Below are 72,089 nucleotides of genomic sequence, written 5' to 3'. Positions count from 1 at the left end.
CAGAAGCCAAGAAATATGGCACAATTAGGGGGGCAGAAGCAAGAAATATGGCACAATCAGAGAGCATCTTGCTCCGGTCCAAAAATCGGATCCCTAGGGCTGCTCAGGTGGTCCCACAAGGATATTAACATATTTAAACGTTATCCGCTAATAGATTTAGCATTTTCAAAACCTTGCAAATTCACTGAAAAAAACATAGGTTTCAGGCCTTATTAAGGTAGGAATTAGCATTTAAAAAACCTTTAAAATTCACTGAAAAAAACATAGGTTTTAGGCCTTATATAGTTAGGAATTAACATAAAAAACCATTGAAATTCACTGAAAAAACCATAGGTTTCAGGCCTTATATAGTTAGGAATTAACATATAAAAAACCATTGAAATTCACTGAAAAAACCATAGGTTTCAGGCCTTATATAGTTAGGAATTAACATATAAAAACCATTGAAATTGCTCCTATATAGTTAGTTGGACTAACTATATTTGGCGCACCTGCAATCGACTGCTGATGATGTCACATATTACATCATTCATGACATGGTCAGTGACATCACTGATGACATCTCAAATGACATCACTGATGACATCACTGATGACATCTCATTTGACATCACTGATTACATCATTCATGTGATAATGCGATGCACCTCCTCACACTCTAATATAACCTTTGATACACCCAGTGTTAAATACAGACTACCATTCTTGAAACTATTGACACACCAATACCAGGTACTACATAGGTACTCACTGATTCCTAGGTCTACTCACACATCCACTCATTCACCCATACAATCACTCACACATATAGTCACTCATCAATGCAACACTATCATATGCACTCATACACCTATGCAGACACCCACACACTGCCACTTATCCATGGAGTAACTCACACACCTAGTCAGTCATGAAAGAATCAATCACACTTCCATTTCCTCATCTATTTAATTATACACACAACACCTTACTTATTCAAACATATACTAACACATACTTACTCTCTTATACAGTCACTGATACAAGCCAGCCACACACACACTCATTCTCCCATACAAATACTTGGGCAACCAATCAATAACCCATATATCCACTCATATAGCTACTGATCAATGCATGCAGCAGCTTACACAACAACAAACATACTGATGCACACATTCACACAGTTTAGTCACTAACTTATGCATTCAGTAAGACACATTTAATCACTCACTCATACAGTCAGTCAAGCACCTACTAAATCCTTCATCCAGACACTTATACATCCACTCATTCTTCAATAGGTAAAACATATTTAAACTTTACAGAAAAACACAGTCACTGGATGATGTCATCAGTGATGTCATCAGTGATGTCAAATGAGATGTCATCAGTGATGTCATCAGTGATGTCACTGACCATGTCATGAATGATGTAATATGTGACATCATCAGCAGTGGATTTCGGGTGCGCCAAATATAGTTAGTCCAACTAACTATATAGGAGCAATTTCAATGGTTTTTTATATGTTAATTCCTAACTATATAAGGCCTGAAACCTATGTTTTTTTCAGTGAATATATATATATATATATATATATATATATATATATATATATATATATATATATATATTCACTGAAAAAACCATAGGTTTCACACCAGTTATAGTTAGCTGGAAATTTTACTAACGTAAAACCACAGAAATTCCAACGTTATAGTTAGTTGGAAATTTTACTGACGTAAAACCACAGAAATTCCAACGTTATAGTTAGTTGGACTGTAAATGTAAATGTAAATGTATAGGCATTTATATAGCGCACTACTTACCCGTAGGGTCCCAAGGCGCTTCGACCGCTGCGAAACCCTTCCTGGCTTCCCTGAGAGATAGTCCCTTAATGGGTATCTCCAGGGTGAGACCAGGCATCCCCGGCGGTCTAGTGGGGCCGTTAGTGAAGATGAGGCAAGCTAATGCCCAGAGTTGCCGAGTGATCGCTGATCAGAGTGGGCACCGAGGCGAGAGAATTATCGAGTCCGCTGACCCTGGTCCAGAAACCTGCCGTGCCGGGAATCGAACCCTGGTCCCGGGCCGTCCTCTGCTCTCGGATCTACCGCCTCTAACCAGTGAGCCACACTACTTCACTCACTATAACAAGCGCGCCTGCAATGCACTGCTGATGACGTCACATATTACATCACTCATGACATCGTCAGTGACATCACTCATGACATCACTGATGACACCAGCCAGTGAATGTGTGTCTTTCTTTAAAATTAATATGTTTAATATTTGTATTTGTAAAGGTTTATGGAAGAATAAATGGTTAAATAAGTGTGTAAATGGATGTTTTAAAAAAAATAAAATGATTGGTGAACTGCCTTATTAAGTGTATTTTATTGAATACATATATTAGCGAGTAACTTTTAAATATTGAAATATATGTATCAGTGTTTCACTTTGTGTATAAGTAGCTGTATGGGTTGGTGACTGACTCACTGTTTGTATGTGTTTTGAAGCCAGCATATGTGCAGGACTGTATGGGTGGACGAGTGTGGATATGTGTGTGTTAGTGAGTGAATGACTGTCTCACTATTGTGTTTTTAAGTAACAACATATAATTTAATCTAGTGTATGTGAGTTGTGATGTATATAAGTGAGTATATGTGAGAGAAAGAGATTGTAAGAGTTCCTGTTTAAATAAGTATAGGTTTAATAAGTGATTGTTTAAGAGAGTAAGTATGTGTAAGTTTCCTTAGAAGTAAAGAGGTAGTGTGTGTATAGTTTTATATGCAAATAAATGGATGTTCAATAATTTATTTGCATGTGTGAGTATGTGTGTGAGTAACTTTTGGATGACTGTCGGTGTATACCAGGATGTATAGATGTATCACTACATATGATGAGTGAGTATATGTATGAGTGACTATATAGAACTGTTTGTAAATGAGTGGATGTGTATATAGATGGTGGAATTACTGAATTGGCTGTTGTAACTGGTATGGGTACCTCCATTTTTTGAAAATGTTAGTTTCTATTTTTGAATATCTATTTCAAGGGTTACATTACACTAAAAGGAGGTCTGTCACTCTGTCACAAGTATGGTGTCATAAGTGATGTCATGAGTGATGTCACTGACGATGTCATGAGTGATGTAATATGTGACGTCATCAGCAGTGCATTGCAGGCGCGCTTGTTATAGTGAGTCCAACTAACTATAACATTGCAATTTCTATGGTTTTATGTCAGTAAAATTTCCAGCTAACTATAACTGGTGTGAAACCTATGTTTTTTTCAGTGAATTTAAGCGCTTTTTTAAATGCTAATTCCTAACTATAACTGGTGTGAAACCTATGGTTTTTTCATTGAATTTCAAAGGTTTTTTAAATGCTAATTCCTAACTATATATAGGGCCTCAAACCTATGAAATGTAATATTTTTTATAATGAATCCTATATTGTATATTTATATAATCCGTTTTTTTATAAAAAAAAAAATTCCGCCCTGGTGCGCTCCTGGTGCGCACCCCGCTGTGCGCACTGGAAAGCGCATTTTTTCAGAGCGCCCCGGGTCGCACACCGGTGAGCGTCCCGTTAGCGCTATTGCCGGGAATGAAAACATCATGACGTATCGCGTAGCCGCGTCCGTGTGATATGCACGGCGTAAGCGCACCCCAAAATACTCAAGCGAATACGATTGCGCAACGTAATCATCTGACGGGCTTACGCGACGCGCCCCGTGGCGTGCCCGGGAGCGCGTCGCGTAAGCTCATCGGGTCATGTGACCTAAAAATAACACTTTATATTGGTGCAGAACAGTTTTGGTTTCTAAATGATGAAAGCCCGAGTCATGTGACCTGAAAATAACACTTTTCATTGGTTCAGGACAGTTTTTTTTTCAAAATGATGAAAGACCCCACCTTTTTTCCTTATTCTGACTTTATCCTTTGACTGAGGAAGACCTGTTTGGAAATCTATCAGAAATATTTTGTACTTTAAAATGGCTACAGTAGCAGCAGCAGCTGGAGCATCTGCACCACCAACACCACCACCACCACCAAGAGGACCACCACAACATTACATTGGTGGTCAAGAAGAGGAGGAGGAGGAGGAGGAGGGGAGAAGGTGGCTGCCAGAAGACAATATCCCATACAAGCCAAGGCAGCACATTGTATGGGAGTTTTTTTCTATCCCAGAGGGCAAGAAGAAAGTCAATGCGCCCAAGGTGACTTGCCTAATCTGTGGCATGGAACTTTCAAGGGGGAACCCTAACAAAAAATATTCTTTTGGTAATAATACCATGATTAGACACATGCAGCGCAAGCATCCGAACAACTATGCTGCAGCAGAGGTGAGAGAACTGGCCAGTAACCCTCCTCAATCTTCAACCACCACCTCCATAAGAAAGCAACCCACTCCATCGGGACTAGAGACAAGGGAGAGGATCCCTTGCATACAACCAAGGTTTGGGGAATTCAGAATTACATGTATTTTTTGTGGTAAGACCATCTCCTATGGTGAACAGAGCATAAAGCTCATTCTCCTTGCTGGTGACAACCACAATTGCCCCAAAAACCCTAAATTTTTCCTGATTTTTTTTTGCTCTGGTTGCGCCATTTTCAATTCCCTGTTTTTTTTTCTCCCCATAAAAATAACAAAAAATATATAATTTAGCTCATAAAAGCCAAAAAAGTACAAAATGTTCAAAAAACATTAAAAAAATATAAACCAACAAAAAGAAGAAAAAAACAGTTCTTTTTAGAACTGCCTCCAATTTTTTAAAAAAGGCTACATTTTTTTAAAACTCTATCATTCTTTTTTCCCATGGAACACTTCCCGGTACGCTCCGCGGTGCGCGTACCGGGCGCTCCCCCCGCGCAAATCAAAAAAAATAAAAAAACATTTTTGTTGCCCCGCAGGGCCCTTTTATAGTCCCCACATCAAACCTAGGGGGTCAGGGGGGGTCTACTCTGCCCCCTTATGGTCATTTCCCCCTTTGTTTATGCCACCTCTTGTGTCTTGATCCTACCGAGACACAAGATGGCGGCCGCTCCGGACTGTTTGGAATGTTGACAGACACCCGAGAGCCAATCAGCTTTCCGTGCGCGAACTCGCGTAGCGCGCTGGTTAGCGCCCCCTGTGCGCGTATTGGAGCACGGCCTTAGATATATATATTTTTTTGAAGCTAAATTAATCAAAATCCACTGGAGCACATATCTTGAGACATAGCAAAGGTACATCGGGCTACCAGTCCCTACAATTTTGCCAAGTTTGGTGGAAATCCATTCAGCCGTTTGGGCTAAAAGTGAGGTCGACCGCCCTATGGAAATTAAAATGGGGAAAACACGTTTTGGGACCCCCCTTTTATCTCGCCCCCCGCTTGAGAAATCCCCCCCAAACTTTCAGGGAAGGACCGGAGTGCTGCGAGGCAAATTTGAGGAAAATTTCAGGCAGATTCCTCAACCGGCGCCAAAGTTATTCACAATAGAATGTTGAGATTTTTTATTGAAAATAATCCTAACTATAACTACCTACTGGCGACCGCCAGTAGGTAATTATATATACATATATATATATATATATATATATATATATATATATATATATATATATTACCTACTGGCGGTCGCCAGTAGGTAGTTATAGTTAGGACCTAGTTTCCACAGGAAATCCTCAACATTCTATTTGGATTAACTTTGGCCCTGGTGGATGAATCTTGCGAATTTCTCAAAGAAGATGGCTCGGTCCGCTGCGCTCCTTCCCTGAAAGTTTGGGGGGATTCGTCAAGTGGGGGCTGAGATAAAAGGGGAGTCCCAAAACATGTTTTCTCCATGTTATTTTCCATAGGACATTTAGACACGGCTACAGCTCGAACGGGTGAATGGATTTATAGGAAATTTGGCAAAACGGTAGAGTCCGGCTCGCAGATTACGCTTTTTTGGAATGGTGTAAATCCGTTCAGTAATTGCTGAGAAAATTAAAGTTGAAGTCAATTATATATAAATACGCGCGCACGGGTGCACGCACTCAAGCGGCTGCGCGTGAGCGGAATTTATTTTGCTGCGTGACGTCTGTTAACGTTCGATTCGAAGGAAATCAGGAAGTGTTGACCGCCATTTTGTCACTGCGAGTAAATATATTGTTCATTTCAAAGCAGTGGAACATGGAAAGAGGAGAAGGTAGAGATTGTCTTGCCGCGTAGGTTTTCTCAGGGTGTGCAGTAAGGCCCTTAAACGCGAAAATATATACATATTTTTTTTTTAAAAGTTGCGAGGTGCGCGCACCGGGTCGCGCACACCTATTTACAAGAGTGTGAAAATGGAGATAAATCAGAAGTTTGAGTGCTTAGATATAAGGTGGCTCTGAAAAGAGCCCTTGTGTTAATTGAGTTTTTTCTGCATTTATAAGTAAGTACCGATGCAGAGCCTGATGTTGCAGTGGAAGATTCTGTTTCCCTCATCCGTGAAATGAACACCATCTCTCCTATAGATGTCTTGCATGTGGTAACGCAAGTTGTTGTGGTAAATAGAACCCATGCTATAATCTCTGAGGAAAGCAGAAACAGATTTATTTACATGTTTCCTTGCTTTTTCAATTTGTGCACAATGTTGATTGGACCAATTCCATTTCTGTCTTTGGCATATATTGCAATATTTAACAACAAAGAGGGACAAAAATGAGGACAATATTTATAGGGGTCCAGTGTAAGTGTCCTATGAACTAATAACCAAAATATGTACAAAGTTCCCCAAGAGGTAGTGATTATATGGCTAGGGAAGTCTCTCTCTTACTGGATGGATATGTGTAGGGGTGTCAGGGAATCAAAGTAATCCCTTATCGGAACTTAGGATGCCTCACACAACTAAAAAGCTGGACGACTGTTGTCATCCTACCAGATGGTTGTTTTGTCTCATCATTGGCCTCCTCCTCCAGCGACAGGCCGGCGTTGCAATGCCTGATGGGTAGCACGAAGTGCTACACTTTAGTGGAGTTCTTTTGTTCCTGGCCGTTGGTTGAGTGTGTGTGAGGGGCCTAAAAGGTGGAGTAGTGAGCGTGAAGGAGTGATTAAAAAAGGTAAGTATAGTCCACTCAGACAACTTTATTCATGTGGCTAACTGCCTTGTTAAAAATGGTGAAGGGAGGGGTGCTGAAGCTCAAAAGTAAGGTAGTTTGGCTTCGTTCGACCCTCACTTTTTGTGTGGTCAACATGTTTCATGCCGTATCGGCAATTCTTCAGGACCTAAACGTGCTCATAAACTCGTGATCAGCCCATCCGGGCTGAAAGGTGTGTTATATACAACCTGCGTGGTCAGTTTACCAAGGCAGGATGGTATCCTGCGGGGAATCCCGCCCTAGGAGAAAAAGATAAAAGGATGATCATTCTCCGCAGCCTCATACAACCTATGTAGATCAATGCTGTATGTAAAGTAAAGGACAGACCCTTGACCCAAGCGTGTGTCGTAGCTCAGTGGGGTCACATCAATGAACTGTGAGAGAGAGAGACACATAGTGGGTGCCATATAATGACTTGCTTTCATTGAAACAATTGACTATACATTGAGTACATGCCCCATTGCTCGCTACTGATTCGTAGGTCAAGTGCAAGAGGTAGTTTGATTGCTAAGAGAGGAGCCATGTGCGCCAAAAGGAAAAAACAGGAAGGGAGAGGACCCAAGGGTGTGCTGTTAAGATGTTGAAATCTTACCCTTGTTCCCTGGTGGATGGATCCCACAAACTGTCCTTGTGAGGCCTGAGTTGCTAGGTAATTACCTGGATGAAAAAAAAAGGGGGGGATAGGTAAGAAAGGGAATAAGGGGAGAAGGAAGAAGGTGGGCCAGGTTCATTTGTCCCGGTAATCAGGACCGAGAGAGGAGGTGGTAAGGGGTCGAACTGGCCAACCAGAGGTTTGGGGCTCAGTCCCAGTCCCCAAGAGCGCCCAGAAGGAACGCCACCCAAACAAGGCAGCCACGGTGGTGGTGAGGCTGCGGGCACCACTCGGGCTCTGAACAACTGCGCCGTCTTTCACCCGGAAAACACAACCAAACAGCCCACTGAAGGAAATATCCTCTGTTACTGGAGCCTGGAAAATGCTCCCAGGGAGGCACCGTGCAAGTCCCTTACCCTGCGGTGCCCATCAGGACACCACCGCGGCAAAACCCAGGACGAAAGACGCCTCCAAGTACCCCCGGGGCACCGGGGGCGGGACCCCACACAAGTACGCCGGAGAATCCGAGTTGCGGAGAATGCCGCGATTCCGCCACACTTGACAAATCTCACCGCCTTACCTTGTAAGCTCGATGCCAATGCTGCTAGGCACCTACCCCCACCGCGGCGAAGTTCGGATCGCAGAACAGCCGGCAGTATGTAGCGGTGCTGATAATCCTTAAATGCGGAAGTCCGCGATCATCGTGAGGGGGCGTTTCCACTGGCTGGTTGTTAGGCAATGCGGCCTATCGGGTTCAGCGGTGTGTCTCGCAAGGAGAGAGGGAGGGGAGGGAAAGGAAGGACCCGGGTAAGGGCGAAGGCATTCGCTGACGCCCTGGTTGTGCGCCATGTTAGAACGAGGCTGAATCAATACTAACGAGTGGGGAAGAGAATGTCACACAGTTAGGATGCGGGGTCTTACCAGCCAGTTGTTTAGAAAAATCATGTCCATATTAATTATGTTGTTCTAATCAGAGGTCATGATGAACTCGAGTGGATTAAGGCGCCCACCTGTCTATAAAGGTAGTGGGCTTGATCCCCCTCCTAAATGAATTAATAGGGTTCAAGTGGCCCCCAGGGGACCTATTATATGGCGGTAAAGACAAAATGCCCTAATCAGTAGGCCCAAAGTATCTTGGATCTGTAGACCAGAGGGGAGGGTCGCCTGCATTTGTATCCCTGTATGGGCACCATCTTGGAGTAGTATAATGTAAAGGGTTTGACTCAAGCAATTCATTGGTTTGGTAAATTATCGGGGGGATGATGATATAGGGTATGTTATACTGTAAGTGAGGCCACACAAGAGTTGTTTATCTGGCTAGCATATTCCAGGGGACAGAATCATTAAGTCCTTGAGTGTCTGTTTGTAGGCGATGCACCCATCGCTGTTCGATTCTGTATGGGGCCTGTTGGTTAATTGAGGGGTGGGATTCTAGAACAGTCCTTTGGATGCTTTCAGCATGGTGGCCTTGTTGCTTGCAATGTTCGTATAGACGCGTATGTGTCTTCATACAGCGGATATTGCTGTTATGTTCCATTATGCACAATTTCACAATGCGCATTGTCATTCCGATGTACTTCAACTTACATGGACAGGTCAGCATATAGATGCATTTGCAGCTATTACAGTTCGTGTGTTTGTTACGGTGCCAAGTGAAGGTATCAGGCAGTTCTATGGATTTACCTTGTGATGACTGGGGACACACGACACACGTGCCATATCGGAAGTGGCCCACAACTGGGGGCAAGTCCCAGAGAGTGTTCTGAGGACGAGTACTCGTCTTCTTTGGTCGAGTATGAATCAGAGTGTCTTTAAGATTGGTTGTTCTTTTAAAAGCAAACCGGGGGCGGGGAATGTCCAAACCTGCCGAGTTCAAGATACCCCAGTGGGAGTTCACTGTTTTTTTAATGAACGTGGAGTTTTTTGTGTAAGAGGTGACACAGGTGATGATATCCTCTGTCTCCTCGGTGTGGATTTCCAGGAGAGAATCTCTGTTATTGTTGAGCACTCTCTTCACCGATTGTTTTAGTAGTCTTGTCGGGTAACCTCTGTCCTGGAGTTTATGTTGCAAGGTGGTAGCTTCTCGTTTGTCGTCAGTTACCAAGGTGCAATTTCTGCGGACCCTCAGAAATTGGCCGAATGGCAGGTTATCCCTCAGGGCCCTTGTGTGGTGGCTTTTATGTAGGAGGAGGCTATTTCTGTTGGTCTCTTTTTTGTAGAGGGTCGTAGTGATTTCTGTGGGAGTCAACTGGATAGTCAGATCCAAGAAGGGTAGAGAGTGTTCAGATATGGTGCCCGTGAATTTCAGAAATGGATCCTGAAGGTTAATCCATGTGCAAAAGGCATCACAGCTGGACCGGTCTCCTTTCCAAAAAACCAAAATATCGTCGATGTAGCGACGCCATAGAGTAAGGTTATCCAGGAATGGGTTGTGATCAGATGAGTAGATGAACTGCTTCTCAAAGGTGGCCATGTATATACAGACCAAGCTCGGTGCAAACGTAAATCCCATCGACGTTCCGCGGATCTGGTGGTACAGCTGTGACTCATATTTGAAAAAATTCTCCGTTAGAGCTATGTGGGCCAGTTCCATAATGAAGGAGATCGGGGTCGGGGATGACCATTCTTCTAACCTCAAAGTGGACTCAACGGCCTCCAGGGTTGCCTGTTGTGGGATGTTCGTGTACAAGGCTTCCATGTCTAAGGTCAAGAGGATGTCAACATCCTCTCTGCCTTCCACGTTGTTGATCAAGCGGAGGACGTCTCTGGTGTCCTGGAGATAGGATGGGATTTTCTTTACCAGTGGTTGTAGAAAAACATCGCAAAATTGAGACAAAGGCTCCAGGAGAGACCCTATTCTGGAGACGATGGGTCTCCCAGGGACAGGAGTGGTACCCTTATGAATTTTGGGAAGGGTATAGAAGTAGGGTGTGACTGGTTCCGATGTAATGAGAAAGTCTGCTTCCTTCTTAGTGATCCATTCATTTGTTTCGCCCTCGATCACTAGACTCATGATGGTAGTCGTCAGCCGCTTTGTTGGATCCACAGTGAGGGGTCTGTAGTGAGTATTGTTGGACAGTTGTCTTCTGCATTCGCGGTCATAATCATTATAGTCTTGGATGACCGTGGCACCCCCCTTATCTGCTTGTTTGATGACAATGGTGTCATCATTGCCTGAGGCGATAGATGCTTGTCTCTCCACATTCGTTAGATTTTGAAATTGGTTGATGTGAGGTTTTTTCTTAAGGCTGGCAAGGACCGCTCGCTCGAATGTAAGAACCTCCGGGGGGACCATACCATCCGTGGGGGTAAAGGTTGAAGGTTTCCTTAATCCTGTGTCTTGGCTCGTAGGCTCTGGTTTGTCGTCAAAGAAAGCCTGTAAGCGTATCTTCCGGAAAAGTTGTCTTATTTCGATCATTTCTTGGAAACTGTCTGGGATGGGGGTCGGGACAAACCCGAGACCCTTTTCCAAGACGCTCTTCTCCGTTGGAGTCAAAACTTTGTTTGAAAGGTTGACAATTAGACTCTTCTCCCCCTGGAGGTCGTGCTCCTGGTTTCCATCGTGGTCTGCGGTGTCGGTTGGTCTTGCCACTGTACCCCTTTCTGTCCGCCTCGCTTTCGACCTCTTCCTCTGCCCCAACCTCTGCCTTGAAAAGGTGGCGGATTCAAAGGGTAAAATTGCGGTGGGCCCTGTGGGAAGAAGGGGTACTGCCATGGAGGTGTCATATGTGGTGGGCCATGAAACATTGGACCTTGTTGGTAGCCTTGTTGCCAGTTAGGGCGTTGTGGGAACCGGTTGTTTTTCGCGGGGTAGCCTCCACTTGAGTCACTGCTCGTGGAGCCTCGTCTATTGTTATCATCCGAATTGTCGTCGGAGGAATAGTTGGTCTTTTTTCCTTTGAAACCATCTTTTAGGTAAGGATATACTTTCTCCTTTTCAAACTTCGTGATATCTTTCTGAAGTTTTGTTGTTTTTTGTTTGAAAAGGTATTTGTGATGATCCACCATTTCCTGATTAATTTCAGCTAGCTTGGTGGTGAAGGCGGCTTTGTTGTTCTTGTTGACAGTACTCTTCATTGTGGCTTCTAAAGCCGAGATTTTTTCCAATAAGGCATCAGATAATCGTTTCGCCGTTTGTGTGATTAGGAAAAGTAAATCTTTGGTGCATTTCCATGACACCTGGCACCAGTCAACCTTGAATTGTTTGTCTTCTAGAAAGAGTCTAGGGATGATGTTCACGACTAGTCCCTGTGGGGCTATGTTGCTCCGAAGATATTCTGTCATCATTATACCATGTATGGTAATCCTTATTAATTCTTTCTTCATTTCAGTCAACGTCAACCATTCATCATTGGAAGTACCAGGGGCAGAGGCAGTAGGGTTGTTAGGTAAGGGTGGTCCTGTTCTTAAGGCTTCAGCTATGGCATCCTCATCAAAGCTGAGGCCCGGTACATCCTCCATGTTGGTAATGGGTGGCCGGGGTTAAAGGTATATGCTAACCAGAGAAGCCAAGGCTGTGGATCTGGTCTTCTCAGTGTTTGCGGTTAAAAAGTGGGCCAAGACAGTGGGAAAGTATCACTGTTGGTAACCTGGAAGTCCCGTGGGGTATACCCACGCAATTCAAATTTAACAACAAAGAGGGACAAAAATGAGGACAATATTTATAGGGGTCCAGTGTACGTGTCTTATAAACTAATAACCAAAATATGTACAAAGTTCCCCAAGTGGTAGTGATTATATGGCTAGGGAAGTATCTCTCTTACTGGATGGATATGTGTAGGGGTGTCAGGGAATCAAAGCAATCCCTTATCGGAACTTAGGATGCCTCACACAACTAAAAAGCTGGACGACTGTTGTCATCCTACCAGATGGTTGTTTTGTCTCATCATTGGCCTCCTGCTCCAGCGGCAGGCCGGCGCTGCAATGCCTGACGGGTAGCACGAAGTGCTACACTTTAGTGGAGTTCTTTTGTTCCTAGCCGTTGGTTGAGTGTGTGTGAGGGGCCTAAAAGGTGGAGTAGTGAGCGTGAAGGAGTGATTAAAAAAGGTAAGTATAGTCCACTCAGACAACTTTATTCATGTGGCTAACTGCCTTGTTAAAAATGGTGAAGGGAGGGGTGCTGAAGCTCAAAAGTAAGGTAGTTTGGCTTCGTTCGACCCTCACCTATAGTGTGGTCAACATGTTTCATGCCGTATCGGCAATTCTTCAGGACCTAAACGTGCTCATAAACTCGTGATCAGCCCATCCGGGCTGAAAGGTGTGTTATGTACAACCTGCGTGGTCAGTTTACCAAGGCAGGATGGTATCCTGCGGGGAATCCCGCCCTAGGAGAAAAAGATAAAAGGATGATCATTCTCCGCAGCCTCATACAACCTATGTAGATCAATGCTGTATGTAAAGTAAAGGACAGACCCTTGACCCAAGCGTGTGTCGTAGCTCAGTGGGGTCACATAAATGAACTGTGAGAGAGAGAGACACATAGTGGGTGCCATATAATGACTTGCTTTCATTGAAACAATTGACTATACATTGAGTACATGCCCCATTGCTCGCTACTGATTCGTAGGTCAAGTGCAAGAGGTAGTTTGATTGCTAAGAGAGGAGCCATTTGCGCCAAAAGGAAAAAAACAGGAAGGGAGAGGACCCAAGGGTGTGCTGTTAAGGTGTTGAAATCTTACCCTTGTTCCCTGGTGGATGGATCCCACAAACTGTCCTTGTGGGGCCTGAGTTGCTAGGTAATTACCTGGATAAAAAACAAAAAGGGGGGGGGGAAAGGTAAGAAAGGGAATAAGGGGAGAAGGGATAAGGGATTACTTTGATTCCCTGACACCCCTACACATATCCATCCAGTAAGAGAGAGACTTCCCTAGCCATATAATCACTACCTCTTGGGGAACTTTGTACATATATTGGAATATACCAAGGCAGTTCGAGGAAAAAGTGTCATCAATTGTCGAAAGGTGTCTTTTAGAAGCATTTCCAGACCTACCCCAGTCAATGTGCCTAGATCGTTCCCACCACAGTGCACAATTATAAGGTCTGGTTCTGGGAGATGCATAAAAGTTTTCACCAATGGTATCAATTGGTGACATCTCAATCCTCTTTGGCCAATCCACGTTATCTGCACATTTGGTAAATCAAGGTTGGAAATTCATCTGTTTGCTGCATATTTTCCACTCCCGTGAATATAACTGTGTCCTAAAAGCCAAACCTTCATTTTCTAGGCAGATGCACTGGTACTCCGATGGGTTCTGGAAGTGGAATGGTAGTTAGAAGCTGAAAGTCAGGATAAAAAAATGGATGAGGTTTGGTGTGGTTGAAAAAATAAAAATGATTGGTTGATTCTAATACCTCAAGATTGAAGACTACGTTGCATGTTAATGTTTATGTAAAACGATAAGTACTATTGGGTGTGAAAAAAATGACATATAACAGAGCTGTGGATAGGCAGGTGTTTCTGGAGGGAAAACAGTCTTCTTAGTTTGCTGTAGAACGTTGAGATATGATCTTTTGACCCTTGCCTTCAGCCAGGTGCAGAATGAGGTGTTACCATGGAAACAGCCAGAGATGGTAGTGGGTGATGGGTGACTTTTATGTGACATTAAAAATATTGTGAGGGAGAACCAACTGAAATGTAAATTTGATTTCAAAATTTTGCGGGAAGAAATATGATTGGTTGAAGAGACATATATGAGTCTGTATTGACAGGATATCTGTGCCATTGAACTTTGGTTGCAGTGATAGAAGCATAATTGAGAGTTCCGTCAAACGAATATCTGTTTTGTGACTGTCACTGTTGTACATCTTACAAAGCATTGGTAAGCGTAAGTCTGTAACTGTTTGTTTAGTCATGTACTGTAAAATGTGGTTTAGTCACAAACATTGATTGATTTTCCTCACAGTCTGAAACTAAACTCATTTTTGGCTGTCATAATGTGTTGTATTTCTAAAACTATTTTTCCATTTCGTTTCATCACACTTTATCGACATTATTTGTTTAAAAATTATTCGTTTTACATTTTGGATAATAAATTTCAGTAAGGTAAATGGTGTTCAGTCATATTGTTATGTAATGTTTTACTGTTAGTTTTTTAAAATCACTGTGAGTCAGACGAAACTGGAACAAACTTTTTTGGAGGGGGGACAAATTAAAAAAATGTTGATAGGCGAACTTGAAGGTTTAATTAGTTGGCAGAGTAAAGGTGCAGGGGCTTTTACGAGGGGTAAAATAATTGCAAGGCCTACTTAACATTCAAATGGATGTTTATAGAGATGTGAAACGTTGAGGTGCGTCGGTGTGTGTAGCTAGGACATATATGTTATCTTGGGCTGGTACAGCAGACTGGAGGGGCGTGTGGGCCTAAAGTCCTGTGAATTTAATGGGGGTTGCGCGCCTTTTCTTCAAATTTTTTCAAGTGTAAATTATAGTTTTGTATATATTTTTGGTGAACAGTGAAATATGGAGTATAAAATATGTTTAATATAGAGAGTAATTATTTGTGTGATTTTTAAGCCTTTATATATAATGAGAGAAGTTGTTTATGAAGTGAAAAAATTGTATTAGCAGAGAGACAGATAATGGAGATAGAGAGAGAAATGGTAAATTACATGTGGTACCGTCGTTCAAAAATGCTAATGGTTAATGAATTCGTAAACTTTCTGTCAGACGACAAAATTATAGTGCGGTTTGTGGCCGCGGCCTGCATTGGTGGGGGTAGGGTGAGAGGGGCAGGTGGTTGAGTGAAATAAAATGAAAAGTTGGTATATTACATGTGATACCGTCTTGAAAAAGTGGTAATGCTTAATGAATTCCTAAAGTTTCTGTCAGACGACAAAATTGCAGTGTGGTTTGTGGCCGTGGTGTACACTGGTGGGGGTGGGGTGAGAGGGGTGGGAGGGGGCCAAAGTGGTAATGATTAAGGTATTCATAAACTTTCTGTCAGTCGACAAAATTACAGTGCGGTTTGTGGCCGCGGCCTGCATTAGTGGGGGAAGGGTGAGAGGGGCGGGTGGTTGAGTGAAATAAAATGAAAAGTTGGTATATTACATGTGATACCGTCTTGAAAAAGTGGTAATGCTTAATGAATTCCTAAAGTTTCTGTCAGACGACAAAATTACAGTGTGGTTTGTGGCCGTGGTGTACACTGGTGGGGGTGGGGTGAGAGGGGGGGGAGGGGGCCAAAGTGGTAATGATTAAGGTATTCATAAACTTTCTGTCAGACGACAAAATTACAGTGCGGTTTCTGGCCGCGGCCTGCATTGGTGGGGGTAGGGTGAGAGGGGCAGGTGGTTGAGTGAAATAAAATGAAAAGTTGGTATATTACATGTGATACCATCTTGAAAAAGTGGTAATGCTTAATGAATTCCTAAACTTTCTGGCAGACGACAAAATTACACTGTGGTTTGTGGCCGCGGCTTGCACTGGTGGGGTGAAAGGGGGAGGTGGTCGAGTAAAATAAAATGAAAAGTTCTGACCATGAGGTTGTACACAGATTTGTGCAGTAAATGTCTTCGTACATTGAGGTAGCAAACAGAGTATAAAAATATCTCTCTCACTCCTGCTGTTTGACTGCATCTTAATCTCCCTTCTGTTTTCCGTCTCCGTTGCCCTGTGTTATCTAATTGTGTGTGTGTCTGTCTGTGTCTGCCTTCAGTCCGGGCTGAGGAACTTTGCTGTGGAGGCACACACAGATAGTCCCATCAAAGTAGTTGGAAAGTTTTCAAAAAAATATTTATATAATTGAGATGCTTTTTTGAAGCGCTAGTGAATGTCTTCTTTCACAATTACCGCTCGGTTGCTTCCATAGAGCAGAGGGTATGTTGTATTTCACTACTTAGTGCCTCTGCATCTGCACTCTGTTCTCTGGTGGCTGGCGGAGAAGTGTTTGTTATTGTGGAGATGAAAGGGTGATAAGGAGTGAAATACAACATAGCGTCTGGTCTGTAGAAGCGTGGGAGCAGTGATTAACTCTGAGTCAAGCGGAACTGCGGCGGTGCTTGGTAACAGTAATAAATTATTTTTTTACAGAGGTACAACTGTCTGCATGGTGCGCGACCTACTAAGAAAGGGTTCACGGGCCGTTATAGGCCTGCGGGTTCTAGTATGAGTAAGTCAGGTAGACAAAAGAAAACATTAAGTTAGTACAGCTGAAGTTACGTGGAACACATGAATACTCTTTCAGTATACAATGATTTCAGTTGAGATTATGGATTAAAAGAGAGAACGTGTATATTTGAAATGTTTATTCAGAAATGCACTGTTTTCAAGGCAAGTCCCTTATCTAATACGCGTACAGACATTGCAAGAAACAAAGTAATCGGTATAGTCACTAGTACATAGAATACAAACGGTATAGTTGATGTAAAATGAATATGGTTTAGCAAAATTAATTGTACACTGTTAAGAGGAAGTACATTATATTTTAATAAATGTAAGAAGGTCTCTGGCCTTTCAGTTTAAGAAAGATACATGAAAATGCTAGTGGTTAGACATCATCTCATTAACAATCAGCTCTCTGGATGCGAAGCATTATCAAGTTTGTGTTATGCTGTTATAAAAAACTCATGCTATATTTACACATTAATCAGGGCACATGTAGCATATATTAGCGAGTTTTGCTTCGAGTACGTTTGAAATAACATAAGATAAGATATGCAATAGAATTGTTGAGATTAGAGTTTAATAAAAAATAAAGTTCGAAATCGAGTACCTGAAGAAAAAAAAATTTGACCACATAAAAGACAAAAATGTAACCATCAGGAAATCATAATGTCCAATGTTAGTAAAGCCAATAGGTCTGTTCATGTAAAGAAATATCCAAGAAAACGTGAAAAAGATAGGGAGGCAAAACGAAATGTGGATGTCAATGGCTTGTATAAGAGTCATCCTACAATTGTGTAGGCGAAGTAGGCAGCAACTGCTTCTAAAAGGAAGTCACTGTTATCATCCGAAAACATGTCAGCCATCCAATTGAAAAGAGGAAAGCAGCATTCATGGTCTTTTATTACCGGAGCCTCTATTACCATCAGAGGACAGCTCGGTGGGTTTTCAATGTAGCTGTCTGTCAGGAAATCTTGCGCCGCTGCGAATATATTCCAATGACCCAGAACTCCTTGTATCGCTGCAAAGGCCATAATCCCTCCGTTGCAACAGAGCTGTTCATGATCCATTAACGGATTCATGAGATGATTGTAATTCACTTCAGGAGGTACCAAGTTGCAGAGATATAAGTCCAGGGCCCACATGAAATCACAGCTCAGGCAATGAAATACAGGCTGCACAAAGGTGAAATAGGAATATCGAAATGATAATCGATATGATGCATTCAAAGTCGAGAGTGCTAAGATGCCGTAGTAGTCAAGCATCCTCTGGCGAAATAGTTCTAAGTGTTTCGGTTTGTTTGCGAAGTCAGGAGGGACATCCATTTTGAAATAAACAAGATGGGAACACAAACGTCGCAGCACTGGCAGTTCAACAGGAAGTCCAGAGAAATAGGTCGCCGACTATGGAGTGAAGAGTAGCAGAATGACTTGATATAATTTCTGGCAGAGTAGTCACTAAACCATCGTCAGCCCGCATGCCCTCCCCTCCGCTGACTACATCCTCCTGGGGGACCTCAACTTCCACCTGGAGAACAACAACGACCGCAACACCATCACCCTGCTCGACAACCTCGCCAACCTCGGACTCAAGCAGCTGGTGTCCACCCCCACCCACCTCGCCGGACACACACTCGACGCCGTCTTCTCATCTAGCAAAGACATCGCCTTCAGCCACGCCACAGAACTCCACTGGGCGGACCACAGCTGTGTCCACTTCACCTTCAAAAGAACGACGATCCACCACCACCAGCAACAGGTTGCCCGAAGAAGCTGGAACAAGATCACAGCCGACCAGCTCGCCGCTTCCCTGAGCCAGCACCCTCCTGCCAGCTCAGCGAACCCCACCCAGGCCGCCGACAACCTCACGAAGTGGATCAGCAACTGCGCGGACGAACTCGCCCCTCTGAGGACCCCGCCCAGCAGACCCGGCAGCAAGAAAGCCCCATGGTTCACCGACAAACTCAAGAGCTCCAAGAAGAACTGCCGAGCCCTCGAGAAAGTCTGGAGAAGGGAACCAACACCGGACAACATGACCACCCTCAAGCTCGCCACCTGGAAGCACCACCAACTGATCCGCGCCGCCAAGAAAACTGCAATCAAGGACCGGCTGGATAACAACGCACACAACTGCAAGGAACTCTTCAACATAGTGAAAGAGCTCTCCAACCCCAACGCCGGAAACAACAACATCACCCCATCGCAAGACCTCTGCAACTCCCTCGTCTCCTACTTCCACAACAAGATTGCGGACATACACAACAGCTTCAGCATTCAATCGACGCACGCCACGACCGCAGCAACGCCGCCCACCACCACCCTCCGCGCCTGGACTCCGATCAGCACCGAAGACACCGTCCGCATGATGAACTCCGTCCACTCCGGATCTCCGACCGACCCCTGCCCTCACCACGTCTTCAACATGGCCGACGCTGTCATCGCACCCCACCTGCGGGACATTATCAACACGTCCTTCGACACCGCCACCTTCCCTGAGAGCTGGAAGCACACCGAACTCAGCGCTCTTCTCAAGAAACCCACAGCGGACCCCACCGAACTCAAGAATTACCACCCCATCTCGCTCCTCCCGTTTCCAGCCAAAGTCACCGAGAAGACCGTCAACAAACAGCTGGCCGCCTTCCTCAAGACGAATGGATGCCTCGACCCCTCACAGTCTGGCTTCCGAGCCAACCACAGCACCGAGACCGCCCTCATCGCTGCCACCGACGACATCCGAGCCCTGATGGACAACAGAGATACAGCGGCCCTCATCCTCCTAGACCTCTCCGCGGCATTCAACACTGTCTGCCACCGCACCCTAGTGCAGCGCCTCAGCAACGTCGGAATCCAGGAGAAGGCACTGGAATGGATCATCTCCTTCCTCGACGGAAGAAAACAGAGAGTCCGCCTACCACCGTAAAAGTCAGAAGCCACCGAAGTCATCTGCGGCGTCCCTCAAGGATCCTCGCTGAGCCCCACCCTCTTCAACGTCTACATGAGCCCCCTCGCGGCCATCGCACGCCAACACAACCTCAACATAATCTCCTACGCCGACGACACCCAGCTGATCCTCTCCCTGACCAACGACCCCGCCGCCGCCAGAGCCAATCTGCACGAAGTGATGAAAGATGTAGCCGAGTGGATGACGACCAGCCGCCTGAAACTGAACTCAGAAAAAACGGAGGTCCTCATCCTGGGCTCCTCGCCCTCCGCCTGGGACGACTCCTGGTGGCCCCCCGCCCTGGGCACCGCACCCAAACCAACGGACCATGCACGCAACCTGGGCTTCATCCTGGACTCCTCCCTCTCCATGACCAGGCAAGTCAACGCCGTCTCCTCGTCGTGCTTCAACATCCTACGCATGCTACGGAAGATCTTCTGGTGGATCCCCACCGAGACCAGGAAGACCGTCACCCAGGCCCTCGTCACCAGCCGACTGGACTACGGCAACGCCCTCTACGCCGGTACCACCGCCAAGCTCCAGAAGAGACTCCAGTGGATCCAGAACGCCTCAGCCAGACTCATCCTCGACATCCCACGAAACAGCCACATCTCCGGACATCTGAGAGACCTGCATTGGATCCCCGTCAACAAAAGAATCACCTTCCGTCTCCTCACCCACGCACACAAAGCCCTACACGATCAAGGCCCGAGCTACCTCAACAACCGAATCTACTTCTACACTCCCAAACGCCACCTCCGATAAGCCAGCCACGCCCTCGCCGCCGTCCCCCGCATCCGAAGAGCGACAACAGGAGGAAGGTCCTTCTCCTACCTGGCCGCCAAGACCTGGAACTCCCTCCCGACCGACCTGCGCCTGACCCAAGACCACCTCTCCTTCAGGAAGAAGCTGAAGACCTGGCTGTTCGAGCAGTAACGCCCCCCCCAGCGCCTTGAGACCCTACGGGTAAGTAGTGCGCTCTATAAATGTCTTTGATTGATTGATTGATTGATTGATTGCTTAGTAGTTATAAAAAAAATAGCCTGTCCTGAAATGGAGGATGCGTTAAAAATGAAGGGAGTCACCTCAGCAAATTGTAAAGGAAGGTCACTATTTTATAACGAATGCTCTTCTCTGTGAATATTAGCTAAGTGAAAGATATGTGTGCGAACAGATGCTACGGTAACTTGTTTTTGTGACAATAAGGCTGTTGTTCATGTCTTGTGATTCAAGGCCGGAATTCGCTGCCAGATGGAAACATCAAGGTTCACATGCGGGGGGTAGATAAACTACATTCTTAAAGGGAAGCAAATGCAGAGTGATTTTTACCGCGTCAGCTTTGTCGTTTAAAAAGTCATAGTAATTTTCATTATATGTAAAAAAAAATATCACTGATGAAGAATGAAAAAAAATAGTCATAATAGCAGGCACTGGTGTATTTTTGAAAAGATATGCAACATTACAGGGATTCTACTTAAATAAGTCATGTAATTGAAAGTGCCTGCATGTGGACGACTAATTACATGTTTGAGTACAGTCATTTGTATAAACATTTAGGGGCAGATTAATATGCTCCGTGCAGCAGTTTTGCTTCACTTTTCACATGTTAAAAGTGATGCTAAAGTGGCGTAAGGGGATTGTAAATCTGCCCGACATTTTTTTGCCGTCCCAAAGGCATTTGTAAGTGAAAGGGATCGACTTAGTTTTATGACTGTAGGAGGTACTGAGTCGCTGGCATCCATTTATGTGAAGACATTTATAGAATTTAAAGAGTAAAAAAACGGAAAAGGTACACTAATTAATTTGTGCATTAGTCATGTTGCAGTTGTGGCTTCGGATTCTAAAAAGGGAAAAGTGTTTAGGCGTTTAATATGCAGCTTTGAAAAAAAACGTGTGTATGGTTTGAAAATGAAATGTAAAGGTTTAAAGCAGGAGTTTCCAAAGCGGTCCTGGAGGGCCAGATGCATGGCAGATTAAAAAAATTACTACATGTTTTTCAATGGGGTTATCTAAAAAATATGTTTCTTTATCTACTGTGCAGGTTTTCTGCATGTTGCCTATTCTTTGATTTTTACTGTTGCTGTGTCTTATACACTTTCCAGGGGCGGCTCTAGGCTCATGGCGGCCCTGGGCAGGGAGCGTAGGTTGGGGGCCCCGTAAGAGGGGGACCGGGCGGGGTGGAGCGCGGAGCCCAGTGAAGAGGGGGGGTCAGGGTGTTTCGAAGTGGAACAGAGCCAGAGGACGCCAAATTCCTGGCATGGGCCGCCACGCAAATATGTATCCATCCTCAGAGGATTATTATATTAAGGATATATATTGGCATGGTGGCCCCTGGGGTTTGGTGGCCCTGTGCAGGTGTACAGCTTGCATATGCCTAAGGCCGGAACTGCATTTTCTGTCTATGCACTTGTTCTCCGTCACATGGGCTTTTAGTTATGAAGGCCTTGTGTTGCTGGTGCATCACTTTTAACATGGGAAAAAGTGACGTATCTGTGGCGCAACGCTTTCATAAATGAGACGTTTTGTATCTTATTCTAATGATAGAGAATCTTGGGGAATTTATCTGTTATGCTTGTTCTTTGCTACAATGGCTCTATGTTGTGTAAGAAATAAGTCTGTAATATGTTAATTACATTTTATTATTTTCTTTTTTATAGTGTTTGGTGCTGAAAAGCAACAACCTGCCTTCTGAATTACACAATTTGAGGAATTATATTCTTTTTTTCAGGTGAGTTGGTATTTTTGCATAGGCAATTTTTTTGGGTGCACATTAAAATAATAAAGAAGATTTTTTTAAATGTTTGTAAAATGTCATTTTGGAACATGATTTTATCTTGAATTTTTCCCATGAGTTGTATCTGCTTATACTAGATATGTATTTTGAGATATTTCTCCACTGACAGTTGAAATTATCTTTTAATGGGCTTGGTGCATGTGTTCTTTTTGATGGAGTTCAGATTTACGGATCATTTGAGTATAATTCTTTCAGGTTTCCATTAATTAATTCTTGTGAAGTGCTCATTATTCTTGAAATCTTGTTGTATTATGTTTGGCAGTCTTTCTCCTTTATTTACAGAGAGGTATTATGATATGGTTCTTGGTGTGATGGGCATCTTTCCCGCATATCTGTGATTATACTATGTATAGGCACTGTTTTACATATATATGCAGAGCTTTATTATGATGTGGTTCTTCATGGTTTGCATGACATTTTGTATATGCTATGACATTTACATGGTGAGTATGCTGTTGAAAGATAAAAGCAACTGTCTCTGTGGGAAGTAGTAATCTGTTAAGTGAATGTTATGGTTTGTATAATGTGAGCCTTCTCTTTAGAGTGTATATAGTTTGCATAGCACTTTGTACTGGTGAACTCAGAAAATGGGTCTCTAAAAATTAATTCTAAAGTTAATCAATATTTCTGATATCTAGAAAATCTAAAAAGGAATTTTACAGTAAAATGTCTTTTAACAACAGTAATTATTTAATGCAAAAAAAGGATCAGTGTTAATGTTTAGGGTTATACTGCCAATTTCTTTTCAAAACAAGAGGAACGTGCTATCTTAAAATATATAGAGTTAATAAGTTAGAAATTATAAAAATATATGTAGTTAAAAAATTAGTGAAGGTACTTTTAAGTTATATATTTATGAAAAAAGATATAATTTAGTCTCTATGTTTTTTTGAAAGGATACAGAAGAATAAACTGAATCTAGTTATGGAGAATTGCTCAGAAGAGAAACAAATTAATTTCGAAATTATTAAAGAAGTGATGGAGGAAATTTTAGAAGCGGTCTTTGAAGAGGAAATAGACAATCAAAATGATGATTTTATGGACATTTCTTTAGACTCTGCTTACTTAGAGATGGTAAAAGAGGATGAGGACTTTGGACTTGAAGAAGTCCCTGATGATGTAATGCTGGAAGTTCTACTAAATTATGAACTTTTGAATAAATAAAAAATATGTTGATAGTAAAGCATTCTTGAAGACAGTTTTCTTGTCCTATTCGTCGTTGATCTGCTTTATGAGAGTGATAAGACATGTTCTCATGAAGTGTAAAAGAGATTGTAGTAAAAAAGATTAAAACATCTACAATGACCGATAGTTCTTGAAAAAAGTGTACTGTTTGTATGCTTTAAAAATTAGAATTAAAAAACACGTCTATAATGTTAAAACAGCTATGGAGTGTGATAAATTTAGAACCAACATTCACTACAGGATTTCCTACTCTGTTCAGAGACTTTCTGTTATTCTCTTTATTCTACTTAGAAAATGAATCTGTGGTTTTAATTTGTACGTTATATGCTAGTAGTCAACTATAATATTTGTTATGTTTGTGTTTTACAGATTGACATTTTCATCAAAATCTTAAATTAAGATGCCGACCAGAAGTGAAAAAAGAAAGCTCTATAAACGGACTTACAATTTGAAGAAGAAAGGAATTCAAGAATTATCAAAAGAACAAAGGACGGATAAAAAGAAGAGTGCTCCTGGTAAGAAAACCAAAACGTTTTTGAAAAGAATATGTGAAAGGAAAAATGTTAGTATTAAAGTCCAAAAGGAAAAGAATTTACCAGTATCGAGAAGGAGACATGGACCCAAAGATAAAAATGTTTCTGGAATCAGCAGAGAGGAAAATCTATACAGTAAAACGCGGACAAATTAATTTACCCAAATCAGGAAGCATATGTTTTACAACAGAGTAGTTTCGAATTTATTAAAAAAGGTGAAAGTTTGTAAAAGAAGATCTGCTTTTTTTAAGAAGAAACAACATATAGAGGGTATTGTTGAGCGCGCGTTTGAGACAAAAAGAAAATTATTTATTTTAGTACTTAATAGGATAAATACACTGAATAAGGCAATACAAGTTTTAAAAGCTAAAAGTAAATGGAAGAGACACATAAATAGGAGTAATTTTTGTAAAGTGTTTTCTGGGAAGTGGATGCATACTTCAACTTCCGAACCATTTTTAATGAAGAGAGTTACTTTCAAAGTAACGATTTGTTGCATGCAGTTGACACCAGTGGTCGAGCATATGAGGTGAAGGATGGTTGTGTAATTGAGAAAGAGAAAATTGCGGTTAGAAATGCAGAAGAGGTGATGGCTGGAGAAGCTTTAGAGGGACGTCCTAATGTTCCTGTTTACAGTTGGAATTGTAGTAGCATTTGTAGTGTACGACAGGATTCAATTGATTTCTTTCGCAATTTCTTACGTAAATACACTAAAGAAAGTCTTAAAAAAATTGTAATGTTGCAAGAATTAGATCATTGCAGAGTGCGAGAAAAAATAGGTCTGCAAGTTCATTCTCTGGCTTGTCTTTCTAAAAAAATATGCCAGAGTGTGTTTCATCACTTCAGGATGTTAGCAGTGCATCATACTAAAATGAGAAAATAAGTGAGAAAGTTGTATTATGCAAAAAGTCCAGCACTTAAACTTAAACAGTTAAATAGTGCTCTTTTGCATGGATGTGAATTAGATGTTAAGAAGATTTGTGCAGAAATTGAGGTAAGTTATTTTGGTCCAGAGGAAGATAATGCAGAAACTGATATAATTATAGAAGGAAATGTGTCAGAAAATGTTGGAAATGTTAATATTGAAAATTTTGAACAGGAAATAATAAAGTTTAAGGTAATTGCAGGTGAGAAACCAAATTTTTTTTGTGTCTGTTGTCGACGCATTCATTACAAAAGTCAAACTAGGTTAGTTGATTTATATTTAAAAAGTGAAGATGAAAGTAATAGTCAATGGAAAGATTTTGCAACTTATTTGTTGGTGGAAAACTATTTTGATTTGGGTTTTGAGCAACGTAATTGTAAATATTGTTATAATAAATTAAATGAAAATAAAATGCCTGCTAGAGGTGTTCATAATAATCTAGAGTTGATAAATATTCCATCAGAATTGATGGATTTAAATACTTATGAGACTATTCTGATTCAATGTGTACATCCTTTTCAGGCTATTGTTCGTATGGAGCCTAAGACTGGCAAATTAAATCCTTCAGATTTACAAAGAGGATTAAAGGGTAGAGTTGTATATTTGCCACTTGATTTAAAAAAAAATACGGAAACAATTGGTGTTGAAAATGTAGAAGAGGAACCTCTAGTTATTCTAGTTAATGGTGTACCTACAAAGAGTAAGAAAATCTGGCAAGATTTAGTGGATGTTATAAAAGTCAAAAAGGCAACGTTGTATTTAGTCCAAAACAATAAGTACTTTAAAGAGGTATACGTAGAAGAAGAAGATGTAAGTGAAGAAGAGGACAATGATTTGTCTATTGGACAAATTGAAAAAGTTGACGTATCCAGAAGTGAAGAAATTCCACTGCCACTGCATTCCAAAGATGCAATAGGGAATGCTATTGAATTATTTCAGATGAAAAAGGCGAAAGGAAATCCTATTAGTGTGTGGGAAGAAAGTTTGGAAGGTCGTTGTTTTCCACAGTTATTCCCTACAGGTGAAGGTACACGATATGATGATCGACCTATGCAGATTCCTGCATCTGAATACCGGACAACAAGATTATATGCAGAAGATCCAAGGTTTTACAAATGCATTCCATATTTGTTTCATCTTCTGTTTGAGAGTGACTTATCTGGTCTGTCTTATGCAGTAAACCATATCTTAAAAAGTGGAGTTCATCTGCAAAATATTTCAGCAAAGGAATTTATGGATAAAGTGCAACAGAAAGATAGTGTTTTGGATTCACACCTAATTAATTTAATGGCTTGTCAGCGTGGTACTAATGAGTATTGGTACCGTCGTCATGGAGATTTGAAGTGCATGCTTAGAAACTTAGGAGCACCAACATGGTTTTTAACTCTAAGCTGTGCAGAGTATGCTTGGGAAGATTTACTTGAATTTCTTCGGGAGGCGAATGCAAACATAGAAAATATAAACTTCAAGACACCTGGAAAACTGTGTTAGTTGGATCCAGTTAATGTTTGCAGATATTTTAATCATAGATTTGAAGCTATGATGTCTTTTATTACAAACAAAGAAAAATCCGCCTCTTGGTGAAGTACTGGATTTCTTTTGGAGAAAAGAATATCAAGCAAGAGGTGCTCCTCATATTCATATGCTGTTATGGAGCAAGGATGCTCCTAAATTTGGAACAGACTCGGATGAGACTGTACTGTCTTTTATTGAACAGTATGCCACTTGTGACATACCTAATAGTACAACTGATAAGGACTTAAGAGGAAAAGTGTTACGTTTTCAAAGTCATCGTTGTGGGAAATATTGTCGGCGAAAATTCAAATCAAAGAGTAAATTCTACACCAAATGTCGTTTTGGATTTGCACGACCGGTACTTTCAAAAGGAAGAGTCAACAATTTGATGTCATGTTTGCGACATAATATCAGAAGAAGGTCACCTAAAAATACGTACAATTTAAGAAGAGGTGAAGAATCCAAATATATAAATGACTATAACCCACACATAATATTAAAGGTATTACTTTACATCGTTTACTGATGCTGCCAGTTGAACATGAAAATAAATTACAATATCACAAGCTATCTGGAGAAGCTTGTTTTGAAGTTTCTAGAGTCCTTAAAAAAATGAAACTTCTTATTATTGATGAAGTAAGCATGGTATTCAATGTAATGCTTGCTTTTGTGCATTTAAGAATGCAACAGATACTTAAGACAGAGTATGATGTGTTATTTGGAGATAAACATGTCATCGTTTTTGGAGATCTACTGCAGCTAACTCCTGTGAAAGGACAACCTGTATTTGAAACTGTTATGCATGAGGAGACCAGAAAGTGCCTGGGCAGTATTGGAAATGTTAATATATGGTCACATTTCAAATATACTGAACTGATTCAAAATATGCGACAGGCAAAGGATACTAAATATGGAAATATTCTTCAAGATATAAGGATTGGAAAACTAACTGAAGATGCTAAAGACACTCTATGAACATGATTACTTTCCAAGCTGTTTCCTAATGAAGATAATGTACCTGAGAAAATATATAGTACAGAAGTAGCAGATAAGTCAGTGATATGCTTGATGCCAAGTCTCAAAGAATGTTCAGTTTTTAATGAGAAAATGTTGAATTTAGAAAATCAAGAAATTAAGAAACTGGAAGCTAAAGATAGAATAGAGCATGAAGGTAGTACTATTGTTTTGTCTGAAAAATTGAAGTTAAAATTAGATTCTCTTCAAAAAACTATATCTAAAACTGCTGGTTTAGAGAAAAATCTGTATGTATGTTTAAATTGTCGGATAATTTTAAGGAGAAATAGTAGAAAGAGGATTGGTAAATGGAGCAATGGGTAATGTTGTTGGTTTTGTCAAATACACAAATAGAGATGAGATTGAATTTTTAAGAATAAAATTTGATGGTATTGAGGAAGTTCAACAAATTAGTCGCTGTTCAACTCGTTTTTTGCTTGTGAAAGACTTATATGTCCGTCGGAAGCAATTTCCAATTTGTTGGCATATGAAGTGACTATTCACAAATCTCAAGGTTTAAGTGTAGATTGTGCTTTGGTAAATATTGGAAGCACTGTATTCAAAGAGGGTATGGCGTATGTTGCTTTATCGCGAGTTAGAACTTTATGTGGACCTTATCTAATTGATTATGATGAGACAAAGATTAGTGCAGATTTAAATTGTGTGAAGGAGTATATTAGGTTAAGAAGAGAATATGCTCCAAGTTTACCTCAATATCCTTTAATTGAAAGGCGTATGGAAAGGGGCGACCACTCGGTCCCCCCGAACGTATGGTAGGGTGCCCTGACCCCCCCCGGGAAACCATTTTGGGCGGGAGGCGTGTCTCGGCTGGTATGCCCGAAGCGGCGTAGCCGGGGCGCGCCTTTTTCCCGCCCAAGAGGGGTTGTCCTAGACACCTACACCGTTGGCCACGCCCAGTAGGCGGATCGGAGGAGGGTACACGCCCTCCCGAGGAAGAATAAAAGGAACAACAGTCCAAAGAAGCATCCTTTTGTTCCCGTGCTTGGAAGCTGCACCTCCTCGTTGCACGTGAGCCCTCGACGGAACAAGGAGACAATTTTGAGAACTTGTAATTTTGTGCTTCTCTTTTCAGTGACTCCGAATCTTTGGATCCAGGACCTCGTTGAGCGGCAAGTTTCGAATATCCGATAACGATGCCTGGCAAGAAGGTCGGAAAGAAGGTTGGGACCGAACAGATGCTTCGCATGCTGGTGAAGGACATGGCGAACATGAAAAAGCAGATGGCGGCAATGAATAATACAGGCAGGCCGAAGAAAGTCATCGGACCAGCATTGCCGGGAGTAGTCCCTGCCGGGAGAGGTAAAAGGGCCAGGAATAGGGCGGCAGGGGGGGAGGCCCTAGTTCCTGAGTCACCCCCGGCGAGCCCGGTCAGTCCAGTGGAGGCCCCAGTTCCGATCCCGAACGCGGGACAGCCGATCCCTGTTGTGGTTACACCCATTAACGAGGAGGATATGCCTTCCGAGTTGGCCGCCCAGTTAGCTGCATGGTTGGGAAAAAACACCGAGGGTGCTACGGCGCCAGGAGACACGGCCGAAGAGGCCAGGTTACTAATGAAGCAGTTGCGGCAGTCGAGAGATGCTGCGAAGGCGCCTGTTTCTCTTGTTTCCCCTCATGTTCCCTCGGAACAACCGGCGTCTGGCGTTCGAACAACACCAGGACCAGCAACCGATTCGGGTAAGCAGCCGTTGCCAATGGCAAGGGAGGGATCGTTACCCTCAAGAAGGGAAAGGGTGGTTCAACATATCCCGATGGCCACGAAAGAATTGATCTGGGCTGATAAATATGTGAACATGTTTTCTCTCTTGACCGACCACCATGAGGTAGAGCACGTTAAAAGTCAGAAGGATTTGTTGCATCCGAGTGTATGGCGTGCAAAAATGGCGGGTTTCAGGGTGGATGAGACGATCGCTAATTGGGCCAGGGCGTTTGCAATGTTCACTGCGATCATGGGGGAGCATAGGCCCGAGGTATTGACTGAATTGGCTTCCTACCAGACACGTATAATGGATTTCTATTAAACATATGAAGGCAATCAATGGCTGGGTTATGATAATAAGTTTCGTAAGGCCAAGGAGCACGACTCATCTCTGACGTGGGATTGTTTCGACTCCATCTCTTGGCAGAAGCAGCTCATGCCGAGCACGACGAAGTCGTCTTCGCTTGGCGGGAATGGGGCGGAGCCCTCCCGCCATTATCCGGCGGCGCCCTTTCGAGCAGGCACCAGCAGTGATCAACACCCAAGGGGTAGTGGGAACTCGGGTAGAAAAGGGGTCTGTTGGAGCTTTAACAGAGGCAAGTGCACGAGGCCACAAGGGGCATGTAAGTTCAAACATGAGTGTGCGGGGTGCGGACAATCTTCACACCCCGAGAGTTCGTGCAGAGCCAAGAATGGTGATACAGGGGGTAGAGGAGGGGCCAAACAGGTCTAATGTCGACCGAGGGGCACCGCTACCTACTCCCGTGGACATCATGGCAATGATCCCTTGGCTGAACGAATACTCTGATCATATCTCCGCCGGGGTGTTGCGAGACGGCTTCTCATATGGTTTCCGCATCCCGGCGGGGGATTTTCGGGGGGAATCACAGTGTAAGAACCAACTGTTGGTTCAACAGAATACGGCGGTAGTGCAAGCTAAGATTGCAAAGGAGGTGGCCCGTGGTCGGGTTGCTGGACCTTATGGGCATCCGCCAGTTATTAACTTCATTTGTTCACCGTTGGGAGTAGTCCCCAAGAAGGACCCAGGTGAGTTTAGGTTAATCCATAACTTGTCCGCTCCTAGGGGTCTTTCGGTGAACGATGCGATTGACCCCGGAGTTTGTTCGGTGCGGTACGCCTCCTTCGATGAGGCCGTCGCCATGTTGAATCGCTTGGGGCCCGGAGCGCTGATGGCAAAATCAGATATTGAATCAGCGTTCCGGTCGCTCCCGGTACACCCGCAGGATCAGCGTTTGTTAGGTTTTGTGTTTCAAGGACGCTACTACATGGATAAATGTATGCCAATGGGTTGCTCCATCTCTTGTGCGTATTTTGAGAAATTCAGTTGTTTTTTACAATGGGCGTTCACCAGAGCTATGGGCTTTACGCAGGTTATGCATTACCTTGATGATTTTTTGTTCCTGGGGGCAGCCGGTGACACAGAATGTGCACAGGCTTTACTGAAATTTTGCAATCTCATGAAACGATTTGGCGTGCCACTGGCACCAGGGAAGACAGTGGGGCCATCTACTTCACTCGAGTTTCTTTGAATTGAGCTCGACTCTGTGGAGGGATGCTTCCGTTTACCCAAGGAGAAGGTAATGAAATTTAAGGCCTCTCTCGAATTGTGCATCTGCGAGAAAAAGGTAACTCTCCATCAGTTGCAACAAGCAGTGGGCCAGCTTAACTTTGCCCTTAGAGTGATACCGATGGCTCGCCCCTTTTCCCGCTCTATTGCACAAGCCATGGTTGGCCTCAAGGAGGGGCACCACCGCACACGACTGTCAGCAGAGGTTCGCCAGGATATGCGCATATGGTTGGCATTTCTGGCGGATTTCAACGGTCGCGTCGTGTGGAATAAGCCACCAGCTTCCTCCGAGGAGCTGGGGTTATGGACCGATTCGGCGGGGAGTGTGGGATTTGGCGCCATCTTCGGTAATCAATGGTCGGCGCAAACATGGCCGACGTGGTGGCACGATAGTGGGCTCACAGGTAACATCGGGTTTCTTGAGCTGTTCCCCATTTTGGTGGCCTTGAAGACATGGCCGGATGGGTTTCGTGATCGCACAGTGGTGTTCTGGTCTGATAACATGACCGTGGTTGAATGTATCAATAATCAGGCAGCACGCTGCAAGTGGATTTTGAGATTACTGAAAGAAATTGTTCTACTGTGTATGAGACTAAACGTCCACTTTAGGGCAAGACACGTGCCTCGTGTACTGAACCAGGCGGCTGACCCACTCTCTCGTTCCCACATGCAGGCCTTCAGGGGTTATCTACCCTCTGCGGATTTGGTGGCGGCACCATTTCCAGAAGCTCTCTGGTCACTCGGTGCCCCGGATTACAGGACCTCGTGGGAGCAAGTCTAGCACCCAGGACAAGGAAGGCATACGAAGGGGCGTTCCGTTCCTATTGGTCATTTTTGGGTCCAGCTAGGGGGGAGCATTGGGGGCAGGAGGAGTGTGTCCTGAAGTTTCTGGTGTCACTACATCAGGCAGGCCGATCAGCGGCAACAGCCAATAGGCACCGGGCCGCCATTGCCTTCATGGCGCAGGCTCATGGCATCCAGGACCCCACATCGTCCTTTCTCGTAAAAAAGCACTGCGTGGGTGGCAACGCCTTGAGGGTCGTAGAGTGGACGAGAGGCGCCCGATTGGGCTAGCAAGGTTGTCCCTGTTAGTGTCCGTACTCCCTGCGACATGTTCATCCCAGTCAGAGACAGTGCTTTTCCGGGCCGCTTTTGCATTAGCATTCCATGGGGCGATGCGGGTAAGCGAACTGGTAGCAAGTAACAAGCAGGATACGGGGGGAGGTCTGTGTCAAGAACACGTTCAGATCAAGGGTGATACAATGGTAATCACAATAGCCAGGTCCAAAACTGATCAGGGAGCGATCGGGGACAGTGTTGTTGTCCAGCGAATTCCAGGGTCCCCCATGTGCCCGGTGAAATGTGTGGAGGAATATTTAGCGCAAAGGGCGGCATCATGGGGGGGAAGCTTACTGAGACACACCGACGCCACCCCACTGACTAGGTTTCAGTTCCAGTGGGTGCTAACAATGGCAATCGCGGCAGCGGGCTTGAACCCGAGCGATTTTGGGACCCATTCCTTCCGGATAGGGGCTGCTACAGAGGCTACAGCCAGGGGTCTGAGTGTTGAAAAGGTGAAACAATTGGGACGTTGGTCCTCGAACTGTTATAAAAGGTATGTGCGGTTGCACATGTGGTGAAGCCGATGTCAGTCACTCACGCTTCTTGTTTTCTGTTTGGTTTACAGTTTCGCGAGCAGGCTTTGCGGGCGGACTGTGCAGTTGACCCGACACCTGGGGACCAGCGGTCAAAGATCACTGGCTGAGGGAAGAGTGGTGTGGGTCGTTGGCCACTCATACGTGAGGCGTGCCGCGGACGTATTCAAAGCAGGTGACATGATTCACGTGGCTGGGGAATACGGGTACAGGGTGACCTTCCACGGAAGGGGCGGACTCTGTATTGACCATTTTCAAAGTTTTATTGAGGGACTGTTAGGGCGGACGAGGTCACCGCCGTCTGTAATCATAGTACACCTTGGGTGCAATGATTTGGTGACCATTGGTCGACGAGTACTTCTCGAGCTGATTTTATCCTCTGTTAGTTGGTTGGCGAAAAGGGTTCCAGGGTGCACGATAGCATGGTCACACATGATTCCCAGAAAGGTGTGGCGGGGGGCCCTCTCTGTGTCAGCGTTGAATCAGTTGGTAAAGAAGGTCAATAACAAACTTAGTAGGTTGTTTCGCTCAGGACAGTTGCATTGTATTCCACACTGATGTATTCGGGGGGACCACATGTATCTTGAAGATGGGGTCCATTTGTCCCGGGAGGGGAATGTCTTACTCATAGGAGACTTCATAGCGTGGTTAAAGGGTTTGTGTAGCCATGACCTTTAGTAGGAGTTCGTGGGGGGTCCGGATGGCGGTCAACTATCCGGCCTGTGGCGGTAAGGTCATGATCGGTGAGCAGTAATTGGAAGATCCCTAGAGGTGGGGCACCACCCATTATGGATGGGAGCGCCCGGGGGGAGGCGACCATTGGCCCCTTACACGGGGAGGCGGCACCCTCTAAGGATGGGGCCGCAAAAAGGGAAGGTGGTCATAGGCCCATCCCAGGGAGGAGGCGGCTACGGGCCCCTCCTACGAATTTCCCGGGGCCAGGACATCCGCGACAGCAGATGTGGTAAGCAGTGTGGGGTGGGAGGGGGGTCTACGCTACCTTCTAGACACCTCACACGAGTCCTCGGACGACCACTAAGATGGCGTCGAGTAAATAAGGGGCCCCCGTTAAGACAAGGGAAATTGGAAGTTGGCACAGAGGTACAGTCCTCTGTGCGCCCACCCCTCACAAGTGAGGGGGGAGTTCTGGTATTAGGGATCTGACACCAGTTACGACCTTGCCGTTGGCCCGTAATGTTAGGATGTACAATTTTTATTTAGAGAATATGCATGTGCAGGATGTTTAGACTCGGCTAGGAGAACCTTTGTATTAGAGATGTGTTAAGGTTAGCCAATAAACATCGTAATGTATAAATGAAAAATTGTACATGATATGAAACTGTTATTTTAATGTTTTAATTTTGTTTCATATTTTATTAAATACGGCCGGGAGGGTAACTCCCTCCCGCCTTCCAAAAGTTCAAGAACTGTGTCCGTCTTCCCATCCTTGGGGATTGTGTTGGGAGGGGGTGACGGGTATCCCGGCCATATGGTTGGTCAGAAAAGGAGAAATGAGGAGAAATGTGCTGAAGTAGTCGAGAAACGACGAAAAAAAGATGTAGCTGTTGTTGGTAGGCGTCAGAAAACGGTTAGTATTGAAGAGATTGTTGGATTTAAGTTTGAAAACAGGTCTGGTGTCAACTGCTATGCAAATGTAGTAGTTAATGTTGTTTTTTTCAAAAAAAATTTAAGGAACAGATTGTAGAAAATCAGGAGCAAACATTTTGCTATTCATTAATTTCTATATTTGAAAAATGTAGTAGTGGTGATAGTGAAGTAGCAAGTGTTTCAGAACTAAGGAATGTTTTAGACATATCTGCAGGAGTAAATCAATTTTCTCAGAATATTCAGCAAGATTGTCAGGGATTTATTATGTATATGTTTACAGTTTTGGAAGATGAAGGTGTAGATATTGATAGTCTTTTTGGCTTTCTTATAAATGGGAACATAAGTGTGATAATTGCTCATTTTCAAGTATTACTGATATACACAGTGAAAGATTTATATATTTAAAATGACCAGACTGTAAAGAAGTGTCTTTTAATAAACTAGTTAAAGATGCGCATCAGAACATGGTCTGTTCTCAATGTAAGTCTGAAATGTTATCAACTTTATTTATCCATAGATATGGACAATATGTAATTTTAATGTTTCAACGATGCAGAGCTGATGGGAGTAAATTATCAACTTTAATTAAAAGTTTTGTGGCTTCTCAAGTAGCACAGCTGAGAGTGAGGAACCATGTGGGAGTTCCTAAGTTCCTCAGCATACATTTTAAGTCACCATAACGACGGTACCAATACTCATTAGTACCACGCTGACATGCCATCAGATTAATCAGGTGAGAATCCAAAATACTGTCTGGCACATTGACTTTATCCATAAAGTCCCTTGCTGAGATATTTGGCAGTTGTAGACCACTTTTCAGGATGTGGTTCACTGCATAAGACAGTCCAGACAGATCACTTTCAAACAATAGATGAAACAAATATGGAATGCATTGACGAAACATAGGATCTTCTGCATACAATCGTAAAGTCCAGTATTCAGAAGCAGGAATTTGATCAGGTCGCTCATCATATCGTCCTCCTCGACCTGTGGGAAATAACTGTGGAAAACACCAAGCTTCCAAATTTTCCTCCCAAACACTAATTGGACTCCCTTTGGCTTGTTTCATTTGAAACAACTCAATAGCATTCCCAATGACTTCCTTGGAATGCAAAGGATGAACACTATAATGTTCATATATTTCTTCATTTTTAGAGGCTTCTACCTTCTCAATTTGTCCAGCACACAATTAGCTGTCTTCTTCTTCACTTACTTCCTCTTCTGCAACACATGCATTCTTGTAGTACTCATTGTTTTTTATCAAATACAATGTTGCCTTTTTGACTTTCCTAACATCCACTAAATCTTGCCAGATTTTCTTACTCTTTGTCGGAACACCATTAACTAGGATAACCAGAGGTACCTCTTCCACTTTCTCTACTCCAATTGTATTAATGTTTTTCTTCAAATCTAAAGGCAAATAAACAACTCTTCCCTTTAATCCTCTCTGTAAATCTGATGGAGGCAATTTCCCTGTCTTTGGCTCCATTCGTACAATAGCCTGAAAGGGATGCACACTTTGAATCAAAATAGATTCATAGGTATTTAAATCCTTCAATTCAGAAGGAATGTCAACCAATTCCAGATTATTATGAACCGCTCTAGCAGGCATCCGGATTTGGTTTAATTTGTTAAAACAAGAAGTACACATCAGTTGGTCCGATCCCAAATCAAAACAATTTTCTACCATCAAGTATGTTGTAAAATCCTTCCATTCACTATTGTTTTCCATTTCACTTTTTGCATATAAATCCACTAACTTAGTCTTATTCTTATAATAAGTCCGTCGACAACACACACAAGTGAAATTAGGCCTCTCACTTGATTTAACCTGAAAGATGGAAATTTCCTTGTGAAACTTATCTATATTAGAAATCGGTATACTCTCTTCCACATTACCTTCTTCTACTGGGTCAATTTCAACATTGTTCTCTTTACTAGCAAAGTAACAGAACAATTTCTTCACAAATATTCTTCACGTGTAGTTCTGAACCATGCAAAAGAGCACTGCTCAATTGTTTAGGCATAATTGCTGGACTCTTAGCATAATACAACATTCTCACTAATTTCCTCACTTTATTATGATGCAGTGCAAGCATCCTGAAATGATGAAAAACACTCTGGCATACTCTTCTGGAAAGACAAGCTAGTGAATGCCCATGCAAACCTGTTACTTCTCTCACTCTGCAAGGATCTAATTCTTGCAACAACTTCATTTTCTGTTTTAAACTTTTCTTATTAAATGTACAAACAAAATCACAAAGCAAATTGATGGAATCCTGTCGCACACTACAAATACTACTACATTTCCAGGTGTAGACTGGTCCCTTAGGACGTCTTCCTAAAACCTCATCACCTAACACCTCTTCTGCATCTGCAGACAATAGTTTTTCTTTTTCAAACGGACAACCATCTTTTACCTCATATGCTCGACCACTGATGTCAACTGCATGCACCAAATAATTGTCCTGAAAGTAACTCTCCTCATTGAAAAATGCCTCACAACTTGAACTATGAATCCATTCTCCTGAGAAAACTTCACAAAAATTACTACGATTAACTACTCTCTTCCATCTACTATTTGATTTGAAATCAGAAATTACCTTGTTTAGTTTCCTAATTCTATTGATTACCAAAATAAATAACTTTCGCTTAATTTCGAAAGCCTGATCGATAATTTTCTCTACATTTTTCTTTTTCTTATAAAATGTCACTTTCTGTTGGCCTTTCTTAAAAATTTTTAACAAATTGACAATTATCCTGTTGCGGAACATTTGCCTACGAATGTCCCTGAATTGATTTTCCCTTCTACTGCCATGCACAGATGCCCATCTTCTTGTGTGTTTTGCTGTTCACACTATGTGGGAAGGGTATGCCCAGACGTGGGTCCCGTGCTCACTAAGCCACTGGTGTCAACCTATCCTGGCTGAAGACGGCTGATAGCCAGAAACCAGTCCTAGGATGCTTGATTCCGATCCAGTGAAGACATGGCTTCGCAGTTCGGGCTGGACTGTTCCCTAAAGGCACAGGGTCAAGACTGATTTGCACATGGCCATGTCTGAACTGCGGTGGCTTGTTGAGCAAAATAACGATGGATTAAACCCAGATCTGTGATAGGCGGAGAATGTTTTGGCATTGTGCAACATTCCGTCCATCATCTTGTGTGTTTTGCTGTTCACCCTATGTGGGAAGGGTATGCCCAGACGTGGTCCCGTGCTCACTAAGCCACTGGAGTCAAGCTATCCTGGCTGAAGACGGCTGATAGCCAGAAACTGGTCCTAGGATGCTTGATTCCGATCTAGGGAAGAGATGGCTTGGCAGTTCAGAATGGACTGTTCCCTAGAGGCACAGGGTAAAGACTGATTTGCATATGGCCATGTCTGAACTGGGGTGGTTTGGTGAGCAAAATAACAATGGATTAAACCCAGATCTGTGACTGGGGGTGAATGTTTTGCCATTGTGCAACATTCCGTCCATCATCTTGTCTGTTTTGCTATTTATCCTATGTTGTAAGGGTATGGCCAGACGTGGGTCCCGTGCTCACTAAGCCACCGGAGTCAAGCTATCCTTGCTGAAGACGGCTGAAAGCCAGAAACATGTCCTCAGATGCTTGATTTTGGTCCAGGGAAGACATGGCTTGGCAGTTCGGGCTGGACTGTTCCCTAGAGCCGCAGGGTCAAGACTGATTTGCATATGGTCATGTCTGAAGTGGGGTGGCTTGGTGAGCAAAATAACGATGGATTAAACCCAGATCTGTGACTGGGGGTGAATGTTTTGCCATTGGGAAACATTCCATCCATCATCTTGTGTGATATGCTGCTCACCCTATTTGGGAAGGGTTTGCCCAGACATGGGTCCCGTGCTCACTAAGCCACTAGTGTCAACCTATCCTGGCTGAAGACGGGTGATAGCCAGAAACCGGTCCTAGGATGCTTTATTCCGATCCAGTGAAAACATGGCTTCGCAGTTCGGGCTGGACTGTTCCCTAAAGGCACAGGGTCAAGACTGATTTGCAAATGGCCATGTCTGAACTGCGGTGGCTTGGTGAGCAAAATAACGATGGATTAAACCCAGATCTGTGACTGGCGGAGAATGTTTTGCCATTGTGCATCATTCCGTCCATCATCTTGTGTGTTTTTCTGTTCACCCTATGTGGGAAGGGTATGCCCAGACGTTGGTCCCGTGCTCCCTAAGCCACTGGAATCAAGCTATCCTGGCTGAAGATGGCTGATAGCCAGAAACCGGTCCTAGGATGCTTGTTTCCGATCCAGTGAAGACATGGCTTCGCAGTTAAGGCTGGACTGTTCCCTAAAGGCACAGGGTAAAGACTGATTTGCACATGGCCATATCTGAATTGCGTTGGCTTGGTGAGCAAAATAACAATGGATTAAACCCAGATCTGTGACTGGGGGTGAATGTTTTGCCATTGTGCAAAATTCGATCCATCATCTTGTGTGTTTTGCTGTTCACCCTACGTGGAAGGGTATGCCCAGATGTTGGTCCCGTGCTCACTAAGCCACTGGAATCAAGCTATCCTGGCTGAAGATGGCTGACAGCCAGAATCCGTTCCTAGGATACTTGACTCTAGTCAAGGGAAGACATGGCTTGGCATTTCGGGCTGGACTGTTCCCTAGAGGCACAGGGTCAAGACTGATTTGCATATGGCCATGTCTGAACTGAGGTGGCTTGGTGAGCAAAATAACGATGGATTAAACCCAAATCTGTGACTGGGGGTGAATGTTTTGCCATTGTGCAACATTCCGTCCATCATCTTGTGTGTTTTGCTGTTCACCCTATGTGGGAAGGGTATGCCCAGAGGTGGGTCCCCTGCTCACTAAGCCACTGGAGTCAAGCTATCCTGGCTGAAGACGGCTGATAGCAAGAAACTTGTCCTAGGACGCTTGATTCCGGTGCAGGGAAGACATGGCTTGGCCGTTCGGGATGGACTCTGCCCTAGAGGCACAGGGTCAAGACTGATTTTCATATGGCCATGTCTGAACAGGGGTTGCTTGGAGAGCAAAATAACGATGGATTAAACCCAGATCTGTGACTGGGGTTGAATGTTTTGCCATTGTGCAAAATCCCATCCATCATCTTGTGTGTTTTGCGGTTCACCCTATGTGGGAAGGGTATGTGCCGACGTGGGTCCTGTGCTCACTAAGCCACTGGGGTCAAGCTATCCTGGCTGAAGACGGCTGATAGCCAGAAACCGGTCCTAGGATGCTTGATTCCGGTCCAGGGAAGACATGGCTTGACAGTTCGGACTGGACTGTTACCTAGAGGCACAGGGACAAGACTGATTTGCATATGGCCATTTCTGAACTGGGGTGGCTTGGTGAGCAAAATAACAATGGATTAAATTCAGATCTGTGACTGGGTTGAATGTTTTGCCATTGTGCAAAATTCCGCCCATCATCTTGTGTTTTTTGCTGTTCACCCTATGAGGGAAGTTTATGACCAGACGTGGGTCCCGTGCTTACTAAGCCACTGGTGTCAACCTATCCTGGCTAAAGACGGCTGATAGCCAGAAACCGGTCCTAGGATGCTTGATTCCGGTTCAGGGAAGACATGGCTTGGCAGTTTGGGATGGTCTGTTCCCTAGAGGCACAGTGTCAAGTCTGATTTGCATATAGCCATGTCTGAACAGGGGTGGCTTGGTGTGCAAAATAACAATGGATTAAACCCAGAACTATGACTGGGGGTGAATGTTTTGCCATTGTGCAACATTCCATCCTTCATCTTGTGTGTTTTGCTATTCACCCGATGTGGGAAGTGTATGCCCAGACATGGGTCCCAAGATCACTTAGACACTGGAGTAAAGTTATCCTGGCTGCAGACAGCTGATAGCCAGAAACTGGTCCTAGGATGCTTGCTTCCGGTCCAGCGAAGACATGGCTTGGCAGTTCGGGCTGGACTGTTCCCTAGAGGCACAGGGGCAAGAATGATTTGCATACGGCCATGTCCAAACTTGGGTGGCTTGGTGAGCAAAATAACGATGGATTAAACCCATATATGTGACTGGGGGTGAATGTTTTGCCATTGTGCAACATTCCGTCCATCATCTTTTGTATTTTGCTGTTCACCATATTTGGGAAGGGTATGCCCAGACGTGGGTCCCGTGCTCACTAAGCCACTGTAGTCAAGCTATCCTGGCTGAAGACGGCTGATAGCCAGAAACCGGTCCTAGGATGCTTGATTCCAGTCCAGGGAAGAAATGGCTTTGCAGTTCGGGCTGGACTGTTCCCTAGAGGCACAGGGTCAAGACTGATTTGCATATGGCCATGTCCGAACTGGGGTGGCTTTGTGAGCAAAATAATGATGGATTAAACCCAGATATGTGACTGGGATGAATGTTTTGGCATTGTGCAACATTCCGTACATCATCTTGTGTTTTTTGCTGTTCACCCTATGAGGGAAGTTTATGACCAGACGTGGGTCCCGTGCTTACTAAGCCACTGGAGTCAAGCAATCCTGGCTGAAGATGGCTGATAGCCAGAAACCGGTCCTAGGATGCTTGATTCCGGTTCAGGGAACACATGGCTTGGCAGTTCGGGATGGACTGTTCCCTAGAGGCACAGGGACAAGACTGATTTGCATATGGCCATTTCTGAACTGGGGTGGCTTGGTGAGCAAAATAACAATGGATTAAATTCAGATCTGTGACTGGGTTGAATGTTTTGCCATTGTGCAAAATTCCGCCCATCATCTTGTGTTTTTTGCTGTTCACCCTATGAGGGAAGTTTATGACCAGACGTGGGTCCCGTGCTTACTAAGCCACTGGTGTCAACCTATCCTGGCTAAAGACGGCTGATAGCCAGAAACCGGTCCTAGGATGCTTGATTCCGGTTCAGGGAAGACATGGCTTGGCAGTTTGGGATGGTCTGTTCCCTAGAGGCACAGTGTCAAGTCTGATTTGCATATAGCCATGTCTGAACAGGGGTGGCTTGGTGTGCAAAATAACAATGGATTAAACCCAGAACTATGACTGGGGGTGAATGTTTTGCCATTGTGCAACATTCCATCCTTCATCTTGTGTGTTTTGCTATTCACCCGATGTGGGAAGTGTATGCCCAGACATGGGTCCCATGATCACTTAGACACTGGAGTAAAGTTATCCTGGCTGCAGACAGCTGATAGCCAGAAACTGGTCCTAGGATGCTTGCTTCCGGTCCAGCGAAGACATGGCTTGGCAGTTCGGGCTGGACTGTTCCCTAGAGGCACAGGGGCAAGAATGATTTGCATACAGCCATGTCCAAACTTGGGTGGCTTGGTGAGCAAAATAACGATGGATTAAACCCATATATGTGACTGGGGGTGAATGTTTTGCCATTGTGCAACATTCCGTCCATCATCTTTTGTATTTTGCTGTTCACAATATTTGGGAAGGGTATGCCCAGACGTGGGTCCCGTGCTCACTAAGCCACTGTAGTCAAGCTATCCTGGCTGAAGACGGCTGATAGCCAGAAACCGGTCCTAGGATGCTTGATTCCAGTCCAGGGAAGAAATGGCTTTGCAGTTCGGGCTGGACTGTTCCCTAGAGGCACAGGGTCAAGACTGATTTGCATATGGCCATGTCCGAACTGGGGTGGCTTTGTGAGCAAAATAATGATGGATTAAACCCAGATATGTGACTGGGATGAATGTTTTGGCATTGTGCAACATTCCGTACATCATCTTGTGTTTTTTGCTGTTCACCCTATGAGGGAAGTTTATGACCAGACGTGGGTCCCGTGCTTACTAAGCCACTGGAGTCAAGCAATCCTGGCTGAAGATGGCTGATAGCCAGAAACCGGTCCTAGGATGCTTGATTCCGGTTCAGGGAACACATGGCTTGGCAGTTCGGGATGGACTGTTCCCTAGAGGCACAGGGTCAAGACTGATTTGCATATGGCCATTTCTGAACTGGGGTGGCTTGGTGAGCTAAATAACGATGGATTAAACCCAGATCTGTGACTGGGATGAATGTTTTGCCATTGTGCAACATTCCGTACATCATCTTGTGTTTTTTGCTGTTCACCCTATGAGGGAAGTTTATGACCAGACGTGGGTCCCGTGCTTACTAAGCCACTGGAGTCAAGCAATCCTGGCTGAAGATGGCTGATAGCCAGAAACCGGTCCTAGGATGCTTGATTCCGGTTCAGGGAACACATGGCTTGGCAGTTCGGGATGGACTGTTCCCTAGAGGCACAGGGTCAAGACTGATTTGCATATGGCCATTTCTGAACTGGGGTGGCTTGGTGAGCTAAATAACGATGGATTAAACCCAGATCTGTGACTGGGATGAATGTTTTGCCATTGTGCAATATTCCGCCCATCATCTTGTGTGTTTTGCTGTTCACACTATGTGGGAAGGGTATGCCCAGACGTGGTCCCGTGCTCACTAAGCCACTGGAGTCAAGCTATCCTGGCTGAAGACGGCTGATAGCCAGAAACTGGTCCTAGGATGCTTGATTCCGGTCTAGTGAAGAGATGGCTTGGCAGTTCGGGATGGACTGTTCACTAGAGGCACGGAGTAAAGACTGATTTGCATATGGCCATGTCTGAAATGGGGTGGTTTGGTGAGCAAAATAACAATGGATTAAACCCAGATCTGTACCTGGGGGTGAATGTTTTGCCATTGTGCACAATTCCGTCCATCATCTTGTGTGTTTTGCTATTCATCCTATGTTGTAAGGGTATGGCCAGACGTGGGTCACGAGCTCACTAAGCCACTGGAGTCAAGCTATCCTTGCTGAAGACGGCTGAAAGCCAGAAACCGGTCCTAAGATGCTTGATTTTGGTCAAGGGAAGACATGGCTTGGCAGTTCGGGCTGGACTGTTCCCTAGAGGCACAGGGTCAAGACTGATTTGCATATGGCCATGTCTGAACTAGGGTGGATTGGTGAGCAAAATAACGATGGATTAAACCCAGATCTGCGACTGGGGGTGAATGTTTTGCCATTGTGCAACATTCCATCCATCATCTTGTGTGTTATGCTGCTCACCCTATTTTGGAAGGGTTTGCCCAGACATGGGTCCTGTGCTCACTAAGCCTTTGGTGTCAACCTATCCTGGCTGAAGATGGCTGATAGCCAGAAACCAGTCCTAGGATGCTTGATTCCGGTCCAGGGAAGACATGGCTTTGCAGTTTGGACTGGACTGTTCCCTAGAGGCACAGGGTCAAGACTGATTTGCATATGGCCATGTCTGAACTGGGGTGGCTTGGTGAGCAAAATAACAATGGATTAAATCCAGATCTGTGACTGGGGGTGAATGTTTTGCCATTGTGCAACATTCCATCCATCATCTTGTGTGTTTTGCTGTTTAACCTATGTGGGAAGGGTATGCCCAGACATGGGTCCCATGCTCACTAAACAGCTGGAGTCAAGCTATAGTGGCTGAAGACTGCTGATAGACAGAAACCGGTCCTAGGATGGTTTATTCCGGTCCAGGGAAGACATGGCTTTGCATTTCGTGCTGGACTGTTCCCTAGAGGCACAGGGTCAAGACTGATTTGCATATGGCCATGTTCTGAACTGAGGTGGCTTGGTGAGCAAAATAACGATGGATTAAATCCAGATCTGTGACTGGGGGTGAATGTTTTACCATTGTGCAACATTCCATCCTTCATCTTGTGTGTTTTGCTGTTTAACCTATGTAGGAAGGGTATGCCCAGACAAAGGTCCCGTGCTCACTAAGCCACTGGTATCAACCTTTCCTGGCTGAAGACGGCTGATAGCCAGAAACCGGTCCTACGATGCTTGATTCCAATCCAGTGAAGACATGGCTTCGCAGTTCGGGCTGGACTGTTCCCTAAAGGCACAGGGTAAAGACTGATTTGCACATGGCCATGTCTGAACTGCGGTGGCTTGGTGAGCAAAATAACAATGGATTAAACCCAGATCTGTGACTGCGGGTGAATTTTTTGCCATTGTGCAACATTTCGTCCATCATCTTGTGTGTTTTGCTGTTCACCCTATGTGGGAAGGGTATGCCCAGACATGGGTCCCATGCTCACTAAACAACTGGAGTCAAGCTATTGTGGCTGAAGACAGCTGATAGACAGAAACCGGTCCTAGGATGCTTTATTCCGGTCCAGGGAAGACATGGCTTTGCATTTCGTGCTGGACTGTTCCCTAGATGCACAGGGTCAAGACTGATTTGCATATGGCCATGTTCTGAACTGAGGTGGCTTGGTGAGCAAAATAACGATGGATTAAACCCAGATCTGTGACTGGGGGTGAATGTTTTACCATTGTGCAACATTCCATCCTTCATCTTGTGTGTTTTGCTGTTTAACCTATGTAGGAAGGGTATGCCCAGACATGGGTCCCGTGCTCACTAAGCCACTGGTGTCAACCTTTACTTGCTGAAGACGGCTGATAGCCAGAAACCGGTCCTAGGATGCTTGATTCCGATCCAGTGAAGGCATGGCTTCGCAATTCGGGCTGGACTGTTCCCTAAAGGCACAGGGTAAAGACTGATTTGCACATGGCCATGTGTGAACTGCGGTGGCTTGGTGAGCAAAATAACAATGGATTAAACCCAGATCTGTGACTGGGGGTGAATGTTTTGCCATTGTGCAACATTCCGTCCATCATCTTGTGTGTTTTGCTGTTCACCCTATGTGGGAAGGGTATGCCCAGAGGTGGGTCCCCTGCTCACTAAGCCACTGGAGTCAAGCTATAGTGGCAGAAGATGGCTGATAGACAGAAACCGGTCCTAGGATGCTTTATTCCGCTCCAGGGAAGACGTGGCTTGGCATTTTGGGCTGGACTGTTCCCTAGAGGCACAGGGTCAAGACTGATTTGCATATGACCATGTCTGAACTGAGGTGGCTTGGTGAGCAAAATAACGATGGATTAAACCCAGATATGTGACTGGGGGTGAATGTTTTGCCATTGTGCAATATTCCGTCCATCATCTTGTGTGTTTTGCTGTTCACCCTATGTGGGAAGGGGATGCCCAGAGGTGGGTCCCCTGCTCACTAAGCCACTGGAGTCAAGCTATCCTGGCTGAAGACGGCTGATAGCAAGAAACTGGTCCTAGGATGCTTGATTTTGGTCCAGGGAAGACATGGCTCGGCCGTTCGGGATGGACTCTTCCCTAGAGGCACAGGGTCAAGACTGATTTGCATATGGTCATGTCTGAACAGGGTTGGCTCGGTGAGCAAAATAACAATGGATTAAACCCAGATCTGTGACTGGGGGTGAATGTTTTGCCATTGTGCAAAATTCCGTCCATCATCCTGTGTGTTTTGCTGTTTACCCTTTATGGGAAGGGTATGCTCAGACGTGGGTCCCGTGCTCACTAACACACTGGAGTCAAGCTATCCTGGCTGAAGATGGCTGATAGCCAGGAACCGGTCCTAGGATGCTTGATTCCGGTCCAGGGAAGACATGGCTTGGCAGTTCAGGCTGGACTGTTCCCTAGAGGCACAGGGTCAAAACTGATTTACATATGGCCATGTCTGAACTGGGGTAGCTTGGTGGGCAAAATAACGATGGATTAAACCCAGAACTGTGACTGGGGTTGAATGTTTTGCCATTGTGCAACATTCCGTCCATCATCTTGTGTGTTTTGCTGCTTACATTATGTGGGAAGGGTATGCCCAGACGTGGGTCCCGTGCTCACTAAGCCACTGGAGTCAAGCTATCCTGGCGAAAGATGGCCGATAGCAATTAACTGGTCCTAGGATGCTTGATTCCTGTCCAAGGAAGACATGGCTTGGCAGTTCGGGCTTAACTGTTCCCTAGAGGCATGGGGTCAAGACTGATGTGCATATGGCCATGTCTGAACTGGCGTGGCTTGGTGAGCAAAATAACGATGGATTAAACCCAGATTTGTGACTGGGGGTGAATGTTTTGCCATTGTGCAACATTCTGTCCATCATCTTGTGTATTTTGCTGCTTACCCTATGTGGGAAGGGTATGCCCAGACGTGGGTCCCGTGCTCACTAAGCCACTGGAGTCAAGCTATCCTGGCTGAAGACCACGGATAGCCAGAAACCGATCCTATGATGCTTGTTTCCGGTTCAGGGAAGACATGGCTTGTTAGTTCGGCTGGACTGTTCCCTAGAGGCACAGGGTCAAGACTGATTTGCATATGGCCATGTCTGAACTGGGGTGGCTTGGTTAGCAAAATAACAATGAATTACACCCAGATCTGTGACTGGGAGTGAATGTTTTGCCATTGTGCAACATTCCGTCCATCATCTTGGGTATTTTGCTGGTCACCCTATGTGGGAAGGGTATGCCCAGACGTGGGTCCCCTGCTCACTAAGCCACTGGAGTCATGCTATCCTGGCTAAAGACAGCTGATAGCCAGAAACCGGTCCTAGGATGCTTGATTCTGGTCCAGGGAAGACATGGCTTGGCAGTTCAGGCTGGACTGTTCCCTAGAGGCACAGGGTCAAGACTGATTTGCATATGGCCATGTCCAAACTGGGGTGGCTTGGTGAGAAAATAACGATGGATTAAACTCAGATATGTGACTGGGGGTGAATGTTTTGCCATTGTGCGACATTCCGTCCAGGTGAGAAGTTGGCCTGATATGTGATGTTTCCAATTCTGGAACCACCTTGTATCAGTCCAAACAATCCCCTATGGTGTCTGGTTGTACGTCAACCTTATAAGTCAAGCTATCCTAGGGGTAGCATGGACTAAGCAGCCTTAAAGGCTTAACTTAAGAGGTTGTGTTAAGCGTGCTGTTTTACCACATACAATCCTGTAATACCAAATGAAAGGACACCACACAAGTATATATTATAAAAATATATGTGTTTATTTCTAAATTAATCTCCAGTACTCTTTATGAGCAAGGGGGCACAAGCGTTAAATCAAAAGCACAGTATAACATATAAAGTTGCACAATTATGGATGAGGGCGGGTGGCCACTCAAACCATATGTTAAAAAAATAAGATAAGACATACCAATCGAACAGTGGTTAGGCCTAGGGCCTAGAGAATTGCTGGGAGCAGTCAGGACTAGCAATGCTGAAGTCGGGAGAAGCCCGCAGAATTCGGGTGCAGCACGTAAAGTGCGGCTTGCACCAATGCAATGTCAATGGTGCGTAAAAGTTACACAAAGTTAGTTTAAAGATACTTCAGCTGAACCTAGAGGAACAAAACTTAAGACACAGACCCTAGAGGTGTGTACCAACGTGGGCACACCGGCGTTGCAATGTTACCTCACCCACAGGAAGTGGGTGCACAGGGTCGAATTGGCGTCGGGTTTTGACACGCAGGCTGTTCGTGCTTGGAGCTGAAGGTGCTGCAGGCGATGGGAAGCAGAAGTGTCCGGTGTGATCCAAGGGTGGATCTGAAGTGGTGAAGACCTGAAAGCAGAGGGGACAATGTTCAAAGTCACTGACCAGTGACCACCGTGGAACCAGATTGGAACCAGGCAAAGTCGGGTGCAAACAGGTGATGAGGTGTTGCTTCTCTCTGCAGCCACGTGGACACAAAGAGATCAAGGATGTCCAGGAGTCGATCACCAGCTGCTCCACTAAGCATCTAGCTCATGGCGAGAAAATATTTTATTCGAAAAAGAGCAGCGCTGGGTCTATCGACTCAGCACCCATATAAATGGGCTTAATGACCAAATTCCGTGGACCAGCGTCCTAAAACATTAAAACTTTTCCCCCCCCTCTTGAATGCAGATACCATGACCACACATGTTATGTGGTTCATTCACACCAGCGCTGATTAGATTCACTATGAATATATTCCCATGTTACCAACCATGTTACCTACCCAATTCAGCTTAACTGACCAGACCTATGCTGTTTATTTAAATCTCCATTTAACATTGGGTAACATTTGCTGGGCGGTGCACCTGCCGCATCACACCATCCCCAGCCACGCTAGAATTCAGGCTTGCGTTCCTCCGCAGCTTGAGTTACAAGCCTCTCTATCACACCAGCCAATCCCAACGCGATCCAGACAATATCCCGGTGTAACTATGGCGGACCTCGCCCACATTCAGTTCGAGGCTTGCGTTTCAATGCAAGCCTCGTTTTCACATCCTCTCGCGAGACTACGCGTGCACCTCACTTTCTCCCGCATTGGCTCAACGACTTTGAGTTCCAAGCCTCGCTTCCAACTAAGGCGCCTGATTGGTCCGCACTCGGCCACCACCCTTCATACGCCTTGCTCGCCCATCGCAATGGATCCACGAGATCCAGCGAGGGTGAAGCTAGGTGCCGAGCGGGTGCTGAGCGTTGCGGGCGTAAGAGACCTCACTATGAAGACATCTTTCTAACCAGATAAGTTGTATGAATGGAACCCTGCCAGTTCTAAAATCCTCCTCTGTGTGTATTTGTTTCCCTCTCTCCCTCAATTACAGGGTGTGCCATTGTCGCTCCCACCCCCCTCCTGTGTTCTATGGGGCGTGGATCGTTTTCTTTACAAGTGAGGACATTTATCCTATACTCTGTAATTAATATTGTGTGCTTGGGTAATATATATACCACGGCCAGCAGTGTCACGGCGCTTTGCACCGGGACGCTGTTTTAACGCATTTTTTTCCTTCGGGGTTCATTCCCTGACACCCCACTATAGGTAACAAGATATTTCTTGTAGTCCCTCACAAACAGACTTATACTTGTCTAGTCTGCTCACTTAGCCACTGTTGCTATATCACACATATGCAACAGTCTGCGCTGAACAAGATTCAATCAGCGTTAGTTGAGGCCCCTCCACTTCGGATTTTGGCATGATTTCAACTACGCAACCCAGGCATACCGGCCACGGCCATTGATATGTATGCTAGCACGTGTCAAGCCACAAAGTCACCCTTTATGGCCACTGTACATATGCACAATCCAATGATTCGATATCTTTGTGTTTATGTTTGTATTTGTCTGTTTGTCTATTTTTCTTCTTACAGACTCCTAGGTTCCTCGCAAAAGAGGTAAAACCCCACTACTTATGAGTTTGTTTCTCTTTCTTTTTGCACCAATTTTACACATAGTGCTATTTTTAACTTTCACGACCATTGGCAGGGCGGGCCTTAGCATGCCCCTCCTGTCATTGGCACACTCGCTTACCGGTCCTGATGAAAGCCCAGTAAAGTAACACATAAAAATGGGCAGAAACATGTTGACCTTCTTTACAGGGTAAACACCAGTATAAAGTAATTGGCTAGTTTCCCTTCACATATCTTATTTTTAATATGTCAGGTTGACCAGTGAATAAAGTTTTTTTTTGGTACAACCTTTGACATTTTTAAACTTTAATATTTTTTCACACTTCATCTTCACAAAAAACCTGCTCCGCAGTCTCCTGGCATTGCAGCACACCGGGGAGGTACTCGATCTCTCCCGGTGGACCCGATGATGAAGCATGTCACCACTAGGGTGAGTGAGGGTTTCCTGAAAAAACAGTGCATTTTTTCTTGAAATTTGGTCCTATCATCGGATCACTAACAACTGGCCTCAGACTTCACGTGCGACACCCACCTCTTTATACACCTTACCTTTATGGTCACTCTTCTTTTGATTACTTGTATCCCTTGATATCCCACGTATAGGAGAACTCAGAATTCCAGTTCTTCTATACGTGGATGATGCCGTCTTGCTCTCACGTACTGGTGTTGGTCTTCAACGACTATTGGATGCTTTTGAAGACTTTATGGGTTCTTTGGACCTAAAGATAAATGTAAAAAAGTAAAACATGTAAAAAAGTCTCAAATTATGATAATGGGCAAGAGTAAAAAGAACAAGTTTTTAAAAACATTTACATGTGGCAAACAAGAGCTGTGTAGAGTAGCCGCTTTTCCTTACCTGGGGATCACTTTTGATGAGAGAGGCACTTGGGGTCCCCAGTTAAAAAACAGAAACATCTCCCTTGCTGGATCATCTTCTGCACTTCAGGGTTTTACGAAAAAATTAGGAGCAAGGCCAATAGCAACTCTATTAAAAATATATAAAGCAAAATGGCTTGCGGTGGCCACATATGGTAGTGCTATATGGGGATACTGTTCTACGGACAGTATTCAGATCACCGAGAACACATTTTTAAGAGATGTCCTCTTAGTCTCACAGTCCGCTTCAACTTATATAGTTCACACTGAACTTGGAGTAGGATACATTACAGACTTGATCAAAGTGGCCCCTGTTCTGGCTTGGCTAAAGACCTGGTTGAATCAGGAAATCCCCCTTAACCATATCATCTTAAAAGACTGCTTGCAGCTGGATAGAGTAAACAAAATCCTGTGGCTAGCTTACATTAAAGACTGTCTTGTTAAGTTAGGGAGACCAGATCTCTTTTTTTTCCCGACCTCTATAACAACAAAAGACATTGTCCTGATTAAAGAAATGATGGGAGAACTGCTAAGTCTGGAGAGGAAACAAGTAGAACTTGAGAAACCAACGGTGAGGACTAGCATTATCATGAGCACCCAAGTAGGCCCTGAACTGTATTTAACTACTGTGAACCAACCCTTTCATCGTTTTCTTTTAACCCGTTTTCGGTTTAATTTGATTCACTTAAACCTTGGACACTTCCCAACCTGGTGCACCCCTGAAAATGCAATGCCGTGTACCTGTGATATTTTTTCTACCCAGAACACATTGCACTTTTTGATGTTCTGTGGTCACTACACGGCAGTAAGGACGAAATACCTGATCCCTATTCTAAAGGAGGCAGGTTTCAAACAGGTAAAGCCAGCACTCCTGTTTGTACAGTTATTGCAGACCCCCAGGATTATGTTTCATGTTGCTAGCTTCCTAGTGTTAGGCTCAAGAAAAGGAAGTTGTCCAATAACTTAACTAATATGGTTCAATAATGGATGAATTTAAATTTTGTTTATATGAAATGCTTACTTTATGAAATTGTTATGTATAAATGTAATATGTATGTGATTAGGTAGTCCTATTTAACTGACCTCTTTTATGGTATTTTAATGTATTTTAACATGAATTTTTAAAGGAAAATATTTGTATACCTTTTTGTAAATACATATATCGTGTAAATTATTAATGATTTTATTTTGTATCAATTATGTCCTGTAGATTGTGTGAAATTGTATAGTGCCATTGTCTTTTTATGATATTGATTTGGTTGGACTTGTTATGCAAGTGGTGCTGTGCCAAACTTTAGAATATTCTCCACTACTCTCTACTACTCACTCTCTACCACTCCACTACTCTCTAATACTCACTCTCTACTACTCATTCCCTACTACTCTACTACTCTCTACTACTCTCTCTCTACTACTCTCTACTCTCTACTACTCACTCTCTACTTCTCTCTCTACTACTAACTCTTTTCTATTCACTCTCTTCTTCTCTACTACTCTCTACTACTCATTCTCTACTACTCTCTCTCTGCTACTCTCTACTACTCACTCTCTACTACTCACTCTACTACTCACTCTACTACTCACTCTCTATTACACACTCTCTACTACTCTCTACTACTCACTCTCTACTACTCTCTCTTTACTACTCTCTACTACTCACTCTACTAATCACTCTACTACTCATTCTCTACTACTCTCTACTACTCACTCTTTACTACTCTCTACTACTCACTCTCCACTGCTCTCTACTACTCACTCTACTACTTACTCTCTACCACTCACTCTCTACTACTACTCACTCTACTACTCTCTACTACTCACTCTCTGCTACTCTCTCTACTGATCTCTCCTACTCTCTACTACTCACTCTCTACTCTCTATTACTCACTAGCTACTCTCTACCTCTCTACATCTCTCTACTTCTCTCTCTACTAGTATCGACCTCTCTACCTCTACTTCTCTACCTCTACCTCTCTACCTCTACGCCTCTACCTCTACACCTCTACCTCTCTACCTCTCTCTACATGCACACATATACACATATATATATGTACATATGCATATATATGCATATGCATTTATAAATATGTATGTGTGTATATATATATACACACATATATAAACATATAATCTGCATATCTATATAAATACAAATATAAATGCATGCATACATATACATATATGCATACATATGCATGTTATTTACATGAAAGTTTGAAAAACACTAATAAAAGCAAAGCTAAAAAGCCACCTCATTACAAACAGAATGGCTTTAACTTAAACGAGGGCGAGATCTATTGCATTTTCAATGCTTGTTTACTTTGGTTCCATCAAGAAGGCATTCAGATGTGTTACACATTTGCCGTACATTCTGAATGTTACCACTCTAGTTGCTCATTAGATCACTGTAGTAAAGCTACTGCTCACTAGGGAAGTCTGCTGCTGGTATTCAAAGTGCATGTTTCAGTCTGCATGTCAGAATGTTTTTAATGAAATATAAGAGGATTTGAGAAGTCAAAATGTGCCCTAATTTTTCTTTCTTCAGCACTAATCATAATTTCTATGGCAAAATGAACACCCTCATTTTGTTCCTTTGCAAATTACCACTTTATTCCAATCAAGATGAATTTTGGTGTGCCATACTTTTTTCATAAGTAAGACTGTTAGTGCTCTAGTTGTTCTTTAGAACACTCTGGGACATTCTGTCATTGGGCTATACTTGGGCTACATCTGGGGGATATTTGTGCTACATTTGGGCTCTTTTGTCTCTGGTGGCCATCTTGGGAGACTTATTTGGTATGAAGTTTCCTAATTTCCTCATTTACTACAGTCTCCTCAGTAGGAAATACTTTCAGTTTTCTACTTTGTTTCCATCAAGAAGGCATTCAGATGTGACACACATTTGCCATAAATTCAGAATGTTAGCACGCTAGTTGCTTATTAGATCACTGTAGTAAAGCTACTGCTCACCAGGGAAGTCCGCTGCTGGTATTGAAAGTGCATGTTTCAGTCTGCATGTCAGAATTTTTTAATGAAATAGAAGAGGATTTGAGAAGTCACTCAAAATGTGCCCTACTTTTTCTTTCTGAAGCACTAATCATACTTTCTATGGCAAAATGAACTCCTCATTTTGCTCCTTTTTAAAATAAATGTTTTCAAACTTACCACTTCATTCCAACCAAGATGGCTTCTGGTGTGCCATACTTTTGTCATAAGTAAGACTGTTAGCGCTCTAGTTGTTATTTAGAATACTCTGGGACATTCTGTGATTGGGCGATACTTGAGCTACATCTGGGTGATATTTGGGCTACATTTGGGCTCTTTTGTCTCTGGTGGCCATCTTGGGGGACTGCATGTCAGAATTTGTTAATGAAATGGAAGAGGATTTGAGTAGTCACTCAAAATGTGCCCTAATTTTTCTTTCTGCAGCACTAATCATACTTTCTATGGCAAAATATACCCCCTCATTTTGTTCCTTTTTAAATTAAATGTTTTAAGAGTTACCACTTTATTCCAATCAAGATGGCTTCAGGTGTGCCATACCTTTGTAATAAGTAGGACTGTTAGCGCTCTAGTTGTTCTTTAGAGCACTCTGGGAAGCTGCAGTAGAACACTAAGGAATCAACTGACAGTCTCTGTCCTTGTTGGATGTACATGTTTTACTGAGCATGTCAGACTTCATTTTCACATGACTGAGAAAGATAATGTGAATTTACGGAAAATATGCTTTCAGTTTAGCTTATAGATCCCCTTCCAAACCACTGTTGGAAAAGCATGAGATAATAGTTTTCTTTCAAACATGATTCATGATGTCCCAGCAGAAGGTTTTTTCACATGGTAAAATCACCTTAGAACACACCACAATTCCTAAAATGAGTATGGTACCATCAACAAATGAATTATAATGTAACTAAAGTCCTAAAACCTTCTATTAACTGCAATGCTTTTTAATGATGTGCTATCATGTATATTGGTCCCAAGATGGCTGCCAACATTTCTTGAATGAAGTGCTGACAGACAATCAGATCTCACCATGAGATGTGTGGTTAGGTTCCTCCCAGATATATATCTTTATTTTCTTTGATTTTCTCAGGAACTACTGGAGAGATTTACACCATATAACCAAAAGCGTGATCTGTGTACCAGACCCTACCATTTTCCCAAATTTGGTGTAATTCTGTTCAGCGGTTCAGGCTGTTACCGTGTCTAATCATCCTATGGAAATTAGCATGGGGAAAACACGTTTTGGCATCCCCCTTTTTTCTCGGCCCCACTTCACGAATCTTCCCGAGACTTTCAGGGAAGGAGCGGAGTGGAGAAGGCCATCTTCTTGGAGGATTTCGCAGAGCTTCAACAACCGGCACCAAAGTTATTCCCAATAGAATGTTTGCGGATTTCCTACTGAAACTAGGTCCTAACTATAACTACCTACTGGCGCCCGCCAGTACAATATATATATATTCACTGAAAAAACCATAGGTTTCACACCAGTTATAGTTAGGAATTAGCATTTAAAAAAAATTCACTGAAAAAAACATAGGTTACCTGGAAATTTTACTGACATAAAACTATTGAAATTCCCACATTATAGTTAGTTGGACTCACTATAACTTGCGCGTTTAATGCACTGCTGATGACATCACATATTACATCACTCATGACATGGTCAGTGACATCACTCATGACATCATTGATGACACCATCCAGTGAATGTGTGTCTTTCTGAAAAATAAACATGTTTTATATATGTATATGTAAAGGTCGATGGAAGAATAAATGTTTAAATAAGTGACTTAATGGATGTTTTTTTAAAAAAAAATTGATTGGTTAACTGGCTTATTAAGTGTATCATAGTGAATACATATATTAGCGAGTATTGTTTAAATATTTAAATGTTTGTATCAGTGTTTCACTTTGTGTATAAGTGGCTGCATGGGTTGGTGAGTAGCTACATGTGTGTGTATATGGGTTATCAGATGTTTTTTTAGTATCAGTATGAGTGTCTGTAAGATTTGGTGGGGGTGTTACTTAGCACATAAATGCATCAATAACTGACTCACTGTTTGTATATGTTTTGAAGACAGCATATGTGCCGGACTGTATGGGTGAATGAGTGTGTATATGTATGTGTTAGTAAGTGAATGACTGTCTTACTATTGTCCTTATCAGTAACTACATATGTTTTAATCTAGTATATGTGATTATTGATGTATATAAGTGAGTATATGTGAGAGTGAGATATTGAAAGAGTTCCTGTTTAAATAAATATGTGTTTCTATAAGTGATTGTTTAAGAGAGTAAGTATGCGTAAGTTTCCTTAGAAGTAAGGTGGTAGTGTATGTATAGCTGTATATGCAAATAAATGGATGTTCAATAGTTTATTTGCATGTGTGAGTATGTGTGTGAGCAAGTTTTGGAAGACTGTCGGTGTGTTAACAGATGTATAGGTGTCTCACTACATATGATGAGTGAGTATATGTATGAGTGACTATATAGAAGTGTTGGTGAATGAGTAGATGTGTATATAAATGGTGGAATTACTGAATTGGTTGTTGTAACTGGTATAGGTATCTCCACTTTTTTGAAAATGTTAGTTTCTATTTTTCAATATGTGTTTCAAGGGTTACTTTACAGTAAAAGGAGGTCAGTCTCTCTGTCAAAAGGATGGTGTCATCAGTGATGTCATGAGTGATGTCACTGACCATGTCATGAGTGATGTAATATGTGATGTCATCAGCAGTGCATTACACGCGCAAGTTATAGTGAGTCCAACTAACTATAACGTGGGAATTTCAATGGTTTTATGTCAGTAAAATTTCCAGGTAACTATAACTGGTGTGAAACCTATGTATTTTTTAGTGAATTTCTAAGGTTATTTTTTCGCAAATGTCTATAGCTGAGAAAGGTATGTTTTTCTAAAAATGAGCCCTATATTGTATATTAATATAATATATATTACCTACTGGCAGTCGCCAGTAGGTATATATAGTTAGGATTTTTTCCCTATGGGATTTCTGAAAATTCTATGTCTAATAACTTTGGCGTTTGTGGACGGAATCGGCTGAAATTTTCAGGAAAATGGCACATTTTGTTTCTGAGCAGCTCCTGGAAATTTGGGGGGGGTTCGTCAAGGGGGGGCCGAGAAAAAAAGGGGGTCCCAAAACGCGTTTTTCCCATGTTAATTTCCATAGGGCGGTTGGACTCACTTTTAGCCCGAACGGCTGAATGGATTTCCACGAAACTTGGCAAAATTGTAGGGACTGTTAGCCCGATGTGCCTTTGCTAGGTCTCAATATATGTGCTTCAGTGGATTTTGAGAAATTAACGTTTAAATCAAGATATATATCTGTAACAGCGGTCCGGGCGGCGATCCGGTTCGCGTACTTTTCGCGTAACGGAACTTTGCGCACGGAAAGCTGATTGGCTCTTCGGTGTCTGTCAACATTCTAAACAGTCCGGTGCAGCCGCCATCTTGTCTCTCGGTAGGATCGAGAGACAAGAGGAGGCCAAAACAAAGGGGGAAATTTCCATAAGGGGGCATATTAGATCCTCCCTGACCCCCTAGGTTTTATGTGGAGATTTTAAAAGGGCCCAGCAGGGTCAAAAAAAGTTTTTTGTTTTTTTTTTGCGCGATGAGCGCCTAGTACGCGAACCGGAAAGCGTTCTGGGCAGCGTACTATAAGGATAATAGAATGATACACTTTTCAAAGACTGTATGTTAATTGTTTGTTGTTTTTGTTGTTTTTTTTTGTTTTCTTTATTTTTAAAGTTTTTTTTTATTTTGATTGTTTTTCATAATTTATTAAACTTTCTAACATTTCAGTGTCTGAAATGTCATTATTTTCTTGAAATATTGTTTGCAATCTGTGAGGTTGTAAAATGTCCTCATTTGCAAGGAGGGCATCTACTGCTTGGACACATTGCAGCAGTTCATTATCCAAGCTTTCATCCATAAATTCCATGTCAATTTGTTCAATCAATTCCTGGCTGCTCTCTTGCAGGTCCATTTTTAAAAGAAACTTGGTTTTCGCCTTCCATTTTGCCTGAAATTTGGATTAAAAAAATATATATTAGTAGAGATAGGGCACTGTTGGGATTAATTTTAGATAGGCAGTTTTTATCAGTGAATTTATCTTTTGGCAGTGTATAGTATCAGAGTGGAAATAGGACTATAAAAAAGTGTATGTAATTTAACCAAGACAAGCCTAACTCCATTCATAACTATAACAGAGAAGTCTATCTAAATACATTACTACTACAGAGGGATAGTGTATATCTAGCAGAAAAAGTCTACTATATTAAGATATAGTGCACAATATATTTCATTTTTAAAAATTATAACTTACCTTCACAAAGAAGTTGAAGTTTTTGGAAGCTATTGAAATGTGATGTACAACAAGAAGTAGTAGTCAAAATGGCTGTGTTTTCTTCTCTTCCTTTATATATATTCAAGTATATAACCAATCAAATGTCAGGTAATAAAAGTAGAAAATGAAAGTAACATTTTCATTGGTTGTCAATTCCAATAGTTCAGATGTGTTTTGTGAAGTAATTTACCTCACGGTACTTGGAGAGGTCTACAGGCTAAATGGCTAAATGAAATTTCAATCAAATTTGTGAGAATGAAAGGGATTGTTATGTAGTATGAGCTAATTTATATTTGGTGAGAGTGTCTGTAGTCGTTTTTCTGTAAATTACTTTCCCACCTTTTTTTTGGACCGCTTCCCGGAAAGCGTCCGGTCCGTGAACTAGGAGCGTAACGGGAGTCCACCATTTTGTGTTTCGGTCGAATCAAGGTATAAAATGGAGGATAAATAATGTTCTGAATGGGTAGAAGGGGGCATGGTACAAGTATTTTGCCCCCCTACGTTTTCTGAGGGTGGCTGAGGAGGACTATATGTGCGAAGAAAAAACTTTTTTTTTTTAATTTTGCGCGGTTAGCTTCCAGTTCGCGTACCGGATAGCGCTCTTTGAGCGTAGTTTGTTGAAAATGACAGAAAAAAAGTTAGAAAAAAAATAATAAAAGTGTGTGATCAGATGAAGGGTAGCTCTGAGAAGAGCTTTTGGGTTTATGGTACATTTAGGTACTTATAAGTAGGTACCAATGCACAGTCTTAAATTCAGAATGAAAATTCTGTTGCCCTCATCTGAGAAGTGAACTCCATCTCCTCTGTAGATATCTTGCATGTAGTAACGCAAGTTATTGTTGTACAGAGAGCCCATTCCATGGTCTCTCATGAAAGCTGAAACAGATTTGTTTACATGCTTCCTCGCTTTCTCAATTTGTGGAGAAAATTGGTTGGACCACCTCCATTTCTGTCTTTGGCATATATTGGAATATACCAAGGCAGTTTGAGGAAAAAGTGCCATTAATTGCTCAAAGGTGTCCTTTAAAAGCATTTCCAGACCTACCCCTGTCAAAGTGCCCAAATCATTACCTCCACAGTGCACTATTAACAGGTCAGGTTTTGGCAAATGCATAAAGGTTTTCACCAATGGTATCAATTGGTGACATTTTAATCCTCTTTGGCCCAACCACTTAATTTCCACATCCTGTAAATTGAGGTTAGGTAAATTTCTGTTCTCAGCATACCTTTGAGCCCAGTGGATGTAACTATGTCCAACAATCCAGACCTTAAACATGGTGGGAGAAGGTTGTTCTGCAGTCAGATGAAGTGTGGTAATGAAAGGGCAGTTGAAACAGTAGGAGTTTCTAAAGAAAAAAACTGTGGATTTCCAATGCTAATGAATCATTAGCAGTGATTGGTGCATTTCCATTTCTGAAAACAGAAAGTTAGGGTGCATGGATGTGTTCTTTGAAAGATGTAATTTGAATGGTCAAGGAAGAAACATTTAATGAAAGATTGCACTGGATACGCAGGTGCACTGAGAGTTCAGAGTTCAATTGAAACATTGTTGTGTGAATTTGCAAACATGAGAGGTCTTCCAGGAGGTGGTTGCTATGGAAAAAAGGCAGAGAGGGCAGAGGGGGGAAGGGTTTTGATTTGAAAAAAGTGAGGGAAGAGTTATGATTGGCTAATATGAGAGATATGTGAAATGAATATCTGTATTTCTGTGCTTTCAATAGCTGCAGCCTCTGGAGTGCATCCTTTTTCTTCTGCTGAAGACAATTTGGTGTATTTCTGAGACTGTTTTCAAAACTCAAAAAGTATTTGCTAAGGTGAGAAAAGATTTATTTAATTTAGATAGAGAATAGTATGATTTAAGGAGAAAATGATGAAGAAAGCTGTGTTTTTAAAATGTGGTTTTGTCTCTAGTGATATACAAATAGAATTAGTTTCTTTGAGAAATTTTAATTGCATATTCGGTGTAGCATTCTGGCATGCAGTAACACAAGTTATTGTGGTACATGGAGCCCATTCCATGGTCTGTTATGTAAGCTGAAACAGATATGTTGTTTTTAAAAACGATTTTAGAAATTAATTACATTTCTGGATATGTACTGCTAGAGCTTCATAGGTTGTTTTGGGCCATATTTATAAGGCATTTGAGTGTCTTTGATGTTATGTTTTCCTTTTAAAATGGAAAGTGTTCCTCATGGGGCAAGTGTCTTGTAAATACGCTCCCACCTGCGCTTGGCAAATTTAGATTTTGATTATGGGAGTTACCTAGCCATGTTAATAGTGTCCCAAAATGGTGCTAGGGCATTCCAGAAAACACTTTCATGTGTCTCAAGGACATTTTCAGTCATTTCTTCATGAATGCAGGTATACTATTGATTTATATGCTGTGTTTAAAAACGAATTTTGAAATCAATTAAATTTCTGGATATGTACTGTTAGAGCTTCATAGGTTGTTTGGGGTCATATTTAGAAGGCATTTTAGTGTCTTTGATGTTATGTTTACCTTTTTAAATGGAAAGCGTTCCTCATGGGGCAAGTGTCTTGTAAATACGCTCCCACTTGCGCTTGGCAAATTTAGATTTTGATTATGGGAGTTACTTAGCCATGTTAATAGTGTCCCAAAAATGGTGCTAGGGCATTCCAGAAAACACTTTCATGTGTCTGAAGGACATTTTCAGTCATTTCTTCATGAATGCAGGTATACAATTGATTTATATGCTGTGTTTAAAAACGAATTTTGAAATCAATTAAATTTCTGGATATGTACTGTTAGAGCTTCATAGGTTGTTTGGGGTCATATTTAGAAGGCATTTTAGTGTCATTGATGTTATGTTTACCTTTTTAAATGGAAAGCGTTCCTCATGGGGCCCTGAGCAGTTCTTAGCCATGTTATTTAATGGGAAGTGGATAACATGGCTAAGAGCATTTGCTGGAAAATGCATGAATATCGTTGACTTTTCAGCGATATTCATGCATTGCGGCCGTTTTTTATCGCATTTGCGAGCAGTTCTTAGCCATGTTATCCAATGGGAGGTGGATAACATGGCTAAGAGCATTTGCTGGATAATGCATGAATATCGCTGACTTTTCAGCGATATTCATGCATTGCGGCCGTTTTTTATCGCATTTGCGATAAATCTTGCTAAGGAGAAAATGATGAAGAAAGCTGTGTTTTTAAACTGTGGCTTTGTCTGTAGTGATATAGAAATAGATTTTGTTTCTTTGAGAAATTGTAATTGCATATTCGGTGTACCATTCTGGCATGCAGTAACACAAGTTATTGTTGTATATGAAGCCCATTCCATGGTCTCTTATGTAAGCTGAAACAGATATGTTGTTTTTAAAAACCATTTTTGAAATCAATTACATTTCTGGATATGTACTGCTAGAGCTTCATAGGTTGTTTTGGGTCATATTTATAAGGCATTTGAGTGTCTTTGATGTTATTTTTCCTTTTTAAATGGCAAGCATTCCTCATGGGGCAAGTGTCTTGTAAATACGCTCCCACCTGCGCTTGGCAAATTTAGATTTTGATTATGGGAGTTACATAGCCATGTTAATAATGTCCAAAAAATGGTGCTAGGGCATTCCAGAAAACGCTTTCATGTGTCTCAAGGACATTTTCAGTCATTTCCTCTTGAATGCAGGTATACAATTGATTTATATGCTGTGTTTAAAAACGAATTTTGAAATCAATTACATTTTTGAATATGTACTACTAGAGCCTTATAGGTTGTTTGGGGTCATACACCATTTTTGGGAAATTATTAACATGCCTATGTAACTCCCATAATCAAAATCTAAATTTGCCAACCGCAGGTGGGAGCGTATTTACAAGAAATTTGCACCATGTAGAACGTAAAATAGCATAATAGACACTCAAATGCCTTATAAATATGACCCAAAACAACTTATGAAGCACTAGCAGTGCATATTTCCAGAAATGTAATGGTTTTCAAATAATGACTTACTTCATTGGTAGGCCTTCACATGTATTTTCTCCTTGGTTTTTTTCAGTGAAAATCTTATCTGCAACCATGTGTTGGCCTCACCTCAAATAAACAAAACAGGTGATGGATCGAATGTGGATCAATGACACACATTCACCCCAGTCCAAAGATCTGGGCCTAAACAAACCTTTAGATAGGCTACATCTTATCGTCATCCTGAATTAATCATTTAAAATATTAGGGAGTGATTTATGATTGTTCTATGCCTGTTTTGTACCATTGAGTGTCATTTTTGTGATGCAGTGCTGGTGCAAAAGATTTGCTATGTTAAATAATTAGTAGGGAATTAAGTTTTTGATGACTGTTATTCATTTACTGTTTGGTAATAGTGGTTAATAACATTTTTTATTATATTTTTCCACAGATTCAACTGCAGATTCTTTCATAGTTTGGAAAATGCCTACAAAAAATAGAATTAGAAAGGCTAGAAAATGTCAAAGACAGCAGGATGATGTTTTATTGCAGCAGTCTTCTTCCCCAAATACTTGTCAAAACACCAAGAAAGGTCCGGGTAAGAGCACGAAATCATTCTTAAGAAATATTTGTAGTAAAAAAAGTATTTCTCCAAAAAATGTTTCAGTCCACAAAAAGAAAAGCAATTTAAATGGAAAGGAGAGACCCATCAAAAATGTTACTGGTAGAGGAAGAGATAACTCTGTGCATGATAGTAGAAGGAAACAGCAGTTTAGGGACATTCGAAATCGAATGTTCCGTAACAGGATAATAGTTAATTTATTGAAAAATATTTTAAAAAAAGGCCAACAGAAAGCGGCATTTTATAAGAAGAAGAAAAATGTAGAGAAAATTATTGATCATGCTTTTGAAATTAAGCGAAAGTTGTTTATTTTGGTAATCAATAGAATTAGGAAACTAAGCAAGGTAATTTCTGATTTCAAAACAAAAAGTAGATGGAAGAGAGTAGTAAATCGTACTAACTTTTGTGAAGTTTTTTCCGGAGAATGGATGCATAGTTCAAGTTGTGAGGCATTTTTTAATGAGGAGAGTTATTTTCAGGATAATGATTTGGTGTTTGCAGTTGACACTAGTGGTTGAGCTTATGAAGTGAAGGATGGTTGTCCAGTTGAAAAAGAACAACTTGTGACAACAGAGACAGAAGAGGCGCTAAGTGATGAGGTTTTAGGAAGACGTCCTAAGGGTCCTGTGTACATTTGGAAGTGTAGTTCTATTTGCAGTGTGCGACAGGTTTCCATCAATTTGCTTTGTGATTTTATACGGACATTTAATAAGAAAAGTTTGAAGCAGAAAATAAAGTTGTTGCAAGATTTAGATCCTTGCAGAGTGAGACAAATGACAGGTTTGCGTGGTCATTCACTGGCTTGTGTTTCCAGGAGAGTATGCCAGAGTGTTTTTCATCATTTCAGGATGCTAGCAGTGCATCATAATAAAGTGAGAAAATTAGTGAGAATGTTGTATTATGCTAAGAGTCCAGCAATTATGCTTAAACAATTATGTGCTGCTCTTTTGCATGGTTCTGAAATAGATGTGAAGAATATTTGTGAAGAAATTGAGTTTTGTTACTTTGGTAGTAGAGATGAGAATGTTCAAATTGACCCAGAAGTAGAGGGTTATGTTGAAGATAATATACAGGTTTCTAGTTCAGATAATTTTCAGAAGGAAATTGCCACGTTTCAGATGAAATCAAGTGAGAGGCCTAATTTCACTTGTGTATGTTGTCGACGCACTTATTATAAGAATCAGACTAAGTTAGTGGATTTATATGCAAAAACTGAAAGGGAAAATAATAGTGAATGGAAGGATTTTGCCACATACTTGATGGTAGAAAATTGTTTTGATTTGGGAGTGGACCAACGTGTGTGTACTTATTGTTGTAATAAATTAAATCAAAACCAGATGCCTGCTAGGACAGTTCATAATAATCTGGAATTGGTTGAGATTCCTTCAGAATTGAAGGATTTAAATACTTATGAATCTATTTTGATTCAAAGTATCCATCCCTTTCAGGCTATTGTAAGAATGGAGCCAAAGACAGGGAAGTTGCCTCCAACAGATTTACAGAGAGGATTAAAGGGAAGAGTTGTTTATTTGCCTCTAGATTTGAACAAAAACATTAACACAATTGGAGTTGAGAAAGTGGAAGAGGAACCTCTGGTTATCTTAGTTAATGGGGTTCCGACAAAGAATAAGAAAATATGGCAAGATTTAGTGGATGTTAGGAAAGTGAAAAATGCAACTTTGTATTTGAAGAAAAATAATAAGTACTATATGAATGTATATTTTGCAGAAGAGGAAGTAAGTGATGAAGAGGATAGCGTTTTGTGTGCTGGCCAAATTGAGAAAGTAGAGGTGTCTAATAGTGAAGAAATATATGAACATTATAGTGTTCATCCTTTGCATTCCAAGGAAGTCATGGGGAATGCTATTGAGTTGTTTCAAATGAAACAAGCCAAAGGGAGTCCCATTAGTGTTTGGGAGGAAAGTTTGGAAGCTCGGTGTTTCCCACAGCTATTTCCCACAGGTCAAGGAGGAAGATATGATGAGCGACCTCATCAAATTCCTGCGTCTGAATACCGGACTTTACGATTGTATGCAGAAGATCCTAGGTTTCGTCAATGCATTCCCTATTTGTTTCATCTCCTGTTCGAAAGCGATCTGTCAGGACTGTCATATGCAGTGAACCACATTTTAAAAAGTGGTATACAGATGCGAAACATCTCGGCAAGTGATTTTATGCATAAAATCAATGTCCAAGACAGTATTTTGGATTCTCACTTAATTAATCTCATGGCGTGTCAGCGTGGTACTAATGAGTACTGGTACCGTCGTCATGGTGATTTAAAATGTATGCTGAGGAACTTAGGAACTCCGACATGGTTCCTCACTCTGAGCTGTGCCGAGTATGGCTGGGAAGACTTACTTGAATTTCTACGAGAGGCAAATGGAAATATTGAAAACATTGAATTCAAGACACCTGGAGAACTGTGTTCTTTGGATCCAGTGAATGTATGCAGGTACTTCAATCATAGATTTGAAGCTATGATGTCTTTCATCACAAATAAGAAGAATCCACCTCTTGGAGAGGTGTTGGATTTCTTCTGGAGAAAGGAGTACCAAGCAAGAGGTGCCCCTCATATACATATGTTGTTGTGGATCAAGGATGCACCTAAATTTGGAACAGATCCGGATGACTTAGTGATGAATTTCATAGAACAGTATTCTACGTGTGCTGTTCCAAACGCAACGGAGAAGAAAAGCCTAAGAGAACAAGTTCTACGTTTCCAAAGCCATCGTTGTGGAAAGTAGTGTGGTCGTAAATTCAGAAACAAGGACAAGTTCTACACCAAATGTCGTTTCAACTTTCCACGACCGGTGATTTCTAAAGGAAGAGTGAACAGTTTGATGTCTTCGCTGCGACATAATGTGACGAGGAAATCACCCAAGAATACATACAATTTGAAAAGGAACGAAGAGTCCAAGTACATCAATGACTACAACCCAGTGATTTTGTCCATGTGGAATGCTAACATGGATATACAGTTTGTGGCTGACAACTGTATGGCTGTGGCTCGGTATGTGACATCTTACATCACCAAAAAAGAAAAGACAGAACTGAAGGATATGTGGGAGGACATTTCCCATGAAAAGAGCCTCAGCAAGAAGTTGTACAGTTTCAGTCTGAAGATGTTGTCGCATCGAGAAATCGGAGCTTACGAATGTTCTGATCGATTGTCTTCAGCAAGTCTCTATGCGAAATCCAGGAGTATCGTTTGGGCGAGTCTTGGTCTTGCTGCAACGCGAAATCGAGTTCTAAAACCTGTCCGGGAAATTGAGTATTTGGCAGAAAAGGAACCAAACAGTACCGACATTTTGAAGACCAACATGTTGGATACATATTATCCAAATCGAAGCAGTCACCTTGAGAATGTTTGTCTATATGAGGTTCTCCAAAATTATATATTCAAGAGGAACATCAAAGAAGATATTGAGAAAGGAGTGTATGCTGTAATTGGAAGTGAGGGATGCCTGGTCAAGCAAAGAAAATGCCAATTAGTAAACCATCGAAAATTGAGTGGTGAATCTCCAGAAAAAAAGGAGTTTTTCTATTTAGCACTTTTGCAACTTTTCAAGCCTTGGCGTGCAGAAGAGGAACTGCTTGGAGATTTCCTCTGTTACGAAGACTCTTTCAATGCAGCCAAGGAGTCCATAGAATGTCCTGCTTTTCCTAAATATCAAGAAATGCTAACTTTGGAAATTGAGCAGGAAGCAACGATTGCAGCCGAGATTGCCAGAGACAGTTCTCAGGACAGTCAGAGTTCTGTTTCCTTGAGTCAAGATCCACTTGGAGGACCTATTATCGAAAATGAAGCTGCCACTGCTATGAATGAAGTGGAAAGAGCCATGGCACATGCTCAGGAGGATTCAGTTAACTTAGAAGACTTGGAAAAACAACTCAACGTTGAGCAGAGGAAAATATATGATGAAGTTACCAAGGAAATTGAGCATGGATTAAGTCATGAGAAGAAAGAGTGCTCATGTACATCGTTGAAGCCTGTCCGACTGTACGTGAGTGGAGAAGCGGGAACTGGAAAAAGTTTCCTCATTAAAGCAATTTCTTGTTATTTGCAGGAAAGGACTGAGTCATCGCTGTCTTGTGTTGTCACCGCTCCTACTGGACTGGCAGCACATAACATTAAAGGTATTACTTTGCATCGTCACTGCCGGTGGAGCATGACAACAAATTACAATACCACAAGTTATCTGGGGATGCTTGCTGTGAAGTTTCAAGAGTCTTGAGGAAAATGAAACTACTTATCATTGACGAAGTAAGCATGGTTTCCAATGTCATGCTTGCCTTTGTGCATTTGAGAATGCAAGAAGTACTTAAAACTGAATATGATGTGTTATTTGGTGGCAAACACATCATTGTTTTCGGAGATCTTCTGCAGCTGACACCTGTAAAAGGTCAACCTGTGTTCAAAATACTCACGCATGAAGATACCAGGAAGTGCCTAGGGAGCATTGGCAACGTCAATATATGGTTAAACTTCAATTATGCTGAACTGCATGAAAATATGCGTCAGGCAAAGGATGAAGATTACAAGAATATTCTACAAGATATTAGAATTGGAAAAGTGACCGAGCATGGGAAAGAAGCTTTAAATGCACGATTACTGTCAAATTTATATCCCAAACAAGAGATTGTGCCTGAGAATATTTTTCAGAAAATTACTGAGAAGAAATCCGGGATATGTTTGATGCCAACTCTTGCAGAATGTGCCATCTTCAACAACAAAATGTTGAATTTAGAAAAGCAAGAGATTGTGAAACTTGAAGCTATCGACAAAATAGAGCATATGGGATCAACAATTATTTTGTCAGACAATTTGAAATCAAAATTGGATTAATTAGAGAAGACTATATCTAAAACAGCGGGTTTTGAAAAGACTTTGAATGTGTGTTTAAATTGCCGAATCATTTTGAGAAGGAATTTACATGTAGAAAGAGGTCTGGTAAATGGATCAATGGGTAATGTTGTTGATTTTGAGAAATACAGAAATAGAGATGGAATAGAATTTTTAAAAATTAAATTTGATGGCATTGAGGAAGTACAGCTAATTGATCGTTGTTCTGCTAGGTTTTTGCTTGTTAAAGACTTATATGTTCGCCGTAAACAGATTCCTGTTTGCTTGGCATATGCGGTGACAATCCATAAATCGCAAGGTTTAAGTGTAGACAGTGCATTGGTGAATATTGGCAGTTCTGTGTTCAAGGAGGGTATGGCATATGTGGCATTGTCACGAGTTAGAACTTTATCGGGATTGTACTTGATTGACTGTGATGTCACTAACATTTGTGCGGATCTAGATTGTGTTAAGGAATACAATAGGTTAAGAAGAGAGTATGCGCCACATTTGCCTCAATATCCTTTGTTTGAGAAACGTGTGGTAGGCCGGAAACGTAGAAATATCAGTAATAGTAGGGAGGTTGTTGCAAAAAGACTAAAAGTCAATGAACCGAAAATTGTTAGCAGAAAGAAAGTGGATTCTGTTGAAGATGTTGTCGGTTTTCAATTTGAAAACAGTTCTGGTGTCAACTGCTATGCAAATGTAGTGGTTAATGTTCTCTTTTCACTAGAGAGTTTAAAAGAACAGATTCTGTTGAATTCAGAACAAATTTTATGCTGTTTGTTGAATTCTGTTTTCGAGAAATGTAGCACTGATCGAACAAAAGTAGAAAGTGTGTCTGAAGTTCGTTATCTGTTAGATGAATGTTCAGGTCAAACAGACTTCTCTGAAAATAATCAGCAAGATTGTCAGGAGTTTTTAATGTATATGCTTGATGTATTGCAAGATGAGGGTGTAGATGTAGATCACCTGTTTGGGCTTTCTTCTCAATGGCAGCATGACTGCGAGAACTGTATGGTATCAAGTACTACTAGTGTAGACTCAGAAAGATTTATATATTTAACTTTGCCAGACAGTAAATCAGTGTCCTTTAATAAGCTAGTAAATGCAGCGGATCACAACATGGAGTGTAGCCAATGTAAATGTGATATGATGTCAACATTATTTATGCGTAGATATGGCCAGTATGTCATTTTAATGATCCAACGATGTAGGCCTGATGGATCAAAATTGTCAACTTTAATAAAAAAATTTGTGGCTTCTCAGCTGTCAATATCAGGGAGGACTTTTGTAACTGTAGCAATTATCTATCACGATGGTCCTTCAACAACATCAGGACATTATACAGCTTACTTAAAGTCTCGAAACGGCTGGTCATTCTGCAATGATTCTGTTGTAACTTTCAAAAAAAAACTGCCGTTTGACCTTAAAAATTCTTACCTGGTGTTTTTAAAACCAAAATTTTAAAGAAAGAATTTTGGGATTTCCTGTGAGGAATTGGAAATTGTTCATCAAGTAGAGGGAATGTAAGTCTGCAATGCTGTCTAGATTATTGGTCCAAAACTTTTAATTATAATGTCAATTTTAAAATCCAACTATATAAACCTGATGCAAGTAAGTCTGCTTCATAGTAAGCAGTATCAGTGTCATAGGAAAAGGAGAACATGAGTGACAAAGAAGAGTAAGATATTAGTAGTCCAGGATTGTGAAAATAATCTCAAATGTTTTCTTTTTGAAAGATGCGAAAATAGAAAATGACGGGATTTGATTGGAAGAATTACAAGAGTTGCGAATCGCTGCAACATGATTTGGCCTAGTGGAAACATGTGATAGAATGTGAGAAGTCTTTTCTTGTATGTAACATATTTTTCGAAATGATGGAGGTTTTCTTTCAGAAAGTGGCGGGCTGAAAATATTTATAGCACAACAGAGTGGATGCTGTTCATAGGAGATCCTTTGACGTTATTGAAAGTAAGTTAATTTTAAGGAGTTTTGAATTCAGATTTCTTAGGTTGTATGGGTTTTTTAAACACAATCATTTTGATTGTGTTTATTTTTCCCCGCTGTTACATGATGAATACCTTCAAATCACTGATTTAAGTGAAATTTGATACATTCTGAGAACAGCAAAAATAAACCATTTAACATGTATAATTAATGTTCTGCTTTTTGTACTTATGATATACATTTAGAAATGTGAGGTAGATATGGAAATACTGAGTCTTCTGTAAGTGTCAATTCTAATGCTTACAGTGCTGTACTTCTGGGTACTGTTTTTTTTTTAAAAAAAGAAATAGGCCTCACCTCTAAGAAAGCTCTTGAAAGCACACATCTTATTTGCATCCTGAAACAATCATTTAAAATGTTAGACACAATTTTATGATGGTTTTACATCTCTTTTGCGCTGTTATTGCATCACTATTGTGAGACATAAGCAATGCAAAAGAAGCATCATGTTTCAAAATAGGCCTCATTTCATCAGCATGAAGATACTGTTTGTTTAAAATAAATATCTTTAGGATTGTGTAGGGGTCGTAGAGAAGTAGAGGTTTCTGTAAGTGTCAAAGTTGTTTAAAAACTGTTTCTTCTTGAACCTTTTCCCTTCTTTTTTCTAATTTTTAAATACATGTTTTAATATTTTTGGAAATGTTTGTTTTCTCTTTTACAGATTGAATGTATGAAAAATTTTCTTTAAAAGTTAACAAGAATTATAAGGTAAATGTTTTCTACTTTTTTAACCCGCATTCCACTGCTGATGATGTCACTGACTATGTTATGAATGATATAATAAGTGGGCATGTTTTACTACAATGGTAGGTCTTCACATCTATTATCTCCTCTGTATTCTTCAACAAGCATAAATTTGATATGCAACCCAGAGTACGGTTCACCTTAAACAAACTTTTAGAGAGGACACACCTTATCGTCACCCTCAATCAATCATTTAATCTATCACATTTAACATCTATTAGTTCTACTGCTTCATTTCTTTAATCTTTACTTTCCTGTGTTTGCTACTTCTCTCATTCCTTTCTCTATTACTTAATTTTTCTACTCCTTCCAGTATTTTTCTCACTCCCTCTCTTCTCATACTTCTTCATTATTATTCACTAATTCTGTCTCTATTAATGTTACTGTTTCTGAATGATCTCCAAAAATGTTTAAAACAAGAACAGTAAGTATAAGGATAGGAAAAGACATTTATGTTACAAGAAAGACAGCTATAGGAAGTAAACAAAAAAAACTGTTACTCGCAATCCACTGCTGATGATGTCACTGACCATGTCAAAAATTATGTAATATATGACATGATCAGAAGTGAATTGCGGGTAACAGTATCTTTTCTTTACTCCCTATAGCTGTCTTTTTTGTAACATAACTGTCTGTTTCCTTTCCTTATACTTACTGTTCTTTTTTAAAAAAAAAAAAATTTTTGGTTCGCTCAAAGTTCGCGTACCGGAGTGCGAACTGGGAGCGAACTAATAGAAATAGAGCTTGGCAGAGTTCAAAGAATTCTACCAATTTTTTTTAATAATGGGGAGGTAGTTCTGAAAAGAACTTTTTTTTTTGTTTTTGTTGTTTTAAATTTTTTTTATTAGTTTTCTGAACATTTTTTATATTTTTTTGTTTTTTTCTGAACATTTTGTATTTTTTTTTATTTTTTGGGGGGAGGGGGGAAACAAAAATGATTCATCGAAGAGGGCTCAACAGGAGCAACAAAAAAAAAGAAGAATTTATTTTTGGGGGCGTTTTGGACATACATGATTTTTGATGGCTCTTATTATAAGAGTTATGCTACTTTCGCGGTAGCATAATATTTGATTGCACCTCACACAAACTTGTTTCACTTCCCCCATGTCCATTTGAATATTTGGGATCAACTCCCTTGCTTCAGGTCCCGTAACTTCTGGCACAACCGATCTTCTGGCTATTGCTGGTGAATTCTGTTGTTCGTCCCAAAGCTGAGCTGCACTATAGTTATTTGGGTGCCACCTGCTCATGTGTCTGTGCATAGTGAAATTCCCATAACTATATTTTTTGTCCGTGCCTCTAGAAAGACGATCATCACAGATACGGCAAAAGACATACCTGGCGTTCACTTTCTTTTGCCCTGGTGGAAATTTAAAAAATTGCCAAATGAAATTTTCCTTCCTGTTGTACCTCCTGGGCTCCTCTGGCAAATATTCAGGCTCTTACTCCTCTTCCTGATCTTCCTCTTCTTGAAAGATTGGTTGAGTTGGTGGTCCTTTCTTTCCATGAGGAGGTGGAGGTGGTGGTGGGGGAACACTACCAGAAGCAACAACAGAAGCCATTTCTCTGGATTGTACAAAGGTCTTTCTCTCACCAAGATGAAAGTCAGAGTGAGGAAAGAAGGAGGGGTTTTCATCATTTGGGAAAAGCCAAAGTTCTAAACCAATGAAAAGTGTTAATTTTAGATCACATGACCTAGTATTACATCATTAGGAAACCAAAAGTGAAATGAACCAATGAAAAGTGTTATTACCGAGTCACATGACCTGCTGTGTTTACGTTTCGCGCTTTGTGCCGCTTTCAGTCCGCTTCCGGGTCCGCTAACTTGGCGCGTCCGATGACGTATTACGCGACAACGCAAAACGTCATTCTAACGTAACAGTTACGCTGAAAGAACGTTTACCGGTTCGCGGACTAGGAGCGGCTTTAAAATGAGCTAACGGAAAGCTGACCGGTTCGCGAACTGGGAGCGGAACAAAAAAATATTTTTTAAAAACATGTATTAAAAACATGTAAAATATATTTAAAGATTTAAAAAAGAATAGATTTTACAGCTACAGATATTAGCTTTCAAAAAACCATTGAAATTCAATGAAAAAACCATAGGTTATAGTCCATATATAGTTAGGAATTTGCATTTACAAAACCTTGAAAATTCAATGAAAAAACTATTGGTTATAGAACATATATAGTTAGGAATTTGCATTTACAAAACCTTATTTTACTCGCATAAAACCATTGAAATTCCATTTAAATGTTAGATGCGCTAACTATATATCGCGCACCCGCAATCCACTGCTGATGATGTCACATATTACATCATTCATGACATGGTCAGTGACATCACTGATGACATCACTGATGACATCTCAAATGACATCACTGATGACATCTCAAATGACATCACTGATGACATCACTGATGACATCTCATTTGACATTACTGATCACATCACTGATGATATCATTCATATGATAATACGATGAACCTCTTCAGACTCTAATATAACCTTAGATACAATCAATGTAAACAGACACTCACAGA

The sequence above is a fragment of the Lissotriton vulgaris genome, chromosome 3_1 (assembly GCF_964263255.1).
Source record: "Lissotriton vulgaris chromosome 3_1, aLisVul1.2, whole genome shotgun sequence".
Classification (NCBI taxonomy): Eukaryota; Metazoa; Chordata; class Amphibia; order Caudata; family Salamandridae; genus Lissotriton; species Lissotriton vulgaris.
This window is presented reverse-complemented; position numbering follows the sequence as displayed.